General features: G+C 34.6%; 3 protein-coding genes and 1 non-coding gene across 7 annotated transcripts; 1 reads left to right on the plus strand and 3 right to left on the minus strand.

Annotated features, from left to right (window-relative positions):
* Nucleotides 1–4,848: 4,848 nt before the first annotated feature.
* Nucleotides 4,849–10,776, minus strand: LOC112037927 (6,7-dimethyl-8-ribityllumazine synthase, chloroplastic). 2 transcript variants are annotated; one of them, XM_024070750.2, is made up of 9 exons: nt 10,491–10,776; nt 9,697–9,880; nt 9,494–9,609; nt 9,268–9,363; nt 7,846–7,941; nt 7,598–7,676; nt 6,433–6,479; nt 6,278–6,337; nt 4,849–5,219 (listed from the first exon to the last, which is right to left on the minus strand). In XM_024070750.2, the coding sequence occupies exons 2-9, from the start codon at nt 9,860–9,862 to the stop codon at nt 5,181–5,183; spliced, it is 699 nt and encodes a 232-aa protein (XP_023926518.1). In that variant the 5' UTR covers nt 9,863–9,880; nt 10,491–10,776; the 3' UTR covers nt 4,849–5,180. The 2 variants fall into 2 exon arrangements, with proteins under 2 accessions (XP_023926518.1, XP_023926512.1); XM_024070744.2 differs by having other exon boundaries at nt 9,697–9,883; nt 10,491–10,774.
* LOC112038108 (U6 spliceosomal RNA) lies at nt 10,690–10,793 on the minus strand. Its single transcript, XR_002885808.1, has one exon. It is a non-coding gene; the product is annotated as a U6 spliceosomal RNA (small nuclear RNA).
* Nucleotides 10,794–27,644: 16,851 nt separating this feature from the next.
* Nucleotides 27,645–46,727, plus strand: LOC112037850 (2-methoxy-6-polyprenyl-1,4-benzoquinol methylase, mitochondrial). Of its 3 annotated transcripts, none has more exons than XM_065780733.1 (9): nt 27,645–27,888; nt 34,132–34,243; nt 35,993–36,119; nt 36,216–36,277; nt 39,345–39,503; nt 39,634–39,778; nt 40,862–40,933; nt 44,333–44,441; nt 46,398–46,727. In XM_065780733.1, exons 2-9 carry the CDS (start codon nt 34,150–34,152, stop codon nt 46,521–46,523), a joined length of 894 nt encoding a protein of 297 aa, XP_065636805.1. In that variant the 5' UTR covers nt 27,645–27,888; nt 34,132–34,149; the 3' UTR covers nt 46,524–46,727. The 3 variants fall into 3 exon arrangements, with proteins under 3 accessions (XP_065636805.1, XP_065636807.1, XP_065636806.1); XM_065780735.1 differs by lacking the exons at nt 34,132–34,243; nt 35,993–36,119; nt 36,216–36,277 and adding exons at nt 29,728–29,839; nt 31,854–31,980; nt 32,077–32,138 and having other exon boundaries at nt 27,649–27,888; XM_065780734.1 differs by lacking the exons at nt 27,645–27,888; nt 34,132–34,243; nt 35,993–36,119; nt 36,216–36,277 and adding an exon at nt 36,786–36,922.
* Nucleotides 46,728–48,795: 2,068 nt separating this feature from the next.
* On the minus strand, nt 48,796–50,612 carry LOC112037838 (PR5-like receptor kinase). Its single transcript, XM_065780722.1, has 2 exons — nt 50,596–50,612; nt 48,796–49,856 (listed from the first exon to the last, which is right to left on the minus strand). The coding sequence occupies exons 1-2, from the start codon at nt 50,610–50,612 to the stop codon at nt 48,806–48,808; spliced, it is 1,068 nt and encodes a 355-aa protein (XP_065636794.1). The 3' UTR covers nt 48,796–48,805.
* Nucleotides 50,613–65,844: the final 15,232 nt, after the last annotated feature.

Raw genomic sequence — 65,844 nt, forward strand, 5'->3', positions numbered from 1 at the left:
AACCACAATTTGAAATCTTAATATATTATGAAAAAATTACGAAATTTGTTGTATTAATAACATTATTGGGTGGAAATTAGTGTCATAAGGTAGACGTTGTCAAATCTTTTGAGCCTATTACCCTTTGTATTTTATTTTCTATTAATAAAATAGGTTTCATAAACACAAGACCAACTCCATATATTTTTGGACTTAAGGCGAGAACTAAATTGAGACATTTCATTTATTTAAATATCAATTAAATAATAGTATTATATATATATATATATAATCTATTCTACATGTTTGTTTGTTTAGATGTAAAACTATTAATTAAATTTTTGTATTCAAGTTATCAAACATTTTTTTTAATGTTTGAAATTGTCTGTAAACATTGTATTTTGCAAACTTTGTAGTTTTAAAACACGTGTACTTGTGTGTAATTAGCTTTAGCCTAATTTTTTCGATATATATGTTGGGTATGTTTTAAAATTAATTGGGTATGTTCAAAGCTTAAGCCCATAATATTTTGTTGTAAAGCCTAAGCCCATGCTCTAAAATTTTCCTCGACTGACGTGGGAATTTTGGGCAGCAAACAAAACCCTCAATCATCTCATATTTCCTTATAAAAATAGTCAGCTGCACCTTCCCCTGTTTTGCAGAAAATACATAATAGCTTGCAGCATCAATGGGAAAGGAAATTTCCTTTGTATTTGCCTTTCCTTTTTCACTCTAATCATCTTTAGCTACTTCCTTTTTTAGAGCTTTAAGACTATCAAAATTCTACATATATGATATTAATTGAAAAAAAAAAAAAAAACAGATTTTACTTCAATACTTTGAGCCCATTTGGATAGGCGGTTCTAAAACTCTTAACACGCGTTTTTATCAAAAACGCAAATATGTGTGTGTTTGGTGCTGTAATTTTACTAGAAATTGCGTTCTTTCAAATGCCATATATCACGTTTTGAAACTAAAGTATCAACCAACTTTTTGAAAAACACCGCTTAAAACGCAGATTCATAATACTTTTTATGGTTAGAATACCTAAAACACCCTCAAGCATTTGCTAAATGACAAAATCATCAGCCAACAAATAAACTCACCTCCCTAACTTTACAGCGATAGCACTGCTCAAGGCCTCAGGCAGAATTTGCAACAGCGGTGGAGAATATTGTCAGAACAAGAACAAGCTCAGTTGTATCACTATCGTAAATGGAAACAAGAAGGCACTACTTGTAGGAACAACTTGCATGTCCACTTGCTCTCCGTCCATGTTTACAAGAAGAAGTCATGCCCATGTGAATGAAATCTCTGTTTCTCTCTCTCTCTCTTTTATCTCTGCTATCTCTTTTTCACTTTCTTTATTTGAGGTTGAATGGTTGATATTAGCATTGGAAAGGGAAAGTAATTGGGGGTTATTTTAATTTAGTTTTTGCTTTTAATAATATTTACTGTTTTTTTTTTTTTTTTTACCAAAGGCGATAAAATTATATTAAATAACCACAAATAGTACAAAGTACTTAGTAAGGAGTGTCAGAAGAAAAAAAAAAAAAAGCCTACGCAAAGGCAATGATAGCTACTAGGCTCAGAAAAAAGAAAAACAAAAAAATGAAAAAATAAAAAACAAAGCATGTGAACTATCACGGTGAATCCCAACTTACCCTCTTTTTTTTTCTTTTTTTTTTCTTTTTTTTTTTTTTTTTAAGAAAGGCTAGTGGGGAATCTGGGGATTAGTGAATATTGTTATTATAATCAAAATTCTACATATATGATATTAATTGAAAAAAAAAAAAAAAAAAACAGATTTTACTTCAATACTTTGAGCCCGTTTGGATAGGCGGTTCTAAAACTCTTAACAGGCATTTTTATCAAAAACGCAAATATGTGTGTGTTTGGTACTGTAATTTTACTAGACATTGCGTTCTTTCAAACGCCATATATCACGTTTTGAAACTGAAGTATCAACCAACTTTTTGAAAAACACCGCTTAAAACGCAAATTCATAATACTTTTTAAGGTTAGAATACCTAAAACACCCTCAAGCATTTGCTAAATGACAAAATCATCAGCCAACAAATAAACTCACCTCCCTAACTTTACAGCGACAGCACTGCTCAAGGCCTCAGGCGGAATTTGCAATAGCGGTGGAGAATATTGTCAAAACAAGAACAAGCTCAGCTGTATCACTATCGTAAATGGAAACAAGAAGGCACTACTTGTAGGAACAACTTGCATGTCCACTTGCTCTCCGTCCATGTTTACAAGAAGAAGTCATGCCCATGTGAATGAAATCTCTGTTTCTCTCTCTCTCTCTCTCTTTTATCTCTGCTATCTCTTTTTCACTTTCTTTATTTGAGGTTGAATGGTTGATATTAGCATTGGAAAGGGAAAGTAATTGGGGGTTATTTTAATTTAGTTTTTGCTTTTAATAATATTTACTGTTTTATTTTTTTTTTACCAAAGGCAATAAAATTATATTAAATAATCACAAATAGTACAAAGTACTCAGTAAGGAGTGTCAGAAGAAAAAAAAAGCCTACGCAGAGGCAATGATAGCTACTAGGCTCAGAAAAAAGAAAAATAAAAAACAAAGCATGTGAACTATCACGGTGAATCCCAACTTACCCTTTTTTTTTTTTTTTAAGAAAGGCTAGTGGGGAATCTGGGGATTAGTGAATATTGTTATTATTATTATTATTATTATTATTATTTTCATGAGTTACTTAACAAATGACAGAATAACGTCAATATCAAAATTTTGTCTTTTAAGTCCTTTTTGGTAATTTGCACCGAAACACAATTTTAAACTAATACCATACACAAGTTTTACCAAACATTTTATTTTGGTTTTTAAAATTATGTTTTCCAAACACACATTTTAAAAACGCTACTTTTAAGAACGCACATTTTCAAACAACTTATCCAAACAGACCCTTTAGCTACTCTATTTTGTTGAAAATTTTCTCTTGAGCATTTGTGACGAGTTTGAAACTCTGTTTGTGAGTGCACATTAATAGAGTTATTGTTGTATCCTAGAGAGCAATCGTCTGAGCCATTTGCATCGATGGATTCATTCCAATGGGGGTGAAATCGCTTCTTAAGGACAACGGACTTAGTTCCATGCCTCGGCGATAAGTTTTACTTAATCCTTGATTTTATATGCTTTTGCACTTGTCTATTTTGCCTATGAGTTAATTTGAGCATATCTTGTTTTATTGATATATTATTGATATTGCTTTGTAACTTTGTTAATCAATTTGGACAATTTTTCAATCTATACTTCCAACAATATATTATCCTTGTCTTTTAAATAACTGAGCACCGAGCCAATTACAAACCAATTTCTTAGTTACTTAAGAAGTCATTATCTTTCTACCATAGTGTCGGTAACACACAATGGATTCTAGCCTAAAGAGTTATTGTAGTTGTTGTTTTTTGAAGAACTTAAGAAGAAGAAGAGCCTCCAAAGTTACATTAGGGTGCATGTCTATAGTCCTAAGAAGCTGACTTTGCTGTTCTTGTCTTTCAATTTCATTAGGCATTTCACTTTAGGATGTGTTTGTTTGGAAGTGAAATAGGGTGAATAGAAAATTTTAGAAAAAAAATAGGTGAGAAAATGGGTTTGTGTGTTGTTTGATAGAGAGGGGGGGGGGGGAAGAAAACTTTTATGTGGGGCCCAAGCATTTTCCATTTAGGCCCACACAAAATTTGTCTCTCTAAAATGAAAAAAAAACTAAGTGGGGGAGTTTGATGGCGAAATGACAAAATTGTCCAATTGCCATTTTTTTTTCCTTATGATTTCTTGGATAGCGTTGCCACCTCTTTTTTTATTATTATCTTTATATATTTTTTTTCCTTATAGTTTCCTGAGCAATGTTGCCTCTTTTTTTTTTTCTTTTAATTTCCTGAGCGTGATGCTTTTTTTTCCCCCTTATGGTTTCCTGAGCAACGTTGCCTTCTTTTTTTTATATTTTTTTTTCTTTTGATTTCCTGGGCGTGGTGGTTTTTTTTTTTTTTTTTTTTTTTTTTTTTTTTTTGAGTTTAACTAGAAAATTTTTTTTCTAGAAATGTTTTTTAAAATAAATTTGGGTGATTTTTTTTTATTTTATTTTTTTTGCTTATCACTTTTTTGTTTTAATTGAGCATCATTTTTTAATAAAGATATATGAATAAATTTATACAAACTCATTTTTTCCATCATTCCACTTTTTCACTCCCAACCAAACAAAAAAAAAGGAAAATTGAAATCTTTTCTATTCTCCCACCATTTTCTATTATCCCACTTTTCCACCCTTCCAACCAAACACATCCTTAATTCTCAGAACTTTAAATAAAACAGCACCAAAATTGTAAAAACTAAAGAATCAACAATTCAACATATAGTGCATTATGAAACCAAGTTACAAACTATGCGGAACTGCACTGTATAATTGTACATGTTAAAAAGAACTTGTTCCTATGATGGCGGAGGAAGAATGTGATTAATGAGTTTTTTTAATTGAGTACTAATTTTCACAACCAAATCCACAATTAATACACTAGTAACTACTGTTTTCAAAATAGTAACTACTAGTATGGAGTCTCACCCATGAGCAGGTAGGACACTACTATGGTCACACCCAAGTAAAGAAGTCATACTAGTTGCCCCTCTCTACCCATTTTTTGATTATCAAAAAAAACAAACTACTGTTTTCAAAACCAAAAGTGCAGTGACCCTAAGCCACAATGAAACATTGCCCAAACTCATGAGCAGTAAATCATAAAAGCGTTTTGGACATAAAGAATTATAGATGACAAAATGCCACACACACCAAAAAAAAAAAAGGTTTAGCTCTGGCACCAAGCAAATTAGTGAACACAAGTACAAAATTGCAATCAAGCACATTTGCCACCACTCCATCCAGGTGGGACAGTAAATGTAATTGTTTTTCATTAAGAAAACTGTCATGCATTTGCACTTGTACCTCTGAAATATTGTGTGCTTGCAAAAAAGAAATTAACATCAAGAAGGTCGCTCTTCCTGCGTCTGCGCATTTACAACACTCAAGACCTTTTCAAGGTTTCACAAAGCAACCGACAAATAAACCCATTATTCTTTAGGATGATATGACAACCATTTGGAAGTTCCCCAACTCTCAACATACGAATATTCTGGTAGTTGACAAATGGATGAAGTCCAACAGAGACTAAAATTTCTCTTACTTCAGATGATGCTCAAACAAAGATGCCATCTCAATCTATAGAAAAACCAGATTTGATAATTAATGAGGGAGCTGAATCACCTAAAGAACAAACTCAATAATAGATATCCATAACTAATTAATAGTAGATGGAGTATAAAATCAATAAGGAAGATGCTGGAAACAACTAATTTACCTTCCAAATGATAATTCAGTCATTTATTCAACATTAAGGAAAAAGATGGAATAAACACATTACAAAATATTTCAAAAACAAGACAATATTATAATGGTTAAATTGAGAGTGCAGTTCAGAACTAAAATTGAACATAGGTACAAGATTGTCATAGGCAAAACTTAAACCCCATGCTTTAGGCAACCATACAACTATGAGAAATTGCATGTTAAATCCAGTAAGGTTTTTGTACTCAGAAATACATTGGGCATTGGTACCAAAATTATGACTTTGAGACATTATTAACTTGCAATATGTTCAGTGAACAATGCTCATGCATATGTTTCAATGTTTTGGCGCCATATGTGATTGTCATTATTACATAAATCTACATGATCCAGATTCAACCACAATTTCTCTTCTAAAATGTGATGTATGATAGAATACACGAGCAAAAACTCAAAAGGCACATCCTGTACATAAAACCATATCAAAGAGAAGTGAGTTAATCAGGAACTGAATTGTAGAGAAAACCAGAGGGGTTATTGGCCTCTCTACAATTCAGTTCCTGATTACCTCCCTTCTCTTTGATGTGGTCTTATGGACAGGATGTGCCTTTTGAGTGAATAAGAAAACTTCATTTATAGCCTTCAAGTGAACAAGAAATAAAGCAATCTTTGCTAAGCCCCACACCCCCCATCTCTCTCTCTCTCTCTCTCTCCCCCACACCACAAAAAAAAAAAAAAGAAAAAAAAAGGAAGAAGTCGCACTTGCATGCACATCTATAAGCAATGAAAAAGGAAACGCAGAGAGAAAGATCAGTGGTAAAAAGATAAAAAGAAAGAAATGATATCATAAATCAAATAAGTAGCAATTAATTGGCCAAAACACCACGCTACTGCTTTCATTCTCTTGTAATGTAACTTTAACATCAACTTACAGCTGTCAGAGCAGTCTCAGAACCCTTATTGCCAGATTTACCACCAGCACGATTTAATGCCTACAGTAATTGTAATAGGCTACAGTCAAACATCCCATCTCATCTGGTGAGCACCGAAAAATAGGGGACAACTATAGAGAGATTTGACAGATTACCTGCTCCATGTCCTCGCAAGTCAGGATGCCAAATATGCATGGAACTCCTATAAAGTCATAGATAATGCTTCAGTCTATCAGTAGGAGTTAAAGATAAGATGTTTTATTTAGACAGCAAGAATAGAGTGACAGTTGGGACAAGTTCACCAATTTAATGGCAGATGCACATATTTTCTTGATAAATTGTTCATATGCAAGCCCATAAATTGAAATGTCGATTGCTTAACAACATAGTGAAAAAGAAAAAAGATCAAGAATTGACGAATAGCTACACCTTTTCTTCTTTCTAAATAACAAATCAAAAGTATGTGCATGTCTGCACATGAAGTTATCCACATACTTATGTATGAAACATAAGAATTTCATACAAAGTTGGGAAATTATAACACATTCTAGACCTTTGAGCCACCTAACTCACGTCATGACCTTCTTAACTTTTAGTTGTGACTTCATAATAACAGACTCTATAGCAAGTCAAACCAGCATCCGCATAACTAGTGATTTATTCTACTCTCAATAGAAATATATTAAGATTAAACTCTAAAATGGAGAACAAACTTTAAAAGAGTAAGCAGTCTAATGATTTGAGAAATTGTCTCTCAACTAATCCGATAGAATAGTATATTACAGTCTTTAGATAACAGGTACTGGGTAGATTTTCAATCTTTTCTCTACAATAACATCTAGAAAGAAATTATTTCTTTCCTATGTTAACAGCCAGCAAAGAAAAATTTCCAAGCCCAAGACTGTGTAACCAAGAGACAAAAGGGTCATGTCTATTTCCAACATGAAAAAGATACATACATGCATATCCAAGGCAGTCTATGTACCCATGAGAGAACCATTAAAAAAAAAAGGTGTATATTTCTGCAAGCAAACTAAAGTCCCACACACACCACTTAAAATTCAAATGTTACATATGCATCCGGTGGGTCATGAACAACCCTCAATCCTATTCATACTGGTGGAGGTAACATTGGAGCAAGAGCTCATTAGCACAAGCAAACTAATTCCAAAATATTGCTACAATATTCAAAATATTATATATATATATATATATATTTGGATAAGTAAGGAAGATGAATGCAATAAGTGAATCATAATTCTTTATTTTCATGTACTGCCATTAATTGAAATCAATTCATCCACTAACAGAAAGAACAACCTGAATTTAAACCAGCTGAAAGAACTCCAGATGCTGCCGAATTAGCAACGGCATCATAGTGGGATGTATCACCTCTAATCTACTGAAAATAAACATGGTTCATAGATTAGGCACCAGTTACAAGCATGCCCCCAACAGACCAAGTTAAAGAATCCTCTCATGAAGAGAGAGAGAGAGAGAGAGAGAGAGAGAGATATACACATATCTCATCAAAAGATTTTAACAGGTAGCGTGAAAAGAAATCATACCACAGCTCCAATACATAAAATTGCATGATATTTTTGAGACTTCCCTAGCCTTTCTGCAACAACACCAATTTCGAAACTACCAGGAACCCAAACAACCTGATGGAGAAAGTGAAGAAAATAATTGTGCCTTGTTAAAGTTTGCTCATGCAAAATCAAAACTATTTATCGTAAGTAATCAATTAGGTGAGCAATGTACCTAAATAAAAATATCATGAAATGCATCTAAAATGTGCAATGCTAAGATATGGCACAAGAGATCTTCACTTTTAAAAAACAAAATAAAAAAGTTATCTAACTTTAATATTTCAGGAAGAGCAAAGCTGAACTATGTGTTTAGGAATGAAACTGGCCAAAAGGAAATGGATTGGCATCTATTGTGAAGCCCACAAGAAGAGATTCAGCATACAAAGAATAAGTATCTAAAGTATTATGATCAGCAATGCATCAGAACACTGGAATTGAAATAGAGCATGAATGAAAGGTTTGCTTACGAGCAAAGGTACTTACCCATGAGCATTAAATTGTGCAGTAAGATAACAGAGAGGTTTAAAGGAAAATATTCTCAAACCTCAACAAAGATTTTTCATTATTACTAGAATAGTAGAATGTGACTGTTCTGTTGATATTTCAACCCATTTAATACAGTCTAAGAAAATTAAAGTGAAAAGAGAGTTTTTTTTTTTCCTTTTGTTTTGGGTAAAAGGGTTAGGAACTTTAGAATTTGAATTGAAGAATTTATCAATATAACCATTAAAAATATTTTAATTACTTAATTATATTTAGAATTCAAATTTATGTTGGATAAAAATGAAATCTATTTACTCGAATCAGGTCTTTTCAGGTCAAGCAGGTCAACATGGAATCGACCTATTTATTAATCATGTCAAAGCATGTTGACTCACTTTGACACGAACCCAATTACACCAAATGCTAATCCACAAAAAACTATGTCGTGTTTATGAGTTGTGTCAAACATTGCCACCCCTAGTCCCAGGCCCCAGGCTGCACACACGAACTACCACCATATACAATCAGAACAAAACTAGAATGACAGGCTAAGCCACTACACGAATTCATCAACTTGATAACCAAGAACCAAAACTACTAGTTAGATTACCTATTGAGTATAGATATAAATTCCCCATTTATGACATAAAATCCTATTCAGAATTGAGTTACAAACCTGATGACCATATTAACATAAGATCTTACAATTAGCCACAGAAATTAAGATACATATACAAAGTTCACTTTCCACAAGTGTCAGAGATAATATATCGCAGCAATGAGTAAACATCGGCAGCAGCAGGAGGAGGGGGGGGAATACAAACACATGCATAGTTGCACAAGGACACAAAGATAATAAAAGCTGTGATATAATAGTTGGTTCTAATGTAAAGTGACTACAGAAACACAACATACATCGATGTTCTCTTCTGAAACGGAGTAATTTTTGAAAGTTGATAAAGCTCCCTCTAACAGCTGCTTTGTGATAATTTCATTAAACCGGGCCACAACCTTCAACAATCAAAAATTTCAATCAAACAAGGAGAATTTTTGCCCACCAGAACAGAACATACCATTACCATACACCATTCCATAATTGAAACTAACTCTCAAAATTACATATACGATATGAGTAACTGACCACAGCAAAGCGAAGACCCTGAGTTCTAATGACAGAACCCATCAGATGCCGAACAGCTGCCGTTTGTGCAAACGACGACCGCTCCTTCCTCTCAACAGCATAGCAAAGACTGGTTCCTGCAAATAATTTAAATTAATTGTGCATTTGCGAAATAGTGAATTTTGGGTTTTTGAATGAATTAATGAACGAAAAGAAGAAGGTACCTTGTGTGGAAAAAAAAGAGGAAGAAGAAAACGAGAGAGACTTTTTTGACTTGCTGTTAAGGTGCAGGATGGCACTTGTACCATTTTGTTGATAATGTGCGGGTGCAAGACGCGATTGGTATAGAGGAAGGAAGCATTCGGTGGAAGCAAACGACGCCATTTTCATCAAATTAGGATTCAAACTCTACTGTGTACAGAATAATAGTCACTAGTCAGTGCTCAAAACAAAATAACAGCAGGGCAGATCTATAAACAAATGGCTGCACTTGGTCATGAGCATAAACTACTTCGCCTGTTAGGAGTGAATACTTGGCAATTAGTTCAGGTGGGCGGGGTTGATTGCCCATAGGTTTTACAGGTATACATATAACAAACACATAGGGCTAAGACCTAAGAGGGTGAGGAATGGTTTAAACCAAAAGTAATAAGTTTGATTGACCATTTTTCATTCCTCTCAAAATTAGAGAAATGGTGGCAAATAAAGCTAACAAACTACACAGTAACTCATACATTTCGCTTCATTTTTGTTCTATGCCTCGTGGTTATGCGGAAGAAAAAATAACACAAATTGAATGATTAGAAATATGTTTTGTGAGGGACTAATTTAACTTGTGTGCGAGTTCCTAGAAGTAGCTTAAAAATTAACTAAAATTGAACTGGTTTTTGTTAAAAACCTCGAGAATCGAAGCTTGGAAGCTTTCCCACTGATTTTCTCACGGTTTCCGAGTAACCAAACAGAGGAAACAAGAGAGAGAGAGAGAGAGAGAGAGAGAGAGAGCGAGAGAGATTAGTACCTGAAAATAGAGAACGGAGTTTTGGTGACACCTGGTGGTTCCGGCGGCAATGCTTCCGATTAGAGAGAGTGAGAGAGACGTCTAGCAGTCACTTCGAAAAGCTACTTGGTTGACGACAGGGTTGTTTGTGGGAAAATGATGTATTCTGAGAGTATTTTGGTAAAACTACGTAGCTAGATCAAGGGCAAAAAACGCAAAAATAAATCGGGACCATTTCTTGATTCATGCGTGTCATCCTTGCGCAGAGACCATGATAATCATCGCTGTATCGTTCCAATTTTATCAGAACATCCTTTATTAATGTTGTCTTTGAATATAAATGCTTTTTCATTACTGTTTCTTTGCGATGTGGGACTCGTGCACGGTTACCTTGTAAAGTTAGGGTCTTTGTGAGCTTGTGGGCTTTCTTTGGAGACACTAATAACACAAATCCAAATATCATCTGTTTTAAAAGTTTTTTAACAAAAAGGATACTTTAATCCGTTTGAAATTTACTTATTTTACTAAAATTAAATTTTTTTTACTAAAAGTACTATAAATAAAAGTAAAAACTAATTGAAATAATATAATAAGGTTCATAAATAGTACTAAAAATAAACTGAATAGTAAAATAAGTTGACAAAAATAATTTTTGTCAAACGAACACTAAAATATTTTTAAAAATATAATATATGTGTGAAATACTTTATGTACTATATTTAATAATAAAAAAAAATACTCTTATTTACAGATTTTTTTTTCTTCATTCTAACTACGCCAAGCTCAAACCGGATGTGTTATTAATTTGTTTAGAAAATCACTTGTAAAAGTTGATAAATCCTGAAAAATCAGTAATCTGAAAATCTTGGGCAGTGGTGATTTTGAGGCTGAGTCCTGAAAAAATAAATGTAGAATCAGAGGAGATCGATGGAGGCCGGCCCAAAATCCTCTGATGGTAAAGTCAGTGGTTATTACAAGCCAAAAGGAAGTATTTCTAAAGTTCTTTGTTTTTTGTGAAAAATGTTTCTCATACCTTACTTCTTCATTTGGGAATGCTTATATAGTATTCGTGGAATGGTTACTCATTTAACAATTGTTCCTGTTATTGAAGAATTCAGAAGATTATAAGATAACTTCCATAACTGTCATGGAAGTTACCTCATTAGGACTTGTGCTCTATAACGGTTAATGTAGGGTTTGGTTTGTAACGACGCAACCCATCCTTTATGTTTGGAGGAACTTAAGTCATCAAAAGCCCAGGGCCCAGTAACCTCGTCCATCCATTACTAAGGACAGACGAGGTTTGCTTTAGGGACGAGCATAGGAGGGACGAACATAAGAGGGACGAGCGTAAGAGCCCCTCATCCCATTCTTTACATCTTGTCATGGACGGCCCATATGGACGAGATAAAACTTAGTGCATTTTCTTTACACCATCAGTTACCCCCTTGTCCATGGGTCGTCCAAGGAAATACAGTCTAACATCATTCCTTGGATGGACGAGCTCTTCTCCACAATCAGATGTGCCACGTGTCATAATTTCACTGGTGGCTAGTCACGTCGATTTATTTTTTCGAGACGTTTGCCACGTGGCATCTTTTGGTTGGCTATGTTGTTTTCGATGTTTAAGTCCATGCCCTATAAATAGTAGAATCCCTCTGATACCCTTTGCATTTCTGAAATTTTCCTCCTTGACACTCCTCGTCTAGAGCCTTGTCTTGAAGTTTCTGCGACTTTAGTCTTCCGTCTAAAGCTAGGTATTCTCTTCCTTCTTGTCTTTAGGTTTTCCTTTTAAGTATTCCTTAGAATGTTTGAAAATATCATTTCCTCGTATAGTAATAGCTTAGATCATGTCATAGACAAGTATCACGACACCACTAGTTATAGTGGATCTAGCTGCAGTACTAATAGTAGCAGGGGGAATACCACGAACGAGGAATATGTTTTCGGCGTCCTTGGATTTCCTATGGATGTTGTTCAGGAACGACTTAGGGAAAGGGCAGCCTCTAGGGTTCAGGCTGGCACCTCGACGAGTGTTCTTTTGTCTAGTCCTTTAGACGAGGAAGAAACTGTTTATAGTTGTGTAGTTGGTGTTAATTCAAAAACCGATGAACAAAGACTTAATAATCTCAGGAAGTGATACCAAATTTCAGACGAGCTTAACCCCAGGTTGGCCGTCTGTGGAGAGCGGTGCTGCAATCCTCATTTTGGAATAGGCATTTATGGAGCCTATTTTTTAGGTGGGTTAAGATTGTCGTTAAATGCTTTTGCCAGGGAACTGCTTACCAGATTAGGTTTAGCAGTGTGTCAATTCAACCCTAACGCATGGAGAATAATTATCTCCATGCAAATTTTGTGGAGGGAAGTATTTGGAGAGAACCGTCCTATCACTGTGGACGAGTTCCTCTTCTGCTATAAACCCTCGAAAATTAGTCAATCTTTAGGTTTTTATCAATTTACAGTTAGGGTGCAAATTGTAAGCTAATAAAGTCTCTAGCTTTGTCTGACAGAAACTGGAAGACAGAGTTTATCTTCATCTCTAGTTTCTGGGCTGGAAATCCTGTGAACGTGGGTAGGGATCCTTTTGCCTCCTATACTGGGGACTTAGGAAACCTTCGTCCTAAAGGTATGCCCTTACCCTTTCTTTTTCTCATTCTTTTTTTTTTTTTTTTTTTGTGTTTAATCTTTCTGCTGATTGTTTTATAGCTGCTAGACGTCCTTCTTTGAGCAAGTTTCACTGTGATCGCGTCCACAGGGCTCGTCTTCACGTTGATAGGGATTTTCACTCCTTGGTTAACCTTAGGAGTCTTGCCAAGAGGAGACTTGGTTCTGAACCCTCTGACGAGGCTATTGCACACGAAGTCACAGTCCATAGACGTAAGTTGATACTTCTCTTTTTCTTTCTTCCCTCTCCCTTTTTTTTATATATTGATTTTAATTGCTTTTCAGGGATGGCAACCCTAGAAGAAAACAAAGGGAAAGAAGCTATGGACAAGGGGAGTCGTCCTACTACAGGTGAGAAAAGGAAATCTTTATCAAAGAATTTGGACTTGGGAAATCTTCCTAGTCGCCAAGGGAAGAAAGCTAAGCTAGTGTCGTCCAAAGTAGGCGTCGTCCAGCCTAATCTTCCCACATCTCAGCCGTCCCTTTTGACATAGACTCGTCCATTCCAACTGAAGTCAACCCGTCCAAAACTGTTGCACCAGCCTCGTCCTAGCCTTCCCAAAGAGTTCCCATGAATATTATTGAAAATGAAGACTTAGCTTAGGAACATTTTGAGAAGGCAGTGCTCGATGAGGACATATCTGTGTGTTATGACATGTCCTTGAAGGACTTTGAACATTCTGGAGTTCATGATCTTTTCAAGATGTACAATTTTATTTTGGGGAAATTACACTTTGCCCACCTGTGGTTTACTCCAAAAACACCTTGCCTACCTGTGGTTTAAAAATTAGCACTTTACCCACCTGAGGTTAGCTCCAGTTATCTTCCATTACCCACCTCTGTTAAAAACAAGAGTAAATTTGTATTTTTATTACCATGTTATTTCTCTCTCCTCTCAAAACATAAAAACTAAAAAATCAAAATAAAAGAAGATCTAAAAACTAGGTTTTGTAAAAATTAAAACTTAACTTTTACATCTTTTCATGAATCAACTTTTGGATCTTCTATTTTAACACATTAAAAATTGAAATTATGTGTTTCCTCACCTGAACCAAAGAATGGGGAAAAAAAATCAATTAAGTTCACCAGGTCTTCTTACTCTAAGAAGCACCACTGCCTAAGCTAAATTCACAGAAAGAATTTATCTAAACTAACCTAGTTCTTTCCTTCAAGCTAACAATAGAAAGAGGATGATGTGTATCTTGCAATCCCGACATGAGTGCATGTATAATTACCAGTGCAATAACAAAGCTCCTCGGTTGTATGGACAAAATACACCAACCAACGCAAGCATAAAAATGAAGACAGTGCTAGAAATACAAACAAAGAATGAAGAGGGCATTTAGGACAATGACGTGATAAACTAAGCTTCATGAATCTAAACAAAATATAAAAATAAAAAGATCCTTACAGAGTGAACAATTGGTTGCCAAAACCCAGGGCAGTAGTAAATAAGGATTTGTACTTTGGGAACCAGAAAACATCACCATAAAGATGCATAATTTCAATTTTTAATGTGTTAAAATAGGAGATTTAAAAGTTAATACATAAAAAGAAGATGTAAAAGTTAGGTTTTAATTTTTGCAAAAACTTAGCTTTTAGATCTTCTTTTCCCTTCATTTTTTAGTTTTTTATATTTTGAGAGGAGAGAGACATAAAAGGGTAACAAAAATATAAATTTACCCTTGTTTTTAACCGAGGTAGGTAACAGAAGACAAACGGAGCTAACCTCAGGTGGGTAAAGTGTCAATTTTTAAACCACAGGTAGGCAAAGTGTTTTTTGAGACAACCACAGGTGGGCAAAGTGTAATTTCCCTTTTTATTTTACTTCATCTTTATTATTTGTAGGTTTTTCTCGTCTAACCATTGTTTCTGTCTTTCACTTTTGTAAGGAATGTCAAAGTTCATATCTGCGTCCAGGCAGACTACGAAGTTGGACAAGACGAGGATCTTACTGGAGAAGAGAATCCAAGAGGTGAAGGACGAAAGTAAGAAGTGGGTAGAGGTGGCGTCCAAGGCTAAGGAAGAGATGAAGGTTCTTCAAGAATTGGTTAAGGAGTTGAGAACCGATGCAGCGAAGAAAGATATTTGTCTTGACCGTTTACAGAAAAAGAATGACGAGTTAAGTACTCTTCTCTCCAAAGCTAAAGAAGATGTTGTGGTTGAATTTAAGACATCCAAGCAATATACTGATCTCTTGGACACCAATTATGCAGCAGGCTTTGTGGATTTCAAAATGGATGCTATGGAAAACTTCCCTGAAGTAGACTTTAGCTCCATTAAGTTTAATTTGAATGCTGCTGCCACTAGCTCTCTCCTTCAAACTGGCTCTGAGGACGCCAATATCGAGGACGATGCTTCAACCTTGCCCCCTCAAGATGACCCTAAGGATGACGCTCCCCTTGTTTAAAAAATATCTCAATGTTTTGTATTTTCCCTTCTTTCCTTTATTATTATTATTTTTTTTTTATAATTTTATCTGGTCCACTGTTTTGGACATTTTCATGTAATTCAAGTACATTTATCTCGTCCATGGTTTTAGGACGAGTTTTTAAACAACTTAAGTTTTAATTTTGCCAGAGTGTTTGGACGTTGGTTGTTTGGTTGTCCGCCCTTGAAACAATTGAATGAATGCTGTTATTTTTTTTCTTTTATATATGCATGGATGAGATTTTTTATTTCCATATACAAGACTTCATGCTTGACTCGTCTATATTTGATATATATACTTTTACCATTTTTATTGGAATTTCACCAAGTGAAATTCGTCTATGTGAAATGGTAATTATCAGCATTACCCGTCCTTAAACTTGGCTGATTTTCGAGTTTAATGAGGATTAGACCCAGCATTTTGCTCGTCCATGGACTAGATTGTTTTAGTAGGTGCCTTAACAAGTTCAAAACACTCATCTATACATTTCCTCGTCCATGGTCTGGATATGCATTATGCTTTACTTCGTCCATTATATGAACAAGTGTGCCTTGGGCTTACTATGATTTGCTCAGGGCATAGGCTTTATCTCGTCCTTTGTTTTGGACAAGCATGCCTTGATTTTGCTTTACCCTTAGGAAAGCTTATTGACATTACATCTCCGCGTTCAGAGAATTTTCTCATCTTGAGCTTTTTAGCCTTCTCGTGGGTTAATTCAAACAGAAGTAGTATGGAAATCAGGAATTTACACAACATTATGTACATTCCACAAACATTGTTCATAGATGAGACAAGTGCTAAGAAGCTAATGCCTATTATGAAAATAAATACAAACCATAACTTCATCCATAATCACACCATAATAACAACAAAATACTATTAAAAACATGCAGACAAATAAGTAGATGAACGGGGCTTTAGTCTTGTCTAGAACTATGCTCATTCAGGTTGACATTTTACTGGTAGTACCTCCTCAGGTGTTCAACATTCCAAGGATGTTCCAATTTTCTCCCGTCCAGGGCTTCCAAGTAGTAGAATCTTTGTCTTTTATAGTTGACAACTCTGTAGGGCCCTTCCCAGTTAGATCCCAATTTCCCATGAGCTGGTTTCTTGGTCGCCAAAGAAACCTTTTTTAGGACAAGGTCTCCTATGTTGAATCGCCTTGGCTTCACCATTGCATCATATCGCCTAGCCATGAGATTTTTGTACCTTGTCATCCTTTATTCTGCGTTCGTCCTTACCTCATCTACCAAATCGAGGTTCAAGCGAAGCTGTTCCTCATTATCCTTGTTCTGATATGACATCACCCTATGGTTAGCCATGTGCACTTCCACAGGTATGATTGCTTCGCTTCCATAGGCTAGCTTAAAAGGTGTTTCCCCTGTAGGGGTTCTCACCATCGTCCTGTACGCCCATAGGACACTAGGTAGCTCATCTGACCATACTCCCTTTGCCCCCTCAAACTGAGTCTTGATGATTTTCAACAACAATCGGTTCGGAACTTCGGCCTGACCATTTACTTGAGGGTGCGCTGGGGAGGAATAGTGATTTTGGATTTCGAAGTGTTCACAGAAGTCCCTGAAAAGGGCATTGTTGAATTGTCGCCCATTGTCAGATACTAGTACCTTGGGAACCCCAAACCTGCACACTATGTTCTTCCAGACGAAGTTCTTTATAATCTGCTGTGTGATACTTGCTAGAGGGTTCTGCTTCCATCCATTTGGTAAAATAGTCTATCCCTACCACTAAAAATTTCATCTGCTTGGTTCCGAGTGGAAAATGACCTAGGATGTCTAGGCCCGACTGAGTAAAGGGCCACAGGGCCATCATCGGGGTGAGATATTATGATGGTTGTCTGGGAACATTGCTAAATCATTGGCATTGGTCATATACTTTGACATAAGTTTTTGCATCTGCTTGGACAGTTGGCCAATAGTATCCTGCACGGACAACCTTGTGGATAAGTGATCTGGCTCCCGAATGATTTCCATAGGCTCCTTCATGAACTTCCCTCAGCACATAGTTCACCTCGTTCGAAGCTAGACATCTGAGATAAGGTTGAGAAAAGCCTCTCTTGTATAGAACTTCGTCTATAAGGACATACCTGGCTGCTCTAACCTTGAGTTTCCTTGCCTCATCTTTTCCATTCAGAAGCCTTCCATCCTTTAAATATGATATTATTAGGTCATCTAATTTTCTTCACTTTCTATTTGCTGCACTTCTAGGAGATCTATACTTGTGACGTATTGTACTTCATCGAACTCGTTCATGGCTTTAGTCCCTGAGGCTTCCTTTGCTAAAATATTTGCTTCCACGCTCTCCTCCCTTGGGATTTGAACAAAGTTAGTTTCCTTGAATTTCTTCACAAGCCGTAACACTTTTTCTAAGTATTTTTTCATCCATTCTTCCTTTGCCTCATACTTCCCATTTATTTGGCCCATGACCAACTGATAATCTCCCAAGGCGAGTATTGACTTCGCTTCCACAGACTTAGCTAGTTCTAACCCTTTAAGGAGGGCTTCATACTCAACTTCATTGTTGGTTGCTTGGTATTGCAAACGGATCTTATGCTTTAACTTATCTCCTTCAGGGGATTGCAAAACCACTCTTATTCCTCCTGTATGTTGCGTGGACGAACCATCCACATAGACGACCCATTTATTACTGTCTACCATTCTTTCTACGTCATCGCAATTTGGTGTAAACTCCGTAATAAAGTCTGCCAAGGCCTGAGCCTTTATAGCATGCCTTGGTTGGTATCAGACGTCAAACTCACTGAGTTCGACAGCCCACTGGATCAATCGTCCTACAGTTTCTAACTTGTTCATGACTTTCTTGAGCGGATGGTCTGTCATAACATTGATTACATGGGCTTAGAAGTAGTGCATTAGCTTCCTGGAAGTCGTGATAAATGCAAAAGCTAGCTTTTCTATTAGCAGATATCGTCCTTCCGCTTCCTTCAATGCCCTACTGGTATAGTATACTGGCTTTTGTACTTTTCCTTCCTCTCTTATTAATGTTGAGCTCACGGCATACAGGGTCACTGCCAGGTATAAGAACAATTCTTCTCCCATCACGGATGGACTCAGCAACAGAGCTGTAACGATGTACGTCTTCAAGTCTTGAAAGGTTTTTTGGCATTCATCCGTCCACTCAAATGCTTTCTTAAGAACCTTGAAAAATGGTAAACAATTATCAGTAGCTTTAGAAACAAACATGTTGAGGACAGCAACTCACTCGGTAAGAGATTGGACTTCTTTGATACTCTGCGGAGGCTTCATATCTAGAATTGCTTTAATCTTTTCCAGGTTTGCCTCGATCCCTCTGTGTGAAACCATGAATCCAAGAAATTTTCCTGATGCTACTCCGAAAGCGCACTTGCTAGGATTCAACTTTATACTATACCACCTTAGTGTATTAAAGGTCTCTTGCAGGTCGTCCAGATGTTTTCCCTCATCCAGGCTTTTCACCAACATGTCATCCATATAGAATTCTACATTTCGTCCAATCTGAGGATGGAACATATGGTTAACCAGTTGTTGGTATGTTGCTCCAGCATTTTTCAAACCAAAGGGCATTACTTCATAACAGAATAAGTCTTGACTAGTAACAAAAGATGTCTTCTCCTAGTCAGCCTCCTCCATTCTTATTTAGTTGTATCCTGAGAAAGCATCCATAAAACTAAGTAATTAGTGGCCTGCGATAGAATCCACTAGTTGATCAATGCGCGGCAATGGATAGTTGTCCTTGGGGCAAGCCTTGTTTAGATCAGTAAAATCTACACATATCCTTCACTTGTCGTTGGCCTTTTTAACCATTACTACATTGGCTAACCAATCTGGATAGTACACTTCTCGTATAAACTTCGCCGCCATCAACTTTTGAACTTCGTCTTTAATAGCATTATCTCTCTCAGGGGCAAACACCCTTTTCTTTTGTCGCACTGGCTTGGAGGAAGGAAATACATTTAGACAGTGGGTGATGACATTAGGATTTATACCCACCATATCTTCATGACTCCAAGCAAATACATCAATGTTTTTCTTCAAAAACTGGATGAGGTCCTTCTTAATCTTTTCTTCTAGATTTGTCCTAATCTTGATACACCTCTCAGGGTTGTTTTCATCTAAGGAAATATCTTCTAACACTTCGGTGGGTTCAGCCACAATTCTCCTCTCTTCAATGTTCATCATCTGTACTTGTTCTTCCATGGTAAGCATGGCCAAATAACACTCCCTTGCTGCCAATTGGTCTCCGTGCACTTGTCCTACCCCATGTTCCATAGGGAACTTGATTGACAGGTGATAAGTGGACGTAACTGCCTTCCAACTGTTTAGAGTTGGTCTTCCAATTATGGCATTGTAAGAGGACTAGCAATCTACCATAAGGAAATTTATATCTTTGGTTACCTGTTGCGGATGTGCCCCCACCACCACTGGCAACATAACGGTGCCTACAGGCTGTACCTGCATTCCTCTAAAACCCATTAAAGGCGAGTGTACTGGGTAGAGCTGGTCTTGTCCAACCCTCATTTGCTGAAAAATTGGATAATACAGAATGTCTGTCGAGCTTCCATTGTCTATCAGTACTCTTCTGATTATGTAGTCAGCAATAACCAAGGTGATGACAATAGCGTCATCATGAGGGTGGTGAATTCTCTCTGCATCCTCATCTGTAAAAGTGATTGCCTGCTCGTCCGTGGTTCTTGCCCTTGGGGATCATCCAGAAAGTTGGATGCTCTGTACTACCTTAAGGTATGCCTTCTTAAACTTGGACGACTAGCCTGTTGAACTTCTCCCTATGATAACTCTAATTTCTTCGAGTGGTGATTATGATGACTCTTCTACTTTACCCTTTAATTTCTGGTCCTTGTGGTCTCGTCCAAGGAAACTCCTTAACTTTCCTTGCCTTATAAGATTCTCAATCTGCTGCTTTAGATCAAAACATTCATCTGTATTATGCCCATGGTCTCTATGGAAGTGACAATACTTACTCCTATTGCATTTATTAGGATCTCCCTTCATTTTCTCCAGCCACTTCAGGCAAGGATCGTCCTTGATTTGCATAAGGACTTACTCGAGCGGCATGTTCAATGGCGTATACTGTTAAATGGCGCTGAAGGACCTGCCTTCTTATTGTATCAGTCTTTTCTATCTTCTGTTCATCCCTTCTTATGACGAAGACCTTATTTAGGGTGGCGCTAAGTGTTTGCTTCCATTCTTTTCCTCTTCTTGGCAATGATCGCATCCTCTGCATTCATGTAGTTTTGGGTCGAATGGATGAGTTCAGCCATAGTCTGAGGCTCTTGTTCGTAAAGCTTGTGGATAAACAGGTCAGAATTGATCCCATTGTGGAAGGCCGCTAATAATAGCTTGTTGTCTATCTCATCCACCACCAAGGCTTCTCTATTGAAATGAGTAATGAAGGACCGCAAACTCTCATTTTCTCCTTATTCTATGGTTAACAGGCTAGATGAGGAACACTTGTGCCTTTATCCTCCAATGAAATTATTAACAAATAACTTGCTCAACTCTTCAAAAGAACTTACCGAATTTTAGGGTATCTTGCTGAACCACACCTGTGCGGGCCCTTTAAGAGTAGTGGGAAAAGCTCTACACATTATTTCATCTGGAACCTCTTAAAGGTGCATAGTAGTCTTGAAGGTGGCAATGTGATCAAAAGGGTCACGCATCCCATCATATGAATCTAAAGAAGGCATCTTGAACTTTGGTCATCTGGGGTTTGTCATTCTCATGTTCTCCCTCATCTCATCCATGACTCTTCTCATCTGGTCCATCTCCCTCTCCAAATGTCGCACCCTTCTTGATGTAGTGTCCCTTGATTGGCTCTCCGGCTCTGCATTTCTTCCATCTCCTTGGCTCTATCCATGTTCTTCCCCAAAAGCCTCATGCCATTGCCTTCTGAGATTAATCTCCCTTCTTAATTCTTGGTTCTAGCGAGTTAGCTCTGCCATGGCAGCGGCCATTGACTACACGTGTTGGATAGAAGATGGTTGCACGGCAGGCGCCAATTGATGACCACGATGGGGGTTACTGGAAGCATCTCTACTCTCTTGAGGGCCTGGACTAATAGCCCTTGATCTTGTCCGAACCATTTTAGCCCTTTGTTGGAGAAAGAAATCGCAAAACTCAACAAATGAAGTTTAACGCGACATAAAATTCTTTCCCCACAGACAGCGCCAACTGATAAATCTTGAAAAATTAGCAGGCTGAAAATCTCGAGCGGTGGTGATCTTGAGGCTGAGTCCTGAAAAAACAAATGTAGAATCAGAGGAGACCGGTGGAGGCCAGCCCAGAATCCTCCGATGGTAAAGTCAATGGTTATTACAAGCCAAAAGGAAGTATTTCTAAAGTTATTTGTTTTTTATGAAAAATGTTTCTCATACCTTACTTCTTCATTTGTGAATGCTTATATAGTATTCGTGGAACGGTTACTCATTTAACAACCGTTCCTGTTATTGAGGAATTTAGAAGATTATAAGATAACTTCCATAATTGTCATGGAAGTTACCTCATTGGGATTTGTGCTCTATAACGATTAATGGAGGGTTTGGTTCATAACGACGCAACCAGTCCTTTACATTTGGAGGAACTTAAGTCATCAAAAGCCTAGGCCCTAGTAACCTCGTCCGTCCATTACTAAGGACGGATGAGGTTTGCTTTAGGGACAAGCATAGGAGGGACGAATATAAGAGGGACGAGTGCAAGAGCCCCTCATCCCATTCTTTACATCTTGTAATGGACAGCCCATATGGACGAGATAAAACTTAGCGCATTTTCTTTATACCATCAAAAGTAATTGCTTCACATTCTGTCCATGCTATTTTTTTTTTCTCTTTATTGATAAATCAAACCGAAATGCTAATAACATTTTTTTTGGTAGAAAGAGGAAATTCATTAGAAACTATGAAGCTAGAAGAGAAACAGTACAACGTCTAATAGAGTACAAGTCTTTAAAATTACTTATAATCTATATATATAATACCGAAACTTCTGAAACTTCCACACCTTTTCGTGTCAACACAATATTTAAATAAAATTATTTTTTTTAGTCCAAACTTAACAAGGAGTGACACTCTATCTCTCTAACAAGTTCAACCTAAACCAATTTCTTTTTAAAGGAGAAAACACCCAATTGTTAACAGTCGATAGTTCTCAAACTATTTGTAGCTGCCTCATTTCTTTTTGAAACCCTATGTTATTTTGCTTTTTCTTTCAAGGAGATTGCCTCTATGTCGTAATACAGCATAGGAATAGGCCTAACTCTCTGAATAACAAACCCATTAAACTTATCTCAAGAGAATATTTTATATCTCCGTTAAGAGACTATGAATTCCATTTTGAGAATATATGTTCCATCAATATTAAATGTGGCTGCCCAACATACTGAGGTTTTGACCTTTACTTTAAATCTCACTCCTGATATATCAAAGCAACCTACATTTCATGATCAAGTCCATTATTCTCTCAGGATTAAGAGTTCATGCAAATATAAGTTATGAGATTTATTATTCATTTGACAGTCCTTAAGAGAATAACAAATCTTACAGCAGTCCAATTCAATATGTCTTAACTCTTAAAACATATCAACACATCAACTAGAAGTCTCCACTTCCATGATCAAGACAAATCATCGTAATTGATATGTTATAGTCTTCGCAGATGAAATGTCTAATTTCATCACCGACTACGAACTATAATTCTGAGTTTACAAAGAACTTGTGACTTATATCTTCTGTGACTAAATCACATAAATCACATACTATACATTTCATGGACTATGTGATAATGTCCCAATATTCATGTTACCATTATTTCAGATAATAATAAAACAACTTTATTAAACACAATATTAAGTCATACATAATGTCATAGACAATGTCACACTTAATATCATACATAGTATCATACAATAGGATTTAAGGGCACTAATCCTAATAGTTACAACAGGTTTGGATGAATGTATTTCTCTTCATGTAAAGCGATAAAATAATATAACAAATAGGTTTGCGGCAAACTCTTTTTTTTTTTTCTTTTCTATTTTTTTTTTTTAAGTTTAAACACGTTAAAATTAAAACCTATTGATTTATGGGTTCATGTACTTTTTTTTTTCTGATATTTCTTTTTTAAATAGTCATATTTTTTTGAATTGTTTCAATAACTTAGTCTTTAATTATGTATCTTTTTTGGCATTTTGGAAATTTTAACATCTGAATTTGTGTTAGTTTTTGCAATATTTGAACATGTTTAGCATATTTCAATAACTTTACCATGTATTATTCTTTTCAAGGTAATAAATTTTTCTTTTATATTGCAATCATATACATTTTGTTTTATTTCAAAAATTTATAGGAAGTAAATCTTATAATTCTTTAATATTTTTAGCCTTTCAAAAGTTTTAGCATCTGAATTATTCTTTTGATGGTAATACATCTTTCTCTTATATTTCTTTGTAATTTAGTCTCACACACACACACACACACATTTTATCTATAATTTGTAGGCTCTAAATCTTTTGATTCCTTTCAATATTTATAACCATGGATTATTCTTTTGAATGTAACCCATCTTTCTCTTATATTTCTCTATTGTTTAGTCATATATATTTTGTTTTGTTTCAATAATTTCTAAGTAGCGAATCATCTGATTCTTTAATATTTTTTTGTCTTTCAAAAGTTTTAATATCTGAATTTTTAAATTATTTTTTTCAGTATCTAAAATTGTCTGACAAATTTTTTGTAAACCATTGCACATTCAAGCAACGACTTCTTCATCAAATTGTAACACAAATTGAAGTCATACAAGAGCAAATCATGAAATAGTGTAGTTTCTTAATCAATTTAAGATCTTATAAAATTATTTTAGTCTACCTTACAAATAGGTAGGTTCTTGTGCATAGCACAGGTTAGCGACTAATTAAAATTAGTTTCTAAGTCCACAGGCAAACTGTCAACCAAAAGAAAATCAGCACTTTGAGTTGCACTCTTCCTGGCAAGACCATCCACACATCTATTGACTTCATTGTAGCAGTGTTTGAAGCGGATGTGGCTAAGTCTAGCGGCCAATTGCTTGCAATCATCCATGAGAGAAGACTAATTCGAGTTAGACAGGTGAGGATTTGTTAGAGCATCAACAATAATCTTAGCATCTAACTTAATTTCCACATCAAGAAAATTTGTTGAAAGACAAATGTTGAGCCCATTCCATAAAGCCCGTAATTTAGCTATGTAGCTAGAAGTTCTCCCAATTTTACTAGAGAAATCAATCACCCAATTCCCATGTTTATCTCACAAGATACCACCACCACCGACATGCCTAGGTTCCTTAGAGACGATCCATCTGTGTTCAATTTCAGTTAACCATTGCTTGGTCTCTCCCATCTTAGAGCATTCTCATCAGCTCTCTCATAAAAAATGCCATTTTGACACACCAAAAGTCTATTTTACTATTTTACCACATCATTTTACAATATACCATTTATCAGATGTTTTATTCTTTCATTCTAAACATTAAAATAATATATTTACACAAAACCCAACAATATACCAACACAGCCCCGGTAGTCACCACCAACCAAGAACCAAGAACCACCGCCACAACAACCACCGCTACAACCACCGCCACAAATTACAACCACAATCACTAGTCCTCCAACAAATTCCAAATCCAAAAACCTCAACAAAAGCAGGAAAAAAAAAAAAACTCAAAACCTTCAACAAAACCCCACCATACACTAATACACAGCACAGCCTACCACCACCATACCCAAGCATAGCCCGCCACCACAACCCACAGGTAAAACCGACCACCACCAACAAAAATCCACCAGCCACCGCCACCACCACCCAATACTACTTTTAAAAAAATCCCCAAAATCATCACAAAACTATCCCAAAAAAAAGAGCTTGAAAAAGAACCAACTCACCCATAATCACAATCACATGGAATCCACAACCGAAGGAAAAAAAAAAAAAAAAAAGGGAGATTAGAATCTCCACGGCCGACCTCATTGGCGAGGCTGAAATCCACAGCGAGGCCAAACTCCACGGTGACAGCTGATCTTAATGGCAACGGCCTAGGCAGAGGAAAAAAAAAAAAGACAGAGAAGGAAAGTGACAAGAGGAAAAAAAAAGATAGAGAAGGCGTAGAGAAAGTGACAAAAGAAAAAGGGGGAAAAAAAAAGCAAGAAAAAGGGAGATGTGGAACTTCTAGAGAAAGAAAGAAGAAGAAAAAAAAAAAAAAAAAGGGAGATTAGAATCTCCACGGCCGACCTCATTGGCGAGGCTGAAATCCACAGCGAGGCCAAACTCCACGGTGACAGCTGATCTTAATGGCAACGGCCTAGGCAGAGGAAAAAAAAAAAAGACAGAGAAGGAAAGTGACAAGAGGAAAAAAAAAGATAGAGAAGGCGTAGAGAAAGTGACAAAAGAAAAAGGGGGAAAAAAAAAGCAAGAAAAAGGGAGATGTGGAACTTCTAGAGAAAGAAAGAAGAAGAAAAAAAAAAAAAAAAGGAAGAGAGTGAACTAAGAAGATGAAGTGAGGCGGAGAAAAGAAAGAAAGAAAGAAGATAAAGAAAGAGAGAGAAGAAAGAGTCATAAATGAAGAGAGAGAAATAGAATAAAAAAGTATTTTTTTTATAACACATCTGTCCGTACCGTTCCAAAAATGGAACGGTACTGTTTATGTGTGTCAAAATTTATAGAATATAGAACACCTCATGAGAAGAGTTTTTTGGTGTTTGGTGTGCCAAATGCTAAATATTTGGCATTTGGCACACCTGATGAGAATGCTCTAAGCTTTTCAACAGGCTGGTAGCGTTTTTAGGGCAGAGGCTGAAGTGCTAATAACATGACAAAAGAGGGACCGATCCTAGTTTATAAGGATAATTTTTATTATAGTTATTTTCTTCCAACCCACTTTGTGACAGTTGAAAAAATTATCTATATGTAACTTTAGTCAAATGACTTTTTTAATGTATCATGTGACTTGCTTAAATAATACACATTAATAATCTTATAAATCAACACATAGTGGATTGGGGGAAATTCCTCTAAACTAGTAGTGCAAAACTTAGTCCAAATAAAAAATGTAATTAAGTAAATAGCAAGAAAAAAAAAATCCAAAATGCACTCAACACATTGTACACAATTATTTATTGAATTAATAAATATTTTTCATTTTAAATTTTTTTAAAAAGGTGCATAATGTATTACAAATAAATTATAATCAATTTTACTAATAAAGTATCGCATTGTTGCATTAGAGACTTAAGTATAAATTATGCACATACCAAAAATCGATTAATGTTTTGACAATACCATATAAGGATGGTATTGGAGTGGAGCAAGGCCAAGGCTTTGCATGGTGAGGCAAATTGCCTTGCCCTACCCCACCATGCCCTATAGAACTTTACTTCATGTTAATTTGTCATACTCTGCCTCCAACCTATTACAATTTTTTAAACATGTTTCATTAATATAATATATCTAAAATTATATTTATATTTATTATATCAAATCAAAATAATTTTTAATAAAGATTGAATAATATTATCCGAAGTATTTATAAATAAACTATCACCATAAAACAAAAAAATTGAATATTTATGCATAAAACTACTTAGTAATACAAAGGCTAAAGTCATCCTTACCCCACTCTAGAATGCGAGGAAAAAATATTGCCTTATTCCCACCCTACTATTTTTGCACGGCAAAGCGAGATGAGACGTGTCAAGATAGAGTGAGGAGAATTTGTCATCTCTAATACCATAAATCCAAATCTTATTATATTTATAAAAATATTTTAAGTATATATATACAAATATTTAAAATGTGTACACACTCTGCCAAGGGCCTTATAGTCAAGGGAAATGTGTCGAAAATGTTGTTTCAATTTAGTCATTTAATTTATTTATTTTTTCAATTTAATTAATTAATTATTTTTTTTTAATATGTTTTCAATTTAGTCATTTTGGTGGACTTTACTGTTCACATTGGCCGGAAGTGGAGGAGAAATTATGGTATTAGAAATGAATGAAAGTTAAAAGGATTGAAATGGGGAAAAAAAAAGTAATTTAATGAATTGAAAAAGAAAATTAGAGATTGTAATTTATAAAATATAAAAAAACATTGAACCCCAATATAATCGAATCGGCAGCGAGGCGCCAAACCCCTCGCTCCTCTCTTACTCTCTTTTCTTCGTGTTCACTATTCACCGAAACTCCATCATCATCGTCACCAAAGCCAAACACTTCTCGTCTCGCCCTCGGCCACCACAACAACATTCATTCCTTAAATTGCTCAAGGTAGGATTTACTTTACAACTCCTTTGACCTTTCATTTGCCTCTGATTTTCGACTCCAATTTCACTCCTTCACTTTGTCATTTACTGGTTCGATAACAGTATTTGTGGTTTGTTGCTTAGTTTTCTAATTTGATAATTTTTTTTGCACCGCTTGGTTCATTTGTAATTGTAGAACTTTTGACATTTATATATGTTCATTGAGAGTTTGAGGCGCAGCATTGTGCCACGTGGAAATAAGCCACTATTTCTATGGCTATTTGCCAAAAGATCATTTTGAACTGTACTTGTTCTATGCATTCTTTATATTAAATATTAGTTCTAATGTTTTAATATGAAAAGTGAAAATTTTTATATTTGAATTGAATGTCCTGAACAGTGAATATAGAGTTATTAGCATGCCAATGAGCTATGGCTTAAGGCTCAAAGGTCGCTTCCGTGATACAAGTGTAACAACCAAGGAATAGCGCTAGCCATGACTCTATTTACAATTGAAGTTCTTTGCTTTTGTAAATATAATCGACGTGGATCTCATCACATACCTTACCCACACAACACACACTCAATCAATATCCAATCAATCTGGGGCATCACAACGAGAATAGGTGGAGGGTGAGATCGTGGGTACAAAATTCAATGAGTGTGTGTGTGTAACTTACCTATAAGAGAAGGGAGAAAAATGAGTTTTTAGCATATTTTGGAGCATGGAATTCAGGGGGCAAAAGGCGATTCTATTATTTTGGCATTATAATGGTACATTGAAATTATTAAGTTGCAGTCTAACCTTGGAATTCGAAATGCATTTACCTAATTGAATATATGATATTGTGGATTTTGCATTTGAACTCTAGCTTCACATATTCAATGCTGCCAAACGCAACTCACCCCCTCCCCCCCTTTACTTTTCTCATTTTTTGGATGTAAACAACCTAAAGCTTGGTATTCCTATGGTGTCTTGATCTCATAGATCCCTAAATATCATTTTTTTTTTTAAATCCATAAATGTTCCATTTTAAAAGGTGTGGGGTGAACCACATTCATGCACAAATATTAATTGTGTGAAATAATTTCTTTCACATGATTTGTAATTATAATTATATGTAGGTTAAACTTGCCAAAAGTCTTGTAGCCCAATTAACACATCTCTTGATGTTTTCAATGGAGATATCCGTGGTTCAAATCCCCTCCTCTCCTATTGTAACTTTTGAACTATCAAAAAAATTATATGTATGTCAAACTTGAGATGGAATTCATAGATGCTTTGAATTTGTGATCCATAGCCTCCAAATCAATAGGCTGCTAGAACCTGGTTTTAAGTCTTTAAGTCTCACCTTAGCTGGTAAAACTGTACATTTTGCAATGTTAATTGCTTTCTTCTAATGGTTTTTTTTTTTTTAAACATAATAATATTTTACTAGGCATAATGGGCTTTTTGTTATTATTATCATTATTTTTTCTATATGAACGTTCTCTTACTACTAATTATTTATGTTTTTTTATGTTTGCTCAGTGAGTCAAGCTTTTCTTTTGTTTGGTGCATATGGCTATTTTATGTTTATATGAGTTCATTTTGCTGATTTTGACGTTCACATGAAACAGGAATGACAGACTACATAATATATTTTGCACCAACCAAACAAATGCTTTTATCTGCGTTTAATATATTTAGTTTAGAGCAGTCAAACAACATCCTCAGTAATTTTGTTAAGTCTTAATACTTCGATTACGTGCTCTTATTGAATGCATAAATGGAAAAATCAGGAGAAAAAAAATTTGTTGTTTAATATCTGAATGCACATCTGATTGCAATGTGACTCTTCTTCATCTGTTTTCTTTTTCTCAGGTTAAGTGGTTAATAGCCATGGCCTTGAGAACGGTGACCAGGAAATTAGGGAGTAAACTGTTGCCCAGGTTCTCTTCTACTTCTCTACTGCATTCACATGCCACCAGCTTTGGTTTGTCCTTCTCTCTCTCTCTCTCTCTCTCTCTCTCTCTCACACATATTTTCATGTGGTGTGTGTGTCTGAGTGTTCTATTCAGAAAATAGATATATGGATCACATATTCTCTTTTCCCTCAATGATACGGATTTTTTCAGAATAGTGAGGTGACCTTATTCTTGAATACTTCCTTCCAATGCTGAGAAAATTGTTTTACTGTTGGAACTAACATTTTTATTTGAACTTTTTATTGTTAAATGCCTTTGTTGACTAGAACTTGGAATGAAAACAATGAGACTTAAAAGCAGAAGATTAGTCTTCAATTAAGATTACAGATTATCTATAAGAGCCATTCAGATTTATTGGTTGTTAACTAATTCTTCATAACTTTTTTTTTTTTGAGTGAAATGTAAAACATAATGCCACATGTTTTACTCTTGAGGCACCCACCAAGACATGGGACATTAGTCTTTTGATTATTAACGCGTGTCCATTCTTTTAACATTTGCCAAAATATTGTTTGTTAGTTAGTTTTTTTTTTTTTTTTTTTTTTTTCAAAAAGGTTCTTTCAATTTTTTTGTTGTGAAATATAAAGACATTTAATGGTGCATTTTTTACTCTTGATTTTGTCATGGGGCATTAATCTTTTGATTAGTAATGTATGCGAGTGTGTGGTTGTTAATAAGACTATAAATGAACTGAACTGTTTATGAACAACTCGGGTTTGGCTTAGATTACATCTTATTTATGATCATTTATTCAACAAATGAACCAAGCTCAAGCCTAATCTAGGCTTGACTATTAAAACAAGACGAGCTTAAACATAATAACGTGTTTGTGAACAAGCTCATGAATATGAAGCTTGATTTAATTTTTAAGTATATATAATATTATATGTTTATATGTATACATGTATAAAAATATACTCAGCAACACTTGAGATTGAATTGTGTACATTTGTAAATAAGTTCAAAAGATTTCAAATAATATTTTTAATTTATTGATGATATAAACCATCTTGTAGTAAAAATTATATATAATTTTAACAATACAAGGTTGGCAAGTATAATTTTTATATGATCATAAACGAAAATCATTCTACCTAATTAGTGAAATAATATAATTTCAATTAAAATTTTGTTGTTAATATAATTTTAAATTTTTGTTCATCATCGTGTATATATATATGTGTGTGTGTGTGTGCGCGCACACGCGCGTGTGCGCCTGTGTGTGTGTTTTAACTAAATACTACTACTCACCCAAAAAAAAATTATTAGTATAAATTTGTGGAGTAAAAAGTTTTATTTGTAGTGTTACTATATATTGAAAAAGAAAAAAAAGTTAATCAAGTAACTCATGAACAAGCTTGAGCTTGTTTGACAAGATAATGAATCAAGCTTGAACATGTAATCTATTTTGGTGATAAGCTCAAGCTCTGTTCATGTTCAAAATAAAATTAACTAAAAAATCTTGAGCTTTTAATTTTTGAATTCAGCTTGGCTTAGCTTGTTTAATGCCCTAGTTGTTAACCAATTTTTCATCACATTTTCCAAAATATTTTTTTTATTGTTTCTTTCTTTTTTGGTGAAATGTGAAGGCATTATGCCGCATGTTTTACTCTTGAGGCAACCTCAAGATATAGGTTATTAATCTTTTTATTATAATGTGTTTGTGTATACAGTCTACTTCGGATCTTAAATCTCTCCTTTTTCACACCTTGCTGGAGTGGAGTTTGTCCTTTAATATTTTTCCTTGTTCTATTTTTTTAGAAATGCTTGATCTCTGTAATTTTAGTGTTTGATGTACTGTTTTTCATGTACACCCCTGGTGTACCTGGTTTCTCTTTTAATACAAATCCGTTATTTATTATAAACGGATTGGAGAAAAATGATATATTTTAGAATAACATTAAGAAGTAAATAAACATTCCTTAAGACTATATGATTTAAATGCTAGCAGAATTCAGAAAGAATAATTGTAGGTATCCAGTAGTAAAATTCATTAGTCATTTATTCGTTGCATCTTTTCAGGATTTAAAGAAGTACATGAAGAAGAAAAAAGTCGCTTGGTTGGTAATGTCTTCAGCAGTGTTGCTTCTAGTTATGATCTCATGAATGATATCATGAGTGTTGGATTACATAGATTATGGAAGGACAGGTAACACCTCGATAGTGCAAGCATGTCTTCATTTTGTATTCACAATCTATTGCTCTTGCCATCATGCTGTTGCATCTTTTCTTGTCAAAATTTCAGACTGGTCTCCAAATTGAATCCATTTCCTGGAATGAAGCATCTTGATGTTGCTGGTGGTACAGGTCAGCATAACATGTGCAATGATTATATCTAAGATTTGTTTATGCGTGGGATGAAAGTCTGGAGAACACTAGAAGTGCTGGAAAAAGAAGGCAACAATAACGAAAATAATGAGAGGGAAACCTTAGACTTAGAGAGAGAGAGAGTAATGGTCAGTTACAAATTACCTCTTTATGGTTTGGTGGATTTTCACTTTGCCTCCCTCTCTTTTAGAAATTGACACTAAATCTACACAAAATTACAAAATCACATTTTCCATACAAATTGATAGAAAATAATAATATATGTTAGTACCCTTGTTCCAAATCCCACCTTCCCTTTTCAGCCTTCTTCCCTTATCATTGAGAGTTTGAGGCGCAGCATTGTGCCACGTGGAAATAAGCCACTATTTCTATGGCTATTTGCCAAAAGATCATTTTGAACTGTACTTGTTCTATGCATTCTTTATATTAAATATTAGTTCTAATGTTTTAATATGAAAAGTGAAAATTTTTATATTTGAATTGAATGTCCTGAACAGTGAATATAGAGTTATTAGCATGCCAATGAGCTATGGCTTAAGGCTCAAAGGTCGCTTCCGTGATACAAGTGTAACAACCAAGGAATAGCGCTAGCCATGACTCTATTTACAATTGAAGTTCTTTGCTTTTGTAAATATAATCGACGTGGATCTCATCACATACCTTACCCACACAACACACACTCAATCAATATCCAATCAATCTGGGGCATCACAACGAGAATAGGTGGAGGGTGAGATCGTGGGTACAAAATTCAATGAGTGTGTGTGTGTAACTTACCTATAAGAGAAGGGAGAAAAATGAGTTTTTAGCATATTTTGGAGCATGGAATTCAGGGGGCAAAAGGCGATTCTATTATTTTGGCATTATAATGGTACATTGAAATTATTAAGTTGCAGTCTAACCTTGGAATTCGAAATGCATTTACCTAATTGAATATATGATATTGTGGATTTTGCATTTGAACTCTAGCTTCACATATTCAATGCTGCCAAACGCAACTCACCCCCTCCCCCCCTTTACTTTTCTCATTTTTTGGATGTAAACAACCTAAAGCTTGGTATTCCTATGGTGTCTTGATCTCATAGATCCCTAAATATCATTTTTTTTTTTAAATCCATAAATGTTCCATTTTAAAAGGTGTGGGGTGAACCACATTCATGCACAAATATTAATTGTGTGAAATAATTTCTTTCACATGATTTGTAATTATAATTATATGTAGGTTAAACTTGCCAAAAGTCTTGTAGCCCAATTAACACATCTCTTGATGTTTTCAATGGAGATATCCGTGGTTCAAATCCCCTCCTCTCCTATTGTAACTTTTGAACTATCAAAAAAATTATATGTATGTCAAACTTGAGATGGAATTCATAGATGCTTTGAATTTGTGATCCATAGCCTCCAAATCAATAGGCTGCTAGAACCTGGTTTTAAGTCTTTAAGTCTCACCTTAGCTGGTAAAACTGTACATTTTGCAATGTTAATTGCTTTCTTCTAATGGTTTTTATTTTTTTATTTTTTTTTTAACATAATAATATTTTACTAGGCATAATGGGCTTTTTGTTATTATTATCATTATTTTTTCTATATGCACGTTCTCTTACTACTAATTATTTATGTTTTTATTGGTTTGCTCAGTGAGTCAAGCTTTTCTTTTGTTTGGTGCATATGGCTATTTTATGTTTATATGAGTTCATTTTGCTGATTTTGACGTTCACATGAAACAGGAATGACAGACTACATAATATATTTTGCACCAACCAAACAAATGCTTTTATCTGCGTTTAATATATTTAGTTTAGAGCAGTCAAACAACATCCTCAGTAATTTTGTTAAGTCTTAATACTTCAATTACGTGCTCTTATTGAATGCATAAATGGAAAAATCAGGAGAAAAAAAAATTGTTGTTTTCATATCTGAATGCACATCTGATTGCAATGCGACTCTTCTTCATCTGTTTTCTTTTTCTCAGGTTAAGTGGTTAACAGCCATGGCCTTGAGAACGGTGACCAGGAAATTAGGGAGTAAACTGTTGCCCAGGTTCTCTTCTACTTCTCTACTGCATTCACATGCCACCAGCTTTGGTTTGTCCTCTCTCTCTCTCTCTCTCTTCTCTCTCTCACATATTTTCATGTGGTGTGTGTGTCTGATTGTTCTATTCAGAAAATAGATATATGGATCACATATTCTCTTTTCCCTAAATGAAACAGATTTTTTCAGAATAGCGAGGTGACCTTATTCTTGAATACTTCCTTCCAATGCTGAGAAAATTGTTTTACTGTTGGAACTAACATTTTTATTTGAACTTTTTATTGTTAAATGCCTTTGTTGACTAGAACTTGGAATGAAAAAAATGAGACTTAAAAGCAGAAGATTAGTCTTCAATTAAGATTACAGATTATCTATATGGAGCCATTCAGATTTATTGGTTGTTAACTAATTCTTCAAAACTTTTTTTTTTTTTGGAGTGAAATGTAAAACATAATGCCACATGTTCTACTCTTGAGGCACCCACCAAGACACGGGACATTAGTCTTTTGATTATTAACGTGTGTCCATTCTTTTTAACATTTGCCAAAATATTTGTTTGTTAGTTTTTTTTTTTTCCAAAAAGGTTCTTTCAATTTTTTTGTTGTGAAATATAAAGACATTTAATGGTGCATTTTTTACTCTTGAGTTTGTCATGGGGCATTAATCTTTTGATTAGTAATGTATGTGAGTGTGTGGTTGTTAATAAGACTGTAAATGAACTGAACTGTTTATGAACAACTCGGGTTTGGCTTAGATTACATCTTATTTATGATCATTTATTCAACAAATGAACCAAGCTCAAGCCTAATCTAGGCTTGACTATTAAAACAAGACGAGCTTAAACATAATAATGTGTTTGTGAACAAGATCATGAATATGAGGCTTGATTTAATTTTTAAGTATATTCAATATTATATGTTTATATGTATACATGTATAAAAATATACTCAGCAACACTTGAGATTGAATTGTGTACATTTGTAAATAAGTTCAAAAGATTTCAAATAATATTTTTAAATACTACTACTTACCAAAAAAAAAAATTATTAGTATAAATTTGTGGAGTAAAAAGTTTTACTTGTAGTGTTACTATATATTGAAAAAGAAAAAAAGTTAATCAAGTAACTCATGAACAAGCTTGGGCTTGTTTGACAAGATAATGAATCAAGCTTGAACATGTAATCTATTTTGGTGATAAGCTCAATCTCTGTTCATGTTCAAAATAAAATTAACTAAAAAATCTTGAACTTTTAATTTTTGAATTCAGCTTGGCTTAGCTTGTTTAATGCCCTAGTTGTTAACCAATTTTTCATCACATTTTCCAAAATATTTTTTTTATTGTTTCTTTCTTTTTTGGTGAAATGTAAAGGCATTATGCCACATGTTTTACTCTTGAGGCAACCTCCAGACATAGGTTATTAATCTTTTTATTATAATGTGTTTGTGTATACAGTCTACTTCGGATCTTAAATCTCTCCTTTTTCACACCTTGCTGGAGTGGAGTTTGTCCTTTAATATTTTTCCTTCTTCTATTTTTTTAGAAATGCTTGATCTTTGTAATTTTAGCGTTTGATGTACTGTTTTTCTTGTACACCCCTGGTGTACCTGGTTTCTCTTTTAATACAAATCCATTATTTATTATAAACGGATTGGAGAAAAACGATATATTTTAGAATACCATTAAGAAGTAAATAAACATTTCTTAAGACTATATGATTTAAATGCTAGCAGAATTCAGAAAGAATAATTGTAGGTATCCAGTAGTAAAATTCATTAGTCATTTATTCATTGCATCTTTTCAGGATTTAAAGAAGTACATGAAGAAGAAAAAAGTCGCTTGGTTGGTAATGTCTTCAGCAGTGTTGCTTCAAGTTATGATCTCATGAATGATATCATGAGTGTTGGATTACATAGATTATGGAAGGACAAGTAACACCTCGATAGTGCAAGCATGTCTTCATTTTGTATTCACAATCTATTGCTCTTGCCATCATGCTGTTGCATCTTTTCTTGTCAAAATTTCAGACTGGTCTCCAAATTGAATCCATTTCCTGGAATGAAGCATCTTGATGTTGCTGGTGGGACAGGTCAGCATAACATGTGCAATGATTATATCTAAGATTTGTTTATGAGTGGGATGAAAGTCTGGAGAACACTAGAAGTGCTGGAAAAAGAAGGCAACAATAACGTAAATAATGAGAGGGAAACCTTAGACTTAGAGAGAGATAGAGTAATGGTCAGTTACAAATTACCTCTTTATGATTTGGTGGATTTTCACTTTGCCTCCCTCTCTTTTAGAAATTGACACTAAATCTACACAAAATTACAAAATCACATTTTCCATACAAATTGATAGAAAATAATAATATATGTTAGTACCCTTGTTCCAAATCCCACCTTCCCTTTTCAGCCTTCTTCCCTTTTCCCTCTCTAAGACAATCCATCCAAAAGCTTGTGACCAAATCCATTGGCATCACCATTTGCAAAAGAAGTAACAAATTCAAAATTCAGTTACTTGGCCAACTGGAGAGCCTTTTCAACCACGATTAAAGTTTTGTCTGATAGGATCTGTAAGTAACACCTCGATAGTGCAAGCATGTCTTCATTTTGTATTCACAATCTATTGCTCTTGCCATCATGCTGTTGCATCTTTTCTTGTCAAAATTTCAGACTGGTCTCCAAATTGAATCCATTTCCTGGAATGAAGCATCTTGATGTTGCTGGTGGTACAGGTCAGCATAACATGTGCAATGATTATATCTAAGATTTGTTTATGCGTGGGATGAAAGTCTGGAGAACACTAGAAGTGCTGGAAAAAGAAGGCAACAATAACGAAAATAATGAGAGGGAAACCTTAGACTTAGAGAGAGAGAGAGTAATGGTCAGTTACAAATTACCTCTTTATGGTTTGGTGGATTTTCACTTTGCCTCCCTCTCTTTTAGAAATTGACACTAAATCTACACAAAATTACAAAATCACATTTTCCATACAAATTGATAGAAAATAATAATATATGTTAGTACCCTTGTTCCAAATCCCACCTTCCCTTTTCAGCCTTCTTCCCTTTTCCCTCTCTAAGACAATCCATCCAAAAGCTTGTGACCAAATCCATTGGCATCACCATTTGCAAAAGAAGTAACAAATTCAAAATTCAGTTACTTGGCCAACTGGAGAGCCTTTTCAACCACGATTAAAGTTTTGTCTGATAGGATCTGTATTTGGAGCATGAAGTTCACAGCCAAGACCTTGTTGGGTTGACTCAAAAGCTCAACTTATTGACCTCTTGAATTAGGTCAAGGTTGAGAAGGGAGAGGAGGAATTTGGAGCAAGGGATATTTTTGCCATTTTCTTTTGGGGTCAGTTTTTGGATGAAAAATAGGAACAGTTGACAATTGGAATAGTTCTGACACTGAGACAGTTATTCAAGAAAAAATTGTTGTTAAACATTAAAAAGTATTTGATTGAAAAGGAAAGAAGAAAACCAAAAACATCAACAAGGAAGACCCAGCCAACAAAATTGTAGCACTACTCAAAACTTAATAAATAAACTTAACTTGAATCTGCCTCACTTGTACATAATTTCCCTCAATTTTTTTTTTTTTTTTTTTTTTTTTCCTAGAAAGCTATAGTCTTTCATCTGATAGCTCTGTGTCCCGCCAACTTTGCAGCTTATACTTAACATCAATTTTTCAAGCATCAAGAAAGCCCCTGTTTCTGCAGTATCCATTTCATAAACATATCAGTACACCATAACCCACATCCAGCACATATGTTTTGCTAAGTCTTTGATGAGAGAGAGTTATTCCTTATCCCATTTTCCATTACCAAATCTTGTTTCTGCATTCACCTTTTAGAGTGGATCATTGTATAAAACTTTGTCTTGGTATTCCTAACCCTATCCGAGCCATGCATTCCTAGGAACTTGAAGAGGTTTCTCTTGTATGCTCTGCTAAGCGTTTTTGATCGAGGATTTCCCATCACCATTTTTCAAATCAAACAGGTTTCATCACTTCAATGGTAACGCTACTTTCAGTTATGTGCCAAACCTAAAGAGCTTCATCATAAACAACACCAGGAAGGAGTTACCCATTCCTTCTATGTTGCTACTTAGGTTGTGAATAGCAGGACCTTCTATAAATTATTTTCCAATGTCATATCGGAAATAGCTGGTGTATTGTCCCCAGTCACGCGTGTTTGCCTAGAGTATTGCCTTATTTCTCAACTTCATAGTTTTCCTCCTTATCCAACTGCAATTTGTTGGAGACTTCATACTCCCAATGCTTTTATTCTTTATGGTGATAGTCTAGATTGTGGATTGGAATGGATAAGTATGTGCGTGTGTGCTAAGTCTCACATCAAGTGTTTTCTAGGTCAAACTGTGCTATATAAGCAATTACATGGAGCCCTAATTTTAACTTTGCTTTTCCTTAGATTGCGACATTTATAATCATACCATCCATCCAGGTTGCCAAGCAAAAAACTTTAATAATCTGTGGCCACAAATGCTTCATTTTAGAGCAGTTGAAGTTACATTGTAGAAGAAAGTTTGTCTTTTTGAAAGGTCCAAAGGCTGTTCAATTTCTGTGCTCTGGATATAATCTTTGTAAATTTGGGATCTGTTTGGATACAGTTGAAAACTGAAAACTGAAAACTGAAAAAAAACTGTAGCAAAATAATTTTTAAATGTGTGAATAGTATCATGGGACCCTTTTTAATGAAAAAATTTTAAAAAAATGAGATTTGTGGGTCCTATGACTGAAAAGTTGCTAAAAGATTGTGTAAAAGGAACTGAAAAGTTGATTAAAATAATTTTTAAATGCTGAAAAGTTGATTAAAGTGCTGACAAGTTGCTGAGGTGTGCAATAAGTTTGGTACCAAAGTCAACAATCACGGCACAGCTGAGAAAGAATAAAAAAAAAAAAAAAAAAGAGGCTGAAACACGTTTGCGTCCAGACGTGGACGCAAAACGCACAAACCAAACATACACTTGATTTACTTTTTTGCAGGAAAACTATATCATGAAAATTGCTACCATATAAGAATCCTTTTCTTGTACAAAAATGAATTTTATTTTCTACTGTGCAATCCAGATTTATTGTCTTAAATTCTTATAATGAATAAAATTTGTTCATCTTGAATTTGAAGTTTTGCAGGGGATGTAGCTTTCCGGATCCTGGAAACCTTAAACAGCGTCAAACGCAGAGCAACACAAGATGTTCTTGAAGATAATTTACACAAAGAAACTCAGATATTTGTATGCGACATCAACCCAAACATGTTAAATGTTGGTAAAAAGCGAGCCATGGAGAGAGGTAAAATAAAATGAGTTAGTAAACTAACATTAGACAAATTATGTGTTATATGCAGAGGGCTGCATATGAAATTTGTATCAGAAATATTGCATTGCTATTTAGGAATGAACATTTTCTCCTAAACTTTTAGGTCTTGGTGAAGACAAATCCCTAATATGGGTGGAGGGGGATGCCGAAGCCTTGAAATTCAAAGATAATTCATTGGATGGTTACACAATTGCATTTGGGATTAGGAATGTTACACACATAGAGAAAGTTCTTGCTGAAGCTTACAGGTAAGCTTACACCTTAGCATGGTTGTTGACCATGACTGCCTGTAATATATAGTATGGATACACCATAATGTTTCATCATGTCAAACTGGTTTATAATCTAATTTAAATAAGGTTTAATTCCCTTTATTTGCTTTTTGATATTCATCATGAGTCATGACTTTAAATTATCTCATAGGGATTGATTATGTTCTTGATTTTTATATTAATATAAACTTATTAAAGTGCCTATCTTATTTTCGTTTTTGATTGATGAGTTACACATGCACCTAATGGGTTTTGAATACGGCTCACGCTCACCTTGCTCTTACAAAGGAAGGTGCCGTTTGAGCTAAAGCTCATTGGTGTTAAAGTGCTTGTCTTATTATGGATTAAGAGATGAAATTACCATCATTTAATTATTATTATTTTTCAATCATTTGTGTGTCGTATGCTAAGCTCAAGTGAGATTGCTTGTTACTTACTCAATTAACAGGTCTGAAGTGTGAACTGTGCAGTGCAGTTTAACTTGGTAAAGAAACTAATGTTTGGACATATGCTCTTTGGATTATATTAAAGAAAAACACATGTTATTATCAGATAAAAAATAAAAATAAAAAAAGAGGAGGGAAAAGCACAGGCTAGATCAGATAATTGTCACTTGTCATTGGAGCTGATCTTCTACGAATGTTTTCTTATACCTAAATAATCAATATGCATAGCAAAACTGAGGTAGAGAGCAAGAATCAGACCCTAATATCAGAAGGAAATTTGTGATTGCTATGAAAAGTGATTGAAATATGTAATGATGTATGAAGCTAAGTAGACATTTTTTCCTGCATCAGAACTAAGATTAAATGGCATATTTCAACAAAAGTGTGAAGGTTATGTTTGTTTTAGCTTAAAATGTCAGCTTATGTCTCTGCCAACTTATGTAAAATTTTTTAAAGCTTCACTTTTTTTGGTTACAGCTGCACTTGCTCAGCTTACTTTTTAAACAAAATAAGCCAATGAAAATAAGCTCAACCAAACACACTGCTATAAAGGAAGCTCATTGTTCTGGTATTTATTTGGTATGCTGGCTTTTTTTTTTACTTTATTTATCAGGGTACTCAAACGGGGAGGAAGATTCCTATGCCTTGAATTGAGCCATGTGGAAGTTCCTGTATTTAAGGAATTGTGAGTATCTGATAAACATCTTTTACTGATTACAAAACTTGTATCTGATAAACTTTATTAGTAGCTATTCTAAAACTTGTATTTAGTTCTCATTAGTATCAACATCACACCACTTGGGAAAAACGAAATGGAAAAATTATTTATCATCAACATCATTGTGCAAGCACTAACACAATTGTGTAGGAGTTTGTCACATGAGCCTTTATCTTAAATTCAATGAACTTATCCCTTAAGGTTATCCTGCTGTCATGAAATTCTGATAATCTTGAAATCAACCTGACCAGGATCCTTGGAGATTTTCATGGATTTTTCCAGCGGCCAACTTAAATTGCTAACATCCTTAAACTTGCCTTGTTGGGTTTTCACGTTCCACACTCCCAATAACAAGTTTACTAGTTCATATGAAGAACAAAGATTAGTGCCATTCCCTTTTTTTATGACAGATATCTCACATTGGAGTATATTTATTCAGCCAAAAAAAAATAAGATATCGCACATTGGAGAAAATTATGTTCATGTTTTATGAAGAACAAGTTTGTCATTACTCTTTTGCAGCTTTTTTCACTCATTTTTTTTTTTTTTTTTTTTTTTTTTTGAGGCAACCAATGCAAGCCCATCAGCCACCAGCCGCCAGAACCCACAAATCAACAGCCACCGCCTCAAAACCTAACAGCCACCAGCTGCCAAACCCATTATCACACTTGACCACCGCCGTTGAGGACACCGACCCACTTCGATGCCAAGGCCCGAGACAGCAGTCGCCACTCCCCATGCTTCGTGCCGCCGCTGTCTTCCCCGTCGTTGCACCGCCACTAGTTGTCAATCCCTAGCACCAGTCAAGTCCATCGCAGAGAAATTGTTTTCCAATTTTGAGTCTGTAGCTTGTTTCTTTAGTTTCTATAGTGTCTTTCTAAGTCTGTAGTTTCTTTCAAGTTTTAAGTCCGAGTACTGTATTTTGTTATTTTTTTCATTTAAAAAAAAAAAGAAAAAAAAGAAAAGAAAAGTCAAAAGGAAGGAAAAAAGGTAACGTGTTCTGCTGCCAGCCTAGTGCATGTGTTGGGCCCTTAAGTTGCTTATCGCAGATCTATTTTGTGCAACCAGACCCACTCACTTGAGGAGCCAAGCCTCTGACTGTAGTGCAGCAAGTTGGCCACTGACAAGGAGAAAATCACAGCAGCTATTTGTTGAAGCATGATTTTAGAGAATCATGGTAATATCTGACGCGCCTTATTTTGATGGTGATGATACTTATCCACGGGATTTTGTCAACTGGATAAATGGGATGGAGCAATTCTTTGAGCAAGCAAATTGGGCAGATAATAAAAATGTTAGGTATGCCAAGTTGAAGTTAAGAGGTCACGCACAAAGGTTTTGGGAGAAGCTTGAATATTTCCGCTATGTGGATTATGAACCTGCCATCAGTGTGTGGGAAGATATGAAAGAAAAGCTTTGTGATGAGTATTTGTCACCATACTATCGAGCTAAATATCTACCCCAATCTCAGTGTGGTACTTTTCAAGTTGAAGCAAATACGATGAATCCTCATACTCATCCTATTTCATGTCCTCAGCGCACTTTTGAACAATCTACCAAGGAATTATCTAACAGGGGAGTAACAGACTTAACTGTAAAGCTCATGAAAGATATTCAAGACAGGATTGCTCAATACAAAAAGACTCAATCCGATTCAATTGGGAAACCACGGACACTAGATCACAATGAACTTCTTGCTGCCCCAATAGAAGACAACATTGATGATGATATCTTGGTCGTTGAGAATCCTCCAGCAACACTAAAGCCTAATGTTGACAAAGACGTACATGCCTCAACAAATGTTGCTTTAACATGCGTGCAAGGAAACGAATCTATTGAAGAGTAGCAAGGTGAAGAGATGGTGCCTAAATAGAGTATTACATTAGAGGGTGCACATGATGTGAAAGTTGAAGTTGTTGAATGTGCTTCTGATCAACCCTCCACAGTCCTTGAAGATCTACATCTTGGTGAAGTCGAAGAGGTTAAAACTACAGTGCTTCCTATGGTTCATAAGGTTCAAGACGAGATTATATTGATTCCACACATTGATTTTGTTATTTCAAATAAGTTTGATGTGGTGGAATTCAAGATTTTTCTTTTCCCTGTGCTCCCTAAGGTGATTCTAGATTTGAAGTAAGTGTTACTTGTCAGCATCCTAATCCTTCAACACTTTAGAACTCGAGGTCGAGTTTTCTCCAACCAGAGGAGAATGATGCGGGAGACACAAGAAGATTATTATTTAGTATTATTTATGTTTGCAAGCCCATTGTATTTTTATGTTTTAGGTCCTATTAGTTTATTGGGCTTTTAGTTATTGGGCTTTTAGTATTTTAATTTAGAAGTAAGGTTATTTTTGTAATAAGGCAATTAGGGTTTCCTAGCCAATTAGAACTAAGGTTTAGCAATCCTTTATAAACAACTTATTGTACTCCTTGAGGAGATAGTTGATATCTTGATGAATGAAAAAAATGGTCATTTGGTCTTTCTTTGGTTTGGTGCTGACTCCAGGTCTACCCTAGGTGCTGACTCCTAGTGGTTTCCCCGCCTGGTGCTGACTCCAAGCAAGACCTAGGTGCTGACTCCTAGGTCATATCCCTTTATTTTTCTATTGTTTAGTTTTTGTTCTGGTTGTCCTGCGTCACATCTTTTACTGATTACAAAACTTGTATCTGATAAACTTTATTAGTAGCTATTCTAAAACTTGTATTTAGTTCTCATTAGTATCAACATCACACCACTTGGGAAAAACGAAATGGAAAAATTATTTATCATCAACATCATTGTGCAAGCACTAACACAATTGTGTAGGAGTTTGTCACATGAGCCTTTATCTTAAATTCAATGAACTTATCCCTTAAGGTTATCCTGCTGTCATGAAATTTTGATAATCTTGAAATCAACCTGACCAGGATCCTTGGAGATTTTCATGGATTTTTCCAGCGGCCAACTTAAATTGCTAACATCCTTAAACTTGCCTTGTTGGGTTTTCATGTTCCAAACTCCCAATAACATGTTTACTAGTTCATATGAAGAACAAAGATTAGTGCCATTCCGTTTTTTTATGACAGATATCTCACATTGGAGTATATTTATTCAGCCAAAAAAAAAAAGAAGATATCGCACATTGGAGAAAATTATGTTCATGTTTTATGAAGAACAAGTTTGTCATTACTCTTTTGCAGCTTTTTTCACTCCTTTTTTTTTTTTTTTTTTTTTTTTTTTTTTTTTTTTTTCTCAACTACAGTTTTGTGGATGATAGATCCAGTCCTTACTGGAACCTAGTTTTTTTCCCCCCTCTCTCTATCTCTCTTTTATATTTTGTTTGCTATTTTGCACTTTTGCCTTAATTTAGTACTGCTCATGCAGGTATGATTGTTACTCATTTTTTGTCATTCCAACTGTGGGAGAGCTAGTTGCAGGTGATCGAAATTCATATCAGTACTTAGTTGAGAGTATTCGCTGTTTTCCCTCCCAGGTTATGCTGTCTTATACTATATTCCACTATCCACTGTTTACAGTTTGATTGAAATTTAGTGGTACCAATACAAATAGGGCTGTCTATGCATTGGGTGCTAGGTAGCAACTATAAGCCAAAAAACATAGGGTTTTTTATTTTTTTTTTATTTTTTTTTTTAATATTGGATTATTTATTTCCCTGAATCCTGTTCTTTCAACTAACTCAAAGTGGCTCTGTGTGAGTGTACAATTCATAATACTGCGAGTAAAAATCAAAGAGGTGTTGGAAAAAAAATTGAATAAAGTGGGTTGCTAGCATTGACATCTTGTACCCTCCAAGAGGAGAAGATGAATTTAATGCTACAGAGAAAACGAATGTGGAATTCAAGGAAGATTGTTTGAAGTCATTGATGAGATTATCTTATAAGCTATGAAGCACGGGTGCGTTTCCGGATTCGGGAGCGGGTGTGGGACTTGGCAATTTTTGAAAAAATTGGGTGTGGGTGCGGTGGGGTGCGACAATTAAAAAATTATTAAAAATATTTTTATTTATATTTTCTATATATTTCAAAGGCAAAAAAATATTTTTATTATGGGAAAGCATGCAAACAACATCCTTTGAAAGCATGCAAAACAACATTCTGGGAAAGCATGCAAACAACAAATGATAACAAATATATTTCACTGCTGGGAAAGCATGCAAACATCCTCTTCTATATATTTTCTATATGTTATCCTTTTCATTTCAAATATATTTTCAAAGGCAAGAAACACAAAACAAAACACAAAACAAAAAAGAAAACACAAAAGAAGCAACAAATATTCAAAATAAAATTGAGGAAAGACAGATTTAGGATGTTTGGACCTCATTCAAAGCAGATTTTGGTTGTTCCGGCATAATTCAAGGCTGATTTTGGCCTATTTCGGTCAGTATCGGCCGCTTGCCAATACGATCCAATTCGACCGATATGACTCGATTCTGATACTGATGCGCGGGCAACCACATCAGTGGCCACACCCTGCGTCGAACTCTAGTGCAGCACTCTCCCAGCCGTGTCGATGCTTCCTAGCTTATAAGTTCTAGCCCAATTTCTGACTTAAGGTGTGTTTGAATATCGCTTATTACTGAAAATTGAAAACACTGTAGCAAAATAATTTTTAAATGTGTGAATAGTGCCATAAGACCCATTTTTAATGAAAGTTTTGCTTAAAAAAAAGGTTTGTGAGTCTCCTGAACAGTGCACGAGACCCATTGTTTAAACGCCAAACGCTATCCAAACCCAACCTTATTATCACTTAGCAGCAAGTTAAATTAGAATCCTTTTTTTACCCCAAATGGAATCTTCTACTGTTTAGTAATGGGAGGAAATTTATTGACTAAGAATATTTAGATAAATTTGGGAGTATTATATGCACCTTCACGGTTGCTTCTAGCACTTGCTTGGAGCCAAATGCATGCTTGCAGTAACCTGACTTGGTAATGCTACTTAGAGTCCGTTTGGGAACAACTTATTAAGTTGTTTGCTGAAAGTGTACTAAAGTATATTTGTACCTTGAAAAAATTTGAAAAAGTGAAAAAAAAAATGAAAAAAAGTGAGGTTTTAAAAAGCTGTACACAAAAACCAAAAACTAAAAACTAAAGCTTAAGCTATCTTGACTGTATTGGTTCACATATCATTGCATGGTGGTATTTTATATAGGAGCAAAAATAGAGGTACCTACATATGCATTGTGCCTGAGCGTTTTTTGTTCTTATGTGTAAAAAATAATTTCTGATGATGAGCTATTTTTGAGAAAAAAGCCTATATGACCTAGGGCTCTCAAGAATTATAGTTCCTAGTAAAACGTACAGAACCTACTTGTACCTTGACGAAAATATATAATTTGAGAAGAGTTGCTACGTTTTTTATTTGGATAATGCTGGGATCTCCATTATAATTATCATTATTGATGTTATCATTATTGATGAATGCAGGAGACATTTGCCTCGATGATAGCAGCTGCAGGGTTTCAGAAGGTTGAGTATGAAAATCTTGTTGGTGGAGTGGTCGCCATCCATTCCGGGTTGAAGTTTCAAATGTATATATCAACTTTGGGTTGAAACTCTTAAAGAATCTTGGGCATTGAAGTTTTGTTTTGTCCTGCATGAAATCCTACATAAAGCGTTTTAATTTGTGAAATAAGAAAAATAATTAGGTTTCAAGTTTTTTCTACAATATTTGTTTGTTTCATAATACTGCTTTTCTACTTGGGGAGTAAAAAAGGCTTTTTACTTGGTATGGTAGTTGAGAAAGAAATTATTTGATATTCTTTTACATGATATTTTGTTCGTTTCATAATTTGTTTTTTGAAGGTTGTCCTTCAATTAAAAATTGGGGAAAAACCAAGAGAGAGAGAGGCTTTAGAAGAACAACATTGTGCGTAGAAGATGATATATTTCTAAATTTTGCTCACTCTCCTTCCACCAAAGGAGGCAAGGAGTCTGTCACTTTGTGCTCCTATCTCCTGTTGGTAAAATTCAAGCCTAAGAAAGATTTTTGACAGCCTTGTTCAATAGTCAATAGTCAATAGTCAATACCCGGCCAATATGAAGCAAAGGAAGAGATTAATCCTTGGCTATTGAATTACGAAAAGATATCTGAATCAGAATTGCACAATGTCATCAGCAAATAGCAGTGTGTAAGGAGCAATTGATATGCCGAGTTTGTAAACCTACGGCCAAAGGGGGGAAAAGTCCTGTTTACATTCAGCTCATCACTTTTTCATTCCTCCTATTCTTTTATTCTTTCACTCGTTTCTCTTTACAGAGTGCCCATTTTTAAGTACAGCTTGAGCTACTCTTTTCTATTTATAGAATGCCAGTCTAGAGTGGTAAATGAACCAAGTTGTTCATAAATGATTAGGGTTTAATTTTATAAAAGGCTCTAGTTTAAGCCTTAGTTTTAGGCTCATTTAATTAAATCCAAGCAAACAATAGGGCTCGGTAAAAAAAAAAAAAGAAGCTAAGCCTAGGCTTGTTTATAGGTTTGATTATAAACTTGATATGAGTTTGACAAATAAACTCATATCTTATTAAGACTTAAATCATTGGGAGTTAGGACCATTTGTTCAAAACAAATAGGCTTGATAATAAGTTTGGTATATATAATGTACTTGTGTTCTCTAAAAAAAAAATTGTATTTGTTTTGGATTTGAAGCTTAAAAGCTTGATATATGTGTGCCGAAATTAAAAAAGCAGGGGTGACCTCATCAATTTCAGCTTCACTGAGATTTAGAAAACAGATGGGTTCCGGTGAAATTGGGATCAAAACAAATAAGGTTCAGGTTGGAACACTTTCAACCTACCGGTTTGGCTAGTGACGGTGTCTCAAAGATATGATTCAAAAAGTTTATCCTGAAATATGATCCTGTAGCAAAACCATAGACAAGGAGTGTTTCAGTTTTTGCATGGTACTACAAAATCTGAGGATGCTTTTCATAAACGCTGTTGCAAAGAAATAATGTCTGATTTATGCTAAACGCAAAACCATATTAGAAATTCCAATTTCTGGTTTTCATTTATTGTATGGACTTCCACAACTTCCTATTATCTTAAATTGAAATGTCTTCTTAAATTTCAATCTTGCAAATTCCTCAAAGACTTCTTCTAGAATTTCTACACCATTTAATAATATTTAGCAGACTAACATTTTGAAAATTATGTCATTGGATTATATGTTCTCTTTATTCTTAAAATGAATATCAAATTTTGTGTTAATCATATATAATTATTGATTTCTGGTCATCTTGATATTTTACAATCATAATATTTATAAAGAGATAATATAATCCACCAATAAATTCATCAAAATATCTATCAACTAAAAATTTATTTTATAAAAAAAAACTAAAAAATTATTAAGAAGTATAAAATTAAGACTACTTAATAAGTGAGTTGCAATATGGTGAGTCGCAATAGGATTGATTACACTTTTAAATGGAAAAAAAAAATGTTGACAATGAATATAAGTGAAAAAAAATAAAAAAATACAAAGGGTGGTTCATAACTAAGCTCATGAATATGTAACTTCTTATTCACCTATTGTGGAAAAGTAATAATAATAAATGTTAGATATATAGATGTATGAAATTCATATGGACATTAGCAAGTGAACTTTAACATGATTGCCTGTGTTGATCCATTTCTCCATATTTGTTCCACTTAAAACAATGAAGATCATGCGGCAGTTCATAAGTCCTGAGACAATTAGGGGGGACACACATTCCAAGACAAAACAATGAATAAAATTTCAGTTTGCCATGGTGGGCATATATTGCTTTTCCTATTCAATCCAAAATGAGTTTTTTTGAGGGGCAAACATGCTAGTGGCCAAAATTTTATGATTACATTTTAGATGAATCTTGAGGTGATCTTCTTGGTGAATCCAGGAATGGCATTGGTGGAAATTCCAATGATTGAAGGGTACTTTCTAACATCTCTATTACCTTGCCCATGGATGGCCGATCCAAAGGATTAGTCTGAATGCACCATAAACTCACTATCATCATCTTCTTTGTTGTCTCTTCTTCTTGCTCTGACATTTCCTCACAAATACTAACATTTTCTTTTAGTTCAAGCTTTTTATAAATCCAGTATGGAAAATATATTTCACTGGTATGAGAAACACCAGCATCGAAATTTTTTCTTCCTCCAACCATTTCAAAAACCAACATTCCATAGCTATAGACATCAGACTTATGAGAAACTCCTCCAAAATTTCGACTAAATACTTCTGGGGCCATATATCCTACAGTTCCTCTCACACCCGTCATGGACACAATACTCTCTTTTCTTTGGCAGAGTTTAGCAAGACCAAAATCTGATATTTTGGGACAAAAATCTTCATCCAAAAGTATATTGTGAGGTTTTATGTCAAAATGTAAAATCCTCGTGCTACAACCGCGATGCAAGTACTCTAGTCCTCGAGCAATGCCAATTGCAATTTGGTGTATTGTATTCCATTCTAAGTGGCAATTTATATCTGGCAATCCTTGACTGTATATATATTTATCAAGAGATCCTTTGGGCATGAATTCATAGATTAGAGCTCTTTTAGTCCCCTCATGGCAGAAACCCAATAGAGTAACTATATTAACATGAGATGTTCTGCTAATGCTAGCCACCTCGTTAATAAATTCTTCTCCATTACCTTTGGACTTGGTTAGGACTTTCACTGCCACGATATGCCCATTAGGTAGCTTCCCTTTGTATACAGCACCATATCCTCCTTGTCCTATTTTATCTTTGAATGAGTTGGTAAGTTTCTTCACATATGAATAAGTGTATCGCTTTGGGGCTAGAGATCCATAATTTTTAATGATTTCCTCAGCATCCTGATCTTTTCTTGCATGTTTCTTCCAGCAAGCAATTGCATTACTTGATAAATGTTTTCTCCTGAGGGTGCAGATAATCAAAAAAATGATTACTATAATTGCAGTCCCACCTGCCGAAATACCTGTATGTGAAGAATAGATTAAGTCATGTAGACAACAAAAAAAATTAAAAATGAAATAGTAGCACTCTTCCAACCAATAGAAAGAGAGGGAGGCTTTCCATTATATGCTAGGGCAAGAGAGAGAATCAGAAAATTTAGAACGATTTTTAATGATAAAAATACCAATGACAATTTCAAGCCGCCAATTGTGCTTTGGAGATGGTTCTGCAACAAGGAAACAAATTGAGTTAGTTTTATATATATATATATATATAAGTAATTGTTATGGCTTAAACCTACTTTCTTCGTAATTATAAATCTATCATTTGGACATAAAACAATCAAATTACAAGTATCACAAGGCATAACATTCTAATGTGGTTCGGTCAGTGGCCTATGTCCATAATAAATACACTATCAAATATGTATAAATTACAAGTGTCCAACTTCGTTAGCATTTGGGTCTGATTGCCTATGTGACCTTTGACTATCCAACGAGGCAGAGGTTTGTGACTGCTACTTTAGTGTACTGCCAGTGACCATGCATGATTGATTCAGTCTAAAAGGGCATCGGTGGTCGAGCTAAAGTTAAATGGCATGAAGGTGAAGGTGAAGTTAAGATGATGGTGTCCAAGTTTTGTACTTTCTCCTATGACTCATGTCAACATTACGTGTCTAGATATATATGTGAGTACATACCTGTGTTTTAGGGTCATGATCATAGCTTTGAATTGATTTGAATCCGAGGGATAAAATGTGCACATTTTGATGTGATTTTAATAGGTACGGTGTATAGCTTTGAGTTTCTTTGAAGTTCCAATAATCAATCGAAGCAGAGGCTTTTGTGTGGTATGAAAATTATTAAAGCATTCCCTTCACAGCTTTTAAAAATTTTAATATTTAGCATTTCAAAAAGTCACTTTATCAATTTTAACATTTTATTTTACTATACATTCTACATCAAAAATTCTATTTTTTTTTTACTGCTTCATTTAAAACAATATAAACAATTTATTAAAATAATAATAATAAACTACCTCTACAAACATTAAAAGCAATGCCACTTATCTAAGGAATATAATAATATTTATTGTTACAAGATTTGAGCTACAGTGGACTGCTCTTTGCTGTAGCTCATATGCCAAAATTTATAGAAATAGCATCTTTGTTGTAAGGTGTTTTTTGTGAAATGGGATGCTGAGAACCCGTTTGGTAGAAAAGTTTGAGTAATGTTGTTTGTATTTTTTTGAAATACATGTGAGTGAAAAAATATGTAAAAATACGTGTAATATTGTTTAAAAATTGAAAATATATTACTAAAATGCTCTACCAAACGGGCCCTAAAATTTGACTTTTTAGTTTTTAAAAATCTTACCGTGAATGCTCTTAGGATCTAGTGATAATTTCAGCCAATAAGAATTTTATTTAGAATAAATTTCATTAACCTCGCCTAAGGTATGGGCAAATACCACTCAACTTCAAAACATTTCAAAATTGACCAATTAGGTCCTCAAAAACATATTTAGTCCCTAACACCCTTAATATTTTTACCCCCTCTATCATTTTTCTTTCCCACGCTCAGAACTCTCTCGTCCCTTCTCTCTGGTTCCTCTTCCTCTTTCAATCCTAGCCAAAGCCATAACGAAAAAAACCCAAATCTCACTACAAAGCTCAAAGCCAAAGCCAAAAAGATATAGAAACCCTTTGAAGAAAAAGAAGAAAACCCATTTGATACAATTCAAATATCAATCATTTGCACACTTAAAAGCCAAAAATAAGATGTAAAAACAAAACCCAGATCCAATCCAAGAAAAAGAGACTCACTTAGAGGCAGAGCTGAGGGTGGAAGCCATGAAGAACTTGGGAGATTTGAGAGTGGACTTTTGCTAGAGAGCAAAAGATGGTAGCTTTGGAGGTTGAGAGGTGAAAAGACTGAGTTTGAGAGCCATTGTTTTTTAGGGTCCTCTCTCAGCACTCTGTTTTTCCTTTCTACCTTTTATTTCAGCTTTCAGTGTATTTTCCTCCACAGAAAAAGAGAGAATTGTTTGTTGTGTGGGGAATTTATAAGCGATAAATGAAAAGCAAGAGCCATCTATTATTTGAGTTTTGTGGTAAGATTTGGGTTTTTTTGTTACGGTTTTGGCTGGGATTGAAAGAGGAAGAGGAACCAGAGAGAAGAGACTAGAGAGAGTTCTGAGTGAGGGAAAGAAAAATGACGGATGGGTAATGGTGTTAAGGGTGTTAGGGACTAATATGTCTTTTAGAGACCTAATGGGTCAATTTTGAAATGTTTTGGACTTAAGTGGTATTTACCCAAACCTTAGGGAGATTAATGGAATTTACCGTTTTATTTATTCCTACCAAGGAAAGAAAGAGGAACACTAATTTTTGCCACCTTTGTGTATGGAGATCTAGAAAATTCGAAATGAATGAATGTGTGGGAAAACATTATCAATTAATGTCATGGAATTAGGGGGTATTGGCTATATGTTGGAGATTTCAATTAGGTTCTTAATTTAAAAGATAAACTTTCATAGAAGATGTCTAATGTGCAAAGGATGGAGAAGTTTGCTGAGTGCATTGAGCAAGCAAGTTTGGTTGATTCGCCCAGGAAAGCGGGGTGAGGATTGTGTTTAGGAAAGGTAAGATAGGGTTTTTATTAATCATGAATGCCTAGAGGCTTTTCCAAATTTGGTGGCAACTGTTTCCCCACTACTAATCTCGGATCATACTTTTCTTTGTGTTGACACTAATAGCTGCATGTTTGTGCTAAAATGCCATTCCGGTTCAAAGCTGTGGCTTACTCACACATAGTGCAAGGAAATTATTCAATTAGCTTGGAAAAGGTAAGGGGAACAAGCTCTGATAGTTTGGAATAGATGTCTAATGTGCAAAGGATGGAGAAGTTTGCTGAGTGCATTGAGCAAGCAAGTTTGGTTGATTCGCCCAGGAAGGCGGGGTGAGGATTGTGTTTAGGAAAGGTAAGATAGGGTTTTTATTAATCATGAATGTCTAGAGGCTTTTCCAAATTTGGTGGCAACTGTTTCCCCACTACTAATCTCGGATCATACTTTTCTTTGTGTTGACACTAATAGCTGCATGTTTGTGCTAAAATGTCATTCCGGTTCGAAGCTGTGGCTTACTCACACATAGTGCAAGGAAATTATTCAATTAGCTTGGAAAAGGTAAGGGGAACAAGCTTTGATAGTTTGGAATAGAGCTGGGAAAGGTAGAAATGAATATTAATCTTTTGAGGGAGGAGTCATATAGGCTGCAAAAAAGTCTAAGGACAATGGATGACATTGAGCACGATAAAAGGCATAGAATGCACTTGGAAATTTTAATGAAAGAGAACAAATTAGATACACTCAAAAAGTTCAATGTAATTGGTTTTTATGTTATGGGGATAGGAGTACAATTTTTTTTCTTTTTTTGAACTTCAATAAGGGAGAGAAGTGTCTCCAATAGGATCACTTGAAATAAATCAAGTGAAGGAAAGTTGCTGGAAGATATGAATTGTTTAGTCAAGGGATATTTACCTAAACAGATTTTGAGTACAAGAAATTTTTGGCCAACTACAAGACTTATCATTTCTTGTTTTGTAAAGGGATTTAAGAAAGCTTTTAGTTCATCCTTTCATGGCAGAAGAAGTGGTTGAGGCTGTCAAGCAATTAGATCCTTGGAAGGCTCCTGGTGTAGATGGTGGTGCAGACACGAGGTACAAGCCCCCAATTATATGTATGTATGGGAGGAAGAACAAAAAAAAGATGGCCCAACTTGTGGCCTTTTGGATGGAGCCTATTAGTTATTAGACTTGAGATTAAGCAAGCCTAAGCATTTAATAATTAGGGTTTCTTTATGCATTTTATTGTTAGCTATTTAAGCACTTTTTATTATTATTGTAAGACGGCTTTTTTTAGAATTATTAAAAACGTGTGTTTTCTTTCACTGATGCCGACTTTAGTTTTGCTTAGTACTAACTCCTAGGGTTTATCTTTTTGTTCTATTGTTGTATGTGGTTGTCCTACGTCAGTTTTTGTATCAGAGCAGACTTCCTGTCCATACAACACAACTGTAGACAACGATTTGAAAGCAAAACCATCAAAAGAGCAAGCCAACCAATATGACAGTGCCTTTCAAGTTTTTGCCCCATGAGATCTTGAACAAGCCCAATCCAGCCCCTGCAATTCATATATTCCCCTAAGCCTCACATGAGTTTTTCACCCTCGAGCCAACAGAGAAGCCAGCGACGCCTCCCAAGCCGGTGACCACCATCCGTGCCCGCCTCTGATCACAGAACCCACAACCCACAAACCACCAAAAAAAAAAAAAAAAAAAAAAAATAACTCACGCAAGATCCATCAGCCGATTTATTCTCTTTGTTCTATTGTTGTTTGTGGTTGTCCTGCATCAAATGGTATCCCAACTCTATTTTGCCAAAGCTTTTGGAGTATAACAGATACCTCTGTTGTTAATGTTGTCCTCTCTTTTCTTAATCAAGGCCATTTCTTAAGAAAATTAAATGCTTGTTCTTAAAGTCAGTGTTCCTGAGTCAGCCAATGATTTTAGGCCATTAGCCCCTGCAACATTATTAACAAAATCATGTCTAAGATCATGGTGAATGGTCTATCTTAGACTTACTTCTTACCCTTTTTCAAATTGCCTTTGTAAAAGGCAGATTATCACCGATAATTTGTTTCTGGCTCATGAATTTTGAAAAGATTAGGAAAATTGAAAGGGGTAACGGGTAGCTTGTTTTTTCTGAAATTGATACGAATAAGGCTTTTGATCGACTAAGTTTGCTTGTTTCTCATTGGATTAAACTGGTAGAAAAGTGAGTTATTATTACTTTCTCTAATCAGATGATTTTAATGGCTCACCTCCCGCCTTTTTCCTGCTTTCTAGTTTAAGACAAGGAGATCCATTTTCATCTTATATTTAAATTTTTTATGTCTTGTTTCATTAAAGGCTCAATATTTCTGCAAGATCAGGGTTATTTAAGTTGGAAAGGGAATTGGAGCCTATTTATCATCTTTTGTTGGCAGACGATAGTGTCTTATTTTTTGAACAGGGTGGTAAGAGTGTTTACAGTAGTTTTGTTTGCTGTCAGGTCAGGTGACTAATCCAAAAAAGTTCGAATAAATTTTTAGTTCCAATTGTCCTAGGTATTGTATTGGAGCACTCCAGGGTTAAAGAGGCAGTGATACCCTAAAGAGGCAGTGATACCCTCTATGTATTTGAGGCTTAGCTTGAATTTTCTAGAGAAGAAGTCAATATCATTTAGATGTATTGTTGAGAAAATTTCTCCTAAGCTCCAGGGCTGGAAAGTAGTGGATAGGAAAATATGTTTTTTTGTTTCTTTCTGGGGTCATGATGAGAGTGAAAGGAAATTACTCTGTGCTTCAAAATGGGATTGTGGTATGGGTTGCACTTGCCGCAGCATGAGTCTTATGAATAAGGCCATGCTTCATGCTTGCTAAATGTTTTTGGAGCATAGTGAATAATCCAAATGAACTAATGTCTAAACTCTTGAGGGCTAAATATTGTAGCAATCTATTTTACTCTCATGTCTAAGGCTTCTGATTCTTAGGGATGGAGAGGTATTCTTTCTTGCAGAAATATAATTCTAACAGAAGCCAAATGGTGTGTGGAGTACGTGATAGGTCCTATAAGATCTGATCATAGCCCCTTCTGGTTTGATATGAAGGAAGAGATGGCTTGGAATTATTTAAACTCTGCTAGATGTGGCTGACCTTACTGATCAGAGGACTGCCAAATGGAATGCAGACCTTGTCAAAAAATTGTATGACTATTAAGTAGCTAAGGAGATTGTCAACATCCCGTTATCAAGACAACCTATAAAGGATAAGCTTATTTGGCCCAAGGGATATCACTTGATAAAATCTCTAGGTGTGGTTGAATATAATAAGGTCAGTTCAGTTCTTACTATTGGTCTATTTTAATTTTTATGGCATATTCCATCCATTTTAAGATTTTGTTATTTTCATGGAAAATTAGCTCTGTGGTGGCCCACTTGAAAGAAAAAATTTATCAATTTAATTTTTTAATAATTTGATAGCTTCTAAATGGATTGGATCTCTAATTAACTAAGCTAGGCTGGAAGATAACGGAGGAGGGGGATTTAAAACTCTACACATCTCTTTGAAAACACCAAAAAGTACCACTCAAACTACACATCTCTTGGCACCTCTCCCTTAAATTTAAATGCATATGGAACATGATATCTCAATTTTATCTATAATATTATAATTTATACCTTAGTTCCTTTAAATTATCATAAGGGGGAACCCTTTAAATTGAAAATTAGATTCATCTGGGCTAATAAGTTCCTCAAAATCTTATGACTAAATATGTAATTTACGTTAGTAGGTTAACGTACAGCCAATATATAATTTAGTCACTTTATTATGAATAGATTCATACCTGGTGTCGCTACAAGCACATGGGGTCCCTCAGCAAAAGGATTCAGTACTTGTGGGGCGTGAGCAACATGGGGTCCCTCAGCAAAAGGATTCGGTACTCGTGGGGCGTGAGCAACCGGGGAGGCACTGGCAAGTTCGAAGGTGGAGCAGATTGTGGGGACAGACATGTATGAGAATGGTTTGCGCAATAACAAGTTATGTCATTCGAAGACAAGTGATAACTACAAACTCCCATGGCTCTAGTGCAGACACTACAAATTTCGGACAGAGTGACGTTTTCAGAAGACTGTAAATAAAGTGTGACATTCACTAATGTAGGTGAACAAATTCCAGTGGCGAAGTCTTCTCTTACAATGGTACTCATACTATAAAGGCGGTAGCTGACGTTTCTAACATTTTTGGTTGTATTATTGGTGACATTTTTCTCACAGGTGAGTTGTAGTCGAGAATTGCCACAAGCATCAGGCTTGGCAGCTCGCCAGAAGCCGACATTGCAGTTTGAGTACGAAGCAGCAGAGGCACATAAAGACACTGGAAAGTACTCTATGGCAATCAAGGTTGTCAAAAACAAAGAAACAAGAAAAGTAGAGCGTGAGAAAATAATGTGGGAATTCATTGTGGTGGTGTGATTATTGATGAATAATGAATGACGAATGATGTCTTGAACTTGGTTTTCTTTTAGCTTGGAAATAGAAAATAATCAGTGACTGACGGTAATGGAAGAAGACTCGAAGTCAAATTGGTAGACTTGTGACGTTACTTCATGCGATAATCATGCACAAAAAACAAAAACAAAAAATCTAGAGTTTGTTGCTTACGGCAAATCAAACCTTGACTTCTAAATTTTACTACATTAAATGCTAAACTTTATAAATCATGCTGAATGAGTCTTGTATAGATTGAGGGCTAAGACAGTAAATTTATTTAAGTAGAGTCTCTTTTATTTAAATGTCATTTATTAAATGTATTTAATACTAATCAAATTAAAGTTTAATTTGATGACTTAATAGTAAACAAATCAGTGTTAATTTCATAAATTAAAAGTAAAAAGAAGGATACAATTTATTATTATTTTATATAGAAAAATTAAATATCATTTTTTAAGCANCCAACCACTGGAACCCACAAATCAACACTCACCATCAACAAGCAGCCGCCAATGTCAGTGTTGGAATCATGCCGTCAACACCACCATGCTACTTCACACTTCACAGGTTCTATCAACGCAATTTGACTGGCGAGCTCTGGTCTCCACCATCGAATGAGCCCATATCACCTTTCAGCCGATGACTCCAGTGACTCCAGCCAATGACTCTGGCGCTTCTCTTCTCTTTAGTTTCTTTTGTTTCTAGTTTCTAGTTTCGGTGTTTTTAATGTTTGAACTTGGAAGATTTAGTTTTAAGTTGTAACTCTTTTTTTATTATTTTTCACCAAAAAAATGAAAAAGAAAAAAAGAACAAGCAGATTCTAGGCCCATGACAGACCAGTCCAAGCCCAAGAGCATGTCATCCAAGTGGGCTTCCATTACAAGGATCAGGTTCCCTATCTCTCAATATTATGAACACTGTCACTACTTGACTGCAATTTATTCCTTTGATTCATTGATCTAGTCTCTACATTACTCTTGCTTGACCTTAATTTTACATTGAGAATTGATTATTTGAATTTTTGGGAATCTCAATTGCATTCATAAATATATTGTTGCATGCATCTACATAATAGTCGCATCATGTCAAACTCTGAACATCAATCCACTTTCGAGCCTAGGTCCTCCTTAGAGCAAACCATAGACGACCTAGCAAAAAGTGTCCACAATTTATTGGACAAGGTAGAGCGAATTGAAGCATCTCAAAGAGAGACCATTAACTATGAAGGAGATAACATGCTTAGGCAAAATAATTATGGTTACTTTAATAGGGCTCCAAAATTTGAACATGATCACTATAATCACAATGACCCTAGGGATTATGATGATAGGATGTCCAAGGAAAAGATAGAAGCACCCACCTTTGATGGTTGCCTTGATCCATGGGTTTTAACTGATTGGTAGCGTCAAATGGAGAAATTCTTTGACTATTACTATTGGGCTGAGAATAAGAAAGTGAGGTATGCTAGGATGAAGTTAATTGGAAGATCCGACCTTTTTGGGAGTACCTTGAGGAAATCCTTAGGCGACGACGTGAGCCCCCCTTACTGATTGGCTTGAGATGAAGGATGCACTCTCGAGGAATTATCTTCCTCCAACTTATAGGAGCTCTCTCCTTAAGGAATGGGATCGCCTGAAACAAGGCACTACTCTTGCGACTGAATATATAGAGAAATTCAAAGAATTCAAGAGGCGAATTCGAATAGTCGAGGAAGAGATTGTCACACTCAATAGGTTCAAAAAAGGTTTAAATGCTAACCTACTAGGTGAGATTATCACCCGATGAGTCACTACCTTAGTAGAAACATATGACCTTGCTAGGAATTGTGAGTTAGCACCTAAATCTATCTTTTGGTGATGTTCTAAGCTCCGGAGTGTTCCTACGAACTCTCAACCTTTTGGTAGAAAATCTAGACTTGCCTTAACCCCTAAGATCAACCCCAATAGCATCCCAATAGAAAAAGAGGACAAGGAAAAAGGTGTGATCAATGAGCCTTCAAGATTAGGCTTTTGCCTCCAATGCTTCAAATGCAATGGGGTTGGACATATCACAGCTAGATGTCCCTTTAGGAACCTTGTCATTCAAGAGGATGATGAAAAGGTAGAAGATGTTGAGGAGCTGGTGTATGATCCAAATGTTGGAGAAACCCAAGATGTTGAGGTAGATTGGGAAGATGATCCTAGTTATCTTGCATGCATTAGAGCCATCTCTCCCCAAGTTGATGACTTCAAGGACTTTGGTGTCCCTAGAGTGAATGTGGTAAGATGTGCTTTGGCAGAGCAGAGAGACACTAATGATTAGTAAAGGAGTGTCATCTTCCAAACTTACACTAAGTGTAGAGACAAAACTTGCAAGGTTATTATAGATAGTGGGAGTTGCATTAATGTGGTGTCCTCTAACGTTGTTTCTCGCCTAGGCTTGAAATTGACCCTACACCCTAACCCATATAAAGTTTCTTGGGTGGATACTTCCTCCATAGCCATAAAAGAAAGATGTGTTGTCCCACTTCAATTCCTCACCTACAAGGTTGAAATATGGTGTGACGTAATTCCCATGGATGTCTCTTAGGTAGACCTTGACTTATGATTTGGATGTCACCCTTCATGGGCTATCCAATTCTTGCTCATTTATGTTTGAAGGTAAGAAGATTATGCTCAATCCTTTGAAACCCAAGCCAATCAACATGAGCAAGAAGACAGAAGCACCAAAGGCGAAATACTTGAAAATCATAAGCCTAAAGGCATTCGAAAGGGTAGCAGTTCAAGAATCTATTGTGTTTGTCTTAATTGCTAGGGAACTTCATGGAGAGACCCGTAAGGAGCAACCTAAAGAAGTGAAGTCAGTGTTCCAAGAATTTAAGGATGTTTTCCTTGAGGAACTCCTCAATCATTTACCATCCATGCATGACATACAACACGCCATAGATTTTGTGCTCGAAGTGACCCTACCTAACTTATCTCACTATAAGATGAGCCCTATAGAGCATGCCGAGTTGTAAAGGCAAGTAGAAGAACTACTTAGGAAGGGTTTTATTCGTGAAAGCATGATTCCTTATGCAGTCCCTGCACTCTTAACTCCAAAAAAAGATGGAACTTGGAGGATGTGTGTTGATAGTCATGCTATCAACAAGATCACTGTGAAATATCGTTTTCCTATCCCTTGGTTGGATGACATGTTGGATATGATGGCTAGAGCAACGATCTTTTCCAAGATAGACTTGAAAAGTGGCTATCATCAAATTAGAGTTCGTTCTGGTGATGAGTGGAAAACTGCCTTCAAGACGAAGGATGGTTTATATGAGTGGATGGTCATGCCTTTTGGATTGTCCAATGCTCCTAGTACCTTTATGAGAGTGATGACTCAAGTGCTCAAACCTTTTATGGGGAAATTCTTGGTTATGTACTTTGATGATATCCTCATCTATAGTACGTCTAGAGAGTAACACCTAGACCTTAGGAAGGAGAGTTTATATGGCGATCTCAAGAAGTACTCTTTCTTCACCGATAAAGTTGTCTTCCTAGGGTTCATAGTATCCTCTGCTAACCCCCAAAAGGTTCAAGCGATTGTGGATTGGCCCGAACCCAAAATATCCATGAAATTCAAAGTTTTCATGGGCTCGCTTCCTTTTATCGCCGATTCATCAAGGGGTTTAGTACCATTATGTCCCTATCACTGATTACATAAAACAAGGGGAGTTTTTTTGGACTAAAGCTGCCGCTAAGGCTTTCAATGAGGTAAGACAAAAGATGACTAAGGCACCAGTCATGTGTCTCCCTGATTTTACCAAGCCTTTTGAAGTGGAATGTGATACCTCAAGTATTGGTATAGGGGAGTACTTAGTCAAAAGCGCCACCCAATTGCATATTTTAGTGAGAAATTGAATGATGCTAAGCAAAAGTACTCCACATATGACGAAGAGTTTTATGCCATTATTCGAGCTCTTTGGCATTGGTGCCATTACCTATTGTCTCGAGAATTTGTTATCTACTCTGATCATGAAACATTGTGCTATCTCTATTCTCAAAAGAAGCTGAATTTTAGGCACGGTAGTTGGGTTGAATTTTTGTAACGCTACTATTTTGTGGTGAAACATAGGGAGAGTTGAGAATAGGGCTGCTGATGCACTAAGTCGAAGGGTGTATTTGCTATCCGTCATAAGTGTTAAGGTCATTGGGTTTGAATGACTCAAGGATGACTATGATTCATGCCCATATTTTGGGGAGCTCTACACTAGCCTAAGTAATGCCCTATGGCCAATCCTGGATGATTATACCCTTCAAGATGGTTACTTGTTCAAAGCCAACAAATTATGTATCCATCAATCTTTAGTGAGAGATTTCCTAGTTTAGGAGATATATGCGGGAGGCCTTGTAGGTCATTTTGGTCATGACAAAACAATTGGAACATCAATTCTATTGGCCTGGTCTTAAGAGGGGTATTGTCAAGATAGTTGGTCAGTGTCGTACATGTCAACTAGCCAAACTGAATGACGAATGATGTCTTGAACTTGGTTTTCTTTTAGCTTGGAAATAGAAAATAATCAGTGACTGACGGTAATGGAAGAAGACTCGAAGTCAAATTGGTAGACTTGTGACGTTACTTCATGCGATAATCATGCACAAAAAACAAAAACAAAAAATCTAGAGTTTGTTGCTTACGGCAAATCAAACCTTGACTTCTAAATTTTACTACATTAAATGCTAAACTTTATAAATCATGCTGAATGAGTCTTGTATAGATTGAGGGCTAAGACAGTAAATTTATTTAAGTAGAGTCTCTTTTATTTAAATGTCATTTATTAAATGTATTTAATACTAATCAAATTAAAGTTTAATTTGATGACTTAATAGTAAACAAATTAGTGTTAATTTCATAAATTAAAAGTAAAAAGAAGGATACAATTTATTATTATTTTATATAGAAAAATTAAATATCATTTTTTAAGCATACAATTTTACAAATATAAATATAAATATATTATAATTTTAGAATGGAAGTTTATTTTAAGATGGATATATAAGGCAATGCATGGTTAAATAAAATTGTAAATTAACTTTCAATTTCAATTTTGGTTTTAATAGAAATATAGAGATCATTTATTGTGTAACCATGTGAGAGATTAGGTAACTAATGTTGAGAATCTACCAGGTAGAATATTGATTCAACATATTTATAATATATATATAACAATTTAGGGTTCCTATTGGTCTAATATTGTGGAGGCATTATTAAAGGTGGGAAATATTGTACAATTCAAAACCCAATTATTATCATAAAATTATTGATTATATATATATATATATATATTTTAAACATGGACCTTCAACCATGACTATCTAATATTTTTAAACCTTCAAAACTTGTTAGGCAATAATTTTATTCTTTTCACCCCATCCTCAACCCACAATCCATCCTCACCCATGACCACAACACCAAATCAACCAAGACAACAAATCAACTAAATCAACTAAAATATCCAAAACAAACCCAATTGAGCATAGAGGGCGATAAACCCATATTTTAGAGAGAGAGAGAGAGATGATTGAACAAAAATGAGGAAAACATAATGATATACTAACAGTAATTTTTAGAACAAAAATAAAAATACAAAAAGACAAGTGTTTTTTTGAAATTGTTTTGCACAATAAAATTGAAAACAATTTTCTAAAAGCAATTTGCCAAACTAGTAGATGACATGTGGGACCCATCACTTTTTGTTTTTATATTAATATCAGTGTTCTTAAAATAAGTTCTTAAATTCATAACTTAGGTAAACTTTCGAGAATAGAAGCTCTTCTCACATTTACCCAATAATTTTTTTAATTATATATTAAAATTTAAATGAAAAAGGTCTTTAAATATGGGCTAACTAGTTCCTTATAATTGAAGTTTTTAATGGAATGGATAGTAATGAAAAAAAATGAATTAGATATTTAGGAAAAAATTTACTTCTAGAGAAAAGTTTTATAAACCAAAAAATTCAAGTGTATTTTTTGTTATAGGACCTATTTGACGAGTTATGTGCCTTATTTATTATTATTATTTTTTTATAGAGTTATGTTCCTTATCTATATATATATATATATATATATTAATAGGTAAAGTAGAGAGAAAATTTAATTAGATTTCAAATTGAAATTCAATTAGAGTCTACTTTTGTCCTATGTGTCCTATCTAATCTAAGTTTTCAAATTTTTGTGCCAAATTATTTAATTCAGTGTAAAAATTGAAATTCAATTAGAGTTTAATTTTACACCATGTGTCTCATATAATGTAAGTTTTTTAATTTTTGTACCAAGTGAGTTTAATTCAATGTAGAAAATGAGGAGTTCAATATAAATAAACCATAAAAAATCTAATCATATATATATATATATGTACGTATATATATATATGTGTGTGTGTGTGTGTGTGTATAACAAATGCTTGGAGAAAATTTATTTAGATTCAAAATTGAATTTTGTTTTTATTAGCTTTCCATACAAATTAAATTGTTTAGATTTCTACTGTCATTTTTTATCTAAACTAATGAGCATATTTTTCATACTATTTCCATTTAGATATTTTAAATATTTTTAAACCTTCAAAACTTGTTAGGCAATAATTTTATTCTTTTCACCCCATCCTCAACCCACAATCCATCCTCACCCATGACCACAACACCAAATCAACCAAGACAACAAATCAACTAAATCAACTAAAATATCCAAAACAAACCCAATTGAGCATAGAGGGCGATAAACCCATATTTTAGAGAGAGAGAGAGAGATGATTGAACAAAAATGAGGAAAACATAATGATATACTAACAGTAATTTTTAGAACAAAAATAAAAATACAAAAAGACAAGTGTTTTTTTGAAATTGTTTTGCACAATAAAATTGAAAACAATTTTCTAAAAGCAATTTGCCAAACTAGTAGATGACATGTGGGACCCATCACTTTTTGTTTTTATATTAATATCAGTGTTCTTAAAATAAGTTCTTAAATTCATAACTTAGGTAAACTTTCGAGAATAGAAGCTCTTCTCACATTTACCCAATAATTTTTTTAATTATATATTAAAATTTAAATGAAAAAGGTCTTTAAATATGGGCTAACTAGTTCCTTATAATTGAAATTTTTAATGGAATGGATAGTAATGAAAAAAAATGAATTAGATATTTAGGAAAAAATTTACTTCTAGAGAAAAGTTTTATAAACCAAAAAATTCAAGTGTATTTTTTGTTATAGGACCTATTTGACGAGTTATGTGCCTTATTTATTATTATTATTTTTTTATAGAGTTATGTTCCTTATCTATATATATATATATATATATTAATAGGTAAAGTAGAGAGAAAATTTAATTAGATTTCAAATTGAAATTCAATTAGAGTCTACTTTTGTCCTATGTGTCCTATCTAATCTAAGTTTTCAAATTTTTGTGCCAAATTATTTAATTCAGTGTAAAAATTGAAATTCAATTAGAGTTTAATTTTACACCATGTGTCTCATATAATGTAAGTTTTTTAATTTTTGTACCAAGTGAGTTTAATTCAATGTAGAAAATGAGGAGTTCAATATAAATAAACCATAAAAAATCTAATCATATATATATATATATGTACGTATATATATATATGTGTGTGTGTGTGTGTGTGTATAACAAATGCTTGGAGAAAATTTATTTAGATTCAAAATTGAATTTTGTTTTTATTAGCTTTCCATACAAATTAAATTGTTTAGATTTCTACTGTCATTTTTTATCTAAACTAATGAGCATATTTTTCATACTATTTCCATTTAGATATTTTGTATGCCAGGATCTTGAACATAACATATTGTAATTGAGCTGATCGATCCCATGCACTTATTCCCGTTCAATTTAGGAGATACTATTAGACCATTTTTTTTTTTATGTTGTATTTAGTAGAATTTCATGGTTAGTGATTATGAATTGATACTGTATATGTAATATTCAATAGTAATTTTCAAAATTATATACATAATAACAGTATAATGAGAAACTCAATGCAGCTAATATCATGAAAATTGTAATAACAAAACTATTTTAGTACCTCCAAATATCATGGTTAAACTAATATATTATATATTTTATAATCCAAGCTAACATCAATAGCACCACTACAATTCATCGTTCTCACGTGTAAGCATGAGTTACATATTAGTTTAAATAATACATGTCCACAGTGTAATGAATAGACAAGTAATGGGTTTAGTTGGAGAAAAGCTTTAACCATATTAATTAATATCTCCCTTATTTTAATGTAGGAAAGGAAATTAATGGCATGAAGTAATAACTAATGAAGCTATCACCTTGATACTCATAAGGAGATGAAAAGTAATATTATTTAAATTTTATTCCTTTTTATAAATATAATAGAATTTTAATTTATAGAATTTGTTACTAATAAAGCTTTTTTTTTTTATATAAATAAAAATATAAAACATGCATTATTAAGTAGAAGTTTTACAGAAGTTCAATAAAAATTAATAAAAAATTATTTCATAGTTAAAATTTCGGACACTGTCTACACACTAACATATACATATTCAAGTATGTAAATGAATTGAAATTTTGGCTCTAAGTCACATTTTAAAATTTAAAATTGTGACTTAGATTCACAATTTCCATGCATTTATATGAGTTTTGTTTGAAAATACATATGAATAACAAGAATTAACTTGGCTAAAATGCAAAATTCATCTTATAAATTTAGTATTCTTAGTAATTTAACTTTTGAATTCTTTAAGTTTAAGATTATTTAATTAAGATTTTTTCATTAATTTATACTAATTTTTTTATTTTAAAAAAATAATAGGAAATATTTTTAATTATTAATTTGATTTTTTTTA

The sequence above is a fragment of the Quercus suber genome, unplaced genomic scaffold (genome assembly GCF_002906115.3).
Source record: "Quercus suber isolate HL8 unplaced genomic scaffold, Cork oak 2.0 scaffold_244, whole genome shotgun sequence".
NCBI lineage: Eukaryota > Viridiplantae > Streptophyta > Magnoliopsida > Fagales > Fagaceae > Quercus > Quercus suber.

Excerpts from the sequence above, each read along its gene's own strand:
- LOC112037927 (XM_024070750.2), bottom strand. The coding sequence starts at position 9,862 with ATGAAAATGGCGTCGTTTGCTTCCACCGAATGCTTCCTTCCTCTATAC. Across the intron at positions 7,942-9,267 it reads TTTCAGAAGAGAACATCGAT|GTTGTTTGGGTTCCTGGTAG; the intron begins GTATGTTGTGTT and ends TTTCTCCATCAG. Across the intron at positions 5,220-6,277 it reads CTGAGACTGCTCTGACAGCT|ATTGAGATGGCATCTTTGTT; the intron begins GTAAGTTGATGT and ends GTTTTTCTATAG.
- LOC112037850 (XM_065780733.1), top strand. The coding sequence starts at position 34,150 with ATGGCCTTGAGAACGGTGACCAGGAAATTAGGGAGTAAACTGTTGCCC. Across the intron at positions 36,278-39,344 it reads TGATGTTGCTGGTGGGACAG|GGGATGTAGCTTTCCGGATC; the intron begins GTCAGCATAACA and ends GAAGTTTTGCAG. Across the intron at positions 39,504-39,633 it reads AAAGCGAGCCATGGAGAGAG|GTCTTGGTGAAGACAAATCC; the intron begins GTAAAATAAAAT and ends CTAAACTTTTAG.